This window comes from Salvelinus fontinalis, chromosome 12, assembly GCF_029448725.1.
Source record: "Salvelinus fontinalis isolate EN_2023a chromosome 12, ASM2944872v1, whole genome shotgun sequence".
Lineage (NCBI taxonomy): Eukaryota > Metazoa > Chordata > Actinopteri > Salmoniformes > Salmonidae > Salvelinus > Salvelinus fontinalis.
Genome location: NC_074676.1, coordinates 30,136,131 through 30,208,219, shown reverse-complemented (window position 1 = coordinate 30,208,219; position 72,089 = coordinate 30,136,131). Strand labels below are relative to the sequence as shown.

The 72,089-nt window shown below is 42.5% G+C and overlaps 1 protein-coding gene across 1 annotated transcript; it reads right to left on the bottom strand.

Annotated features, from left to right (window-relative positions):
* Window positions 1–27,868: 27,868 nt before the first annotated feature.
* On the bottom strand, window positions 27,869–62,991 carry LOC129867131 (potassium voltage-gated channel subfamily G member 4-like). The gene is made up of 3 exons (XM_055940327.1): window positions 62,458–62,991; window positions 58,267–59,170; window positions 27,869–29,327 (listed from the first exon to the last, which is right to left on the bottom strand). The coding sequence occupies exons 2-3, from the start codon at window positions 59,014–59,016 to the stop codon at window positions 28,458–28,460; spliced, it is 1,620 nt and encodes a 539-aa protein (XP_055796302.1). The 5' UTR covers window positions 59,017–59,170; window positions 62,458–62,991; the 3' UTR covers window positions 27,869–28,457.
* Window positions 62,992–72,089: the final 9,098 nt, after the last annotated feature.

The following is a 72,089-nucleotide window of genomic DNA, read 5'->3' as shown; positions in this document are numbered from 1 at the left end:
TACAACTCCCAAAAGGGCTCAGGAGAGACGAAGGTCGAAAGCCATGCGTCCTCCAAAACACAACCCAACCAAGCAGCACTGCTTCTTAACACAGCGCGCATCCAACCCGGAAGCCAGCCGCACCAATGTGTCGGAGGAAACACCGTGCACCTGGCGACCTTGGTTAGCGTGCACTGCGCCCGGCCCGCCACAGAAGTCGCTGGTGCGCGATGAGACAAGGATATCCCTACCGGCCAAACCCTCCCTAACCTGGACGACGCTAGGCCAATTGTGCGTCGCCCCACGGACCTCCCGGTCGCGGCCGGCTGCGACAGAGCCTGGGCGCGAACCCAGAGTCTCTGGTGGCACAGAGATTGGAAACAGTGCCCTAGGCCACTGCACCACCCGGGAGGCCCTGGGGGCAGTATTTCGACGTCTGGATGAGAAGCGTGCCCAAAGTAAACTGCCTGTTACTCAGGACCGGAAGCTAGGATATGCATATGCATGGTAGTATTGGATAGAAAACACTCACAAGTTTCTAAAACTGTTAAAATAATGTCTGTGAGTATAACATAACTGATTTGTCAGGTGAAACACCGAGGACAATCCATCCAGGAATTTTGTTTTTAAGTCATTGGATTTTCCAATACATTTCTATGAGGAAGCCGAATTATTAGGACCCAGATTGCAGTTCCTATGGGTTCCACTAGATGTCAACAGTCTTTATAAATTGTTCTATGTTTTTTTTTTAAATGAAGAAGTAGTCGTATTCTTTCTAAGTGTCACTCAAGTGGACTCTTTTGAATGAGGCTTGAATGAGAGCGCGCTCCGTGTTGTTTTTCTCCGGTATTGGAAACAGTTTATTCCATCTTAAATTTGATCGATTATTTACATTTTAGGGTACCTGAGGTTGGATTAGAAACGTTGTTTGAAATCTTTGGACCAAGTTTACAGGTAACTTATTACAGGTAACTCCTTTGTAGGCATGTTGGGCGAGTTGGAACCGGTGTATTTCTGAATCAAATGCACCAAATAAACAAACATTTTGGGGATATAAAGAAGGTCTTTATCGAACAAAACGACCATTCATTGTGTAACTGAGACCTTTGGGATTGCAAAAAGATGAAGATCTTCAAAGGTAAGCAATTTATTTTATCGCTATTTCTGACTTTCGTGATGCATCTGTTTGGTTGGAAAATGTTTTTCATGCTTTTGTATGCGGGGCGCTGTCTCAGATGAAAGCATACCATGCGATTGCCGTAAAGCCTTTTTGAAATCTGACAAAGCGGCTAGATTAAGCCGATGTATAACACTTGTATAACAATTTTTTATGAATGTTTATTATGACTATTTCTGTATTTTGAATTTGGCGCTCTGCAATTTCCACGGAGGTTGTCGAGGTGGGTCGCTAGCGGAATGCCTGCGCCAGAAAGGTTTTAAGACATGAAGGTCAGTCAATACGGAATACTTCAAAAACTTTGCAAGTTTCTTCAAGTGCAGTCGCAAAAAACATCAAGCTCTATGATGAAACTGGCTCTAATGAGGACCACCATAGGAAAGGAAGACCAAGAGTTACCTCTGCTGCAGAGGATAAGTTCATTAGAGTTACCATCCTCAGAAATTGCAGGCCAAATAAATGCTTCACGGAGTTCAAGTAACAGACACATCTCAACATCAACTGTTCAGAGGAGACTGTGTGAATCAGGCCTTCATGGTCGATTTGCTGCAAAGAAACCATTACTAAAGGACACCAATAAGAAGAGTGATTTGCTTTGGCCACGAAACACGAGCAATGGACATTAGACTGGTGGAAATTTGTCCTCTTTTCTGGAGTCCAAATTGGAGATTTTTGGTTCCAACCGCCGTGTCTTTGTGAGATGCGGTGTGGGTGAACAGATGATCTCTGTATGTGTATTTCCCACCGTAAAGCATGGAGGAGGAGGTGTGATGGTGTGGGGGTGCTTTGCTGGTGACACTGTCTGTGATTAATTTAGAATTCAAGGCACACTTAACCAGCATGGCTACCACAGAATTCTGCAGCGATACGCCATCCCATCTGGTTTGGGCTTAGTGGGACTATCATTTGTTTTTCAACAGGACAATGACCCAACACACCTCCAGGCTGTGTAAGGGCTATTTAACAAAGAAGGAGTGATGGAGTGCTGCATCAGATGACCTGGCCTCCACAATCCCCCGACGTCAACCAAATTGAGATGGTTTGGGATGAGTCGGACAGCAGAGTGAAGGATAAGCAGCCAAAAAGTGCTCAGCATATGTGGGAACTCCTTCAAGACTGTTTGAAAAGAATTCCAGGTGAAGCTGGTTGAGTGAAGGGTGTCTACTTTAAAGAATATCAAATATCGAATATCAAATTTTGGTCACTTTTGAATGCTGGCGGTGCTTTCACTCTAGTGGTAGCATGAGACGGAGTCTACAAAACACACAAGTGGCTCAGGTAGTGCAGCTCATCCAGGATGGCACATCAATGCGAGCTGTGGCAAGAAGGTTTGCTGTGTCTGTCAGCGTAGTGTCCAGAGCATGGAGGCGCTACCAGGAGACAGGCCAGTACATCAGGAGATGTGGAGGAGGCCGTAGGAGGGCAACAACCCAGCAGCAGGACCGCTACCTCCGCCTTTGTGCAAGGAGGAGCAGGAGGAGCACTGCCAGAGCCCTGCAAAATGACCTCCAGCAGGCCACAAATGTGCATGTGTCTGCTCAAACGGTCAGAAACAGACTCCATGAGGGTGGTATGAGGGCCCGACGTCCACAGGTAGGGGTTGTGCTTACAGCCCAACACCGTGCAGGACGTTTGGCATTTGCCAGAGAACACCAAGATTGGCAAATTCGCCACTGGCACCCTGTGCTCTTCACAGATAAAAGCAGGTTCACACTGAGCACATGTGACAGACGTGACAGAGTCTGGAGACGCCGTGGAGAACGTTCTGCTGCCAGCAACATCCTCCAGCATGACCGGTTTGGCGGTGGGTCAGTCATGGTGTGGGGTGGCATTTCTTTGGGGGCCGCACAGCCCTCCATGTGCTCGCCAGAGGTAGCCTGACTGCCATTAGGTACCGAGATGAGATCCTCAGACCCCTTGTGAGACCATATGCTGGTGCGGTTGGCCCTGGGTTCCTCCTAATGCAAGACAATGCTAGACCTCATGTGGCTGGAGTGTGTCAGCAGTTCCTGCAAGAGGAAGGCATTGATGCTATGGACTGGCCCGCCCGTTCCCCAGACCTGAATCCAATTGAGCACATCTGGGACATCATGTCTCGCTCCATCCACCAACGCCACGTTGCACCACAGACTGTCCAGGAGTTGGCGGATGCTTTAGTCCAGGTCTGGGAGGAGATCCCTAAGGAGACCATCCGCCACCTCATCAGGAGCATGCCCAGGCATTGTAGGGAGGTCATACAGGCACGTGGAGGCCACACACACACTACTGAGCCTCATTTTGACTTGTTTTAAGGACATTACATCAAAGTTGGATCAGCCTGTAGTGTGGTTTTCCACTTTAATTTTGAGTGTCTCCTTTATTTTGAGTGTCACATTAATTTTGAGTGACTCCAAATCCAGACTTCCATGGGTGGATAAATTTGATTTCCATTGATCATTTTTGTGTGATTTTGTTGTCAGCACATTCAACTATGTGAAGAAAAAAGTATTTAATAAGAATATTTCATTCATTCAGATCTAGGATGTGTTATTTTAGTGTTCCCTTTATTTTTTTGAGCAGTGTATTTTATTTGTTTAATACTTTTTCAGTTACAACATGATTCCATGTATATTATTTCATATTTTTGATGTCTTGACTATTACGACAATGTAGAAAATATAAAAAATAAAGAAAAACCCTGGAATGAGTAGGTGTGTCCAAACTTTTGACTGGTTCTGTATCCTCTGTAGTAATTTTGCTTACACTTTACATTTTCTGTGTATATTACTCTCCCTTCTCCCTTCCTGGGTGGTGCTGTGTTTTCTATTTATTATTAATCTTATAAGTATAGACAGATCTGGATAGAGATACCATTTAAATCAACATTATTCTGCCCTATAAAATCCTTGACAGGTGGCACCATTGACTGATTACATCAATATGTGTTGTATAATAAATAAATATTATTTTGAAAGAATACCTGTGAAATAGTTTGCATTAAAGAAAGGCCCAAGAAATCTGATCACAATGGAGACACAATTTAATACCATGTGCAGACACATTTCTGGAAATGTAGGCACAATCAGAATGTAGACAAGATCAGGACAAAGGACCCATTTTAGCACCAGGTATAAACGGGGCTATAAGGATACATTATAACAAGCTTCTGTCATTATACTGCACACAATTACATCTCAAATCCAATTACATTTCAATTAGATTTAAATTACAGTTTAGGTACAAGTATTGTATTTACTCATTCTTAAAACCTCTACTCTAATGAAAGATAAACATCTTGTGAATCCAGCCATCATTTCCGATTTTTAAAATGTTTTACAGCGAAAACACAATATATATTTATGTGCATATTTATAGGTATAAATCGTAGTTTTACATTGCAGCCACTGTCACAAATAGCACCAAAACAGCCAGAATAATTACAGAGAGCAATGTGAAATATATAAATACTCATCATAAAACATTTATGAAAAATACATGTTGTACAGCAAATGAAAGATAAACATCTTGTGAATCCAGCCAATATTTCCGATTTTTTAAGTGTTTTACAGCGAAAACAGAACATATATTTATGTTAGCTCACCACAATATCCAAAAACACAACGCCCTTTTTTCACCGCAAAGGTAGCTTTCACAAAACCCACAAATAGAGATAAAATTAATCACTAACCTTTGAACAACTTCATCAGATGACAGTCTTATAACATCATGTTATACAATACATTTATGTTTTGTTCGAAAATGTGCATATTTATAGCTACAAATCCTGGTTTTACATTGTGAATATGTCGCCATAATGCACCAAATTGTCCGGAGAAATTTTGGACGGTCACGTAATCTAACCAAAAAACTCATCATAAACTTTACTAAAAAATACATGATGTACAGCAAATGAAAGATACACTGGTTCTTAATGCAACCGCTGTGTTAGATAAAAATATATAACTTTAGTACAAAGTACAGCTTGCAATATTGTGAGACAGCGCCCACCAATTCTGCGCCTTGTTGGAGCCAACATATACCACAAAAATATGAAATAACATCATAAATATTCTCTCACCTTTGATGATCTTCCATCAGAATGTAGTGCAAGGAGTCCTAGTTCCACAATAAATCGTTGTTTTGTTTTAGAATGTCCATTTCTTCTGTCGAATTAGCAACTTTGGCTAGCATAATGGTGCTCACGTGTCCATCATCTCTTGGCGCATGGAACGAAAAATTTCAAAATCACAATAAACGTTGAATAAACTGGTCAAACTCGGTTGAAAATCCAACTTTATGATGTTTTTCTCATATGTATCCAATAAACTCAGAGACGGAGCATTTTGTCGTGTATACCTAACGCATTTCAGAAGACAATGTGGGGTTCCCTGGTGCACAGTTGAATACTTCCAATAGTGCGGACCTGTCACTCCAAAAGCTCTCATTCGGTCTCACATCAAGCTAGACACCCCATTCAACATTCTACTGCCTGTTGACATCTAGTGGAAGGCGTATGAAGTGCATACAGATCCATAAATATAAGGCAATTGAATAGGCAAGCCCTGACACAGAGCCCCACTTTCAGAATTTTCACTTCCTGTTTGGAAGTTTGCTGCCAAATGAGTTCTGTTTTACTCACAGATATAATTCAAACAGTTTTAGAAACTTCAGAGTGTTTTCTATCCAATAGTAATAATAATATGCATATTGTATGATCTAGAACAGAGTACGAGGCCGTTTAATTTGGGCATGATTTTTTTCCCAAGGTGAAAACAGCGCCCCTATTTCCAAGAGGTTTTAAGGGGGGGTTATGGTTAGAGTTAAGGTTATGGTTAGAGTTAAGGTTGAACCAGGATGTGACTATGAAGCTACAGTTAGGGTTAGGTTTAAACCAGGATGTGGATATAAAATTAGGTTTAGGGTAAGGGTTAAAGTTTAATTCCAGGCTACCTTTTAAAATATCCCTGTTGAGTGGAGTTATTGAGTTTACCTAACTCAAAATAACAATTTAATCTAACTCAAATTAATAATTAGATCCAACTCAAAAAAATAAGTTTACCCAACTCACAAATAGTAAAATAAAATAAAATCAACTTTTATTTGTCACATACATATGGTTAGCAGATGTTAATGCGAGTGTAGCGAAATGCTTGTGCTTCTAATTCCGACCCTGCAGTAATATCTAACAAGTAATCTAACCTAACAATTTCACAACAACTACCTTATACACACAAGTGTAAAGGAATGAATACGAATATGTACAAATAATATATGAATGAGCGATGGCCGAACGGCATAGGCAAAATGCAGTAGATGGTAAGAGTACAGTATATACATATGAGATGAGTAATGTAGGGTATGTAAACATTAAATAAAGTGGCATTGTTTAAAGTGGCTAGTGATACATTTATTACGTCAATCTTTCATTATTAAAGTGGCTAGAGATGAGTCAGTATGTTGGCAGCAGCCACTCAATGTTAGTGATGGCTGTTTAACAGTCTGATGGCCTTGAGATAGAAGCTGTTTTTCAGTCTCTCGGTCCCCACTTTGATGCACACAGACCCCACTACCCTCTGGAGAGCCTTATGGTTGTGGGAGAGCAGTTGCTATACCAGGCGGTGATACAGCTCAACAGGATGCTCTCGATTGTGCATCTGTGTTTTTGGTGTTTTTGGTGACAAGCCGAATTTCTTCAGCCTCCTGAGGTTGAAGAGGCGCTGCTGTGCCTTCTTCACCACGCTGTATGTGTGGGTGGACCATTTCAGTTTGTCTGTGATGTGTAGGCCGAGGAACTTAAAACTTTCCACCTCCTCCACTACTGTGGATAGGTGGCTGCTCCCTCTGCTGCTTCCTGAGGTCCACGATCATCTCCTTTGTTTTGTTGACATTGAGTGTGAGGTTATTTTCCTGACACCACACTCTGAGGGCCCTCACCTCCTCCCTGTAGGCCGCCTTGTCGTTGTTGGTAATCAAGCCTACCACTGTAGTGTCGTCTGCAAACTTGCATGGCCACGTAGTCATGGGTGAACAGGGAGTACAGGAGAGGGCTGAGAACGCACCCTTGTGGGGCCCCAGTGGTGAGGATCAGTGAGGTGGAGATGTTGTTACCTACGCTCACCACCTGGGGGCGGCCCGCCAGGAAGTCCAGGACCCAGTTGCACAGGGCGGGGTTGAGACCGAGGGTCTCGAGCTTAATGACGAGGTTGGAGGGTAGTATGGTGTTAAATGCTGAGCTGTAATCGATGAACAGCATTCTTACATAGGTATTCCACTTGTCCAGATAGGTTAGGGCTATGTGCAGTGTGATTGCGATTGCGACGTCTGTGGACCTGTTGGGGCGGTAAGCAAATTGGAGTGGGTCTAGGGTGTCAGGTAGGGTGGAGGTGATATGGTCCTTGACTAGTCTCTCAAAGCACTTCATGATGATGGAAGTGAGTGCTACGGGGCGATAGTCATTTAGCTCAGTTACCTTCGCTTTCTTGGGAACAGGAACAATGGTGGCCCCCTTGAAGCATGTGGGAACAGCAGACTGGGATAAGTATTGATTGAATATGTCCGTAAACACACCAGTGAAAATGAAGTCAAGTCTTGCCTTTGTCTGACCATGGAAGCCTCCTAAACTTACATTACAATGACTTGACACTGGCACTACTCAGTCACTCAATCACAGATATTCTCAAAAGTATTAACACGATCATCTATGTGAGCATTCATGCTTTCAAAATGAGTTCAACTCCAAATAATAATTGTATATAACTCAAAACAATATTAATAATAACAATGTTACCAATAAGCAATACTCAAGATGTCGCCTCATAAAGCCTTTATTTTCTGCACCTCAAGCAGGCATCAGGGGAGAAGCTAAAAGTCAAGTGGATATTTTTAGCTCCATCAGAAAAATTACAGCCATCATCTACCAAACATCTCAGCATGCAAGAGTCAGGAGCAGTATACTATATAGATTACACTGAACACAAATATAAACGCAACATGCCACAATTTCAAAGATTTTACTGAGTTACAGTTCATATATGGAAATCAGTCAATTGAAATAAATTCATGAGGCCCAAATCTATGGATTTCACATGACTGTGAACTGGGAATGTTGGTCACTGATACCAAAAGTATGGGTGTGGATCAGAAAACCAGTCAGTATCTGCTGTGACCACCATTTGCCTCATGCAGCGCGACACATAGAGTTGATCAGGCTGTTGATTGTGGCCTGTGGAATGTTGTATCCTCTTCAATGGCTGTGCGATGTTGCTGGATATTTGCAGGAATTGGAAAACGCTCCAATACACGCCGATCCAGAGCATCCCAACCATGCTCAATGGGTGACATGTCTGGTGAGTATGCAGGCCCTGGAAGAACTGGGACATTTTCAGCTTCCAGAAATTGTGCACAGATCCTTGCAACATGGGGCCATGCTTAATCATGCTGAAAAATGAGGTGATGGCAGATCAATGGCACAAATAACTATAATAGGCCTCAACATCTTGTTACTGTATCTCTGTGAATTCAATTTCAATTTGACATCAATAAAAATTGTGTTTGTTGTCCATAGCTTACAGTATGCCTGCCCATACCATAACCCCACTGCCACCATGGGGCACTCTGTTCACAACGTTGACATCAGCTATCCGCTCGCCCACACGACACAATACACACTTTCTGCCATCTGCCTGGTACAGTTGAAACCAGGATTCATCTATGATGAGCACAGTTCTCCACTGTGCCAGTGGCCATCAAAGGTGAGCATTTGCCAACTGAAGTCGGTTATGATGCCAAACTAAGGTCAGTTCAAGACCTTGGTGAGGATGACGGGCATGCAGATGAGCTTCCCTGAGAAGGTTTCTGACAGTTTGTGGAGAAATTCTTTGTTTGTGCAAACCCCTAGTTTCATCAGTTGTCTGGGTGGATGGTCTCAGACGATCCCGCAGGTGACAAAAACGGATGTGGAGGTCCTAGCCTGGCGTGGTTATATGTGGTCTGCGGTTGTGAGGCCGGTTGGACGGATTGCCAAATTCTCAAAAATTCTCTAATTGTAAAGAAATTATAATTAAATTATCTGGCAACAGCTCTGGTGGACATTCCTGCAGTCAGCATGCCAATTGCACTCTCACTCAAAACTTGAGACATCTGTGGCATTGTGTTGTGTGACAAAACTGCACATTTTAGTAGGGCTGTCCCCGAATAAAAAACATCTTCTTTGTTCTTTCGACCAATTGACTGGTTGAAATGTTAAAATGTGTATTTTCCATATACAGTGCATTCGGAAAGTATTCAGACACCTTTTATTTTTCCACATTTTGTTACATGTCCAGCCTTATTCTAAAATGGATTCTCATTACCCACATATCGCAAAGCGAAAACAGTTTTTTTGTGCAAATTCATATATTTTTTTTATACAGAAATACCTTATTTACATAAGTATTCAGACCCTTGCTATGAGACTCAAAACTGAACTCAGGTGCATCCTGTTTCCATTGATCATCCTTGAGATGTTTCTTCAACTTGATTGGAGTCCACCTGTGGTAAATTCAATTGATTGGACATGGGATGGAAAGGCACACATCTGTTTAGAAAAGATCCCACAGTTGATAGTGCAAGACAGAGAAAAAAACCAAGCTCCAAGATAGGATTGTGTAGAGGCACAGATCTGGGGAAGGGTACCAAAAAATTCTTGCAGCATTGAAGTTCCCCAAGAACACAGTGGCCTCCATCATTCTTAAATGGAAGAAGTTTGCAACCACGAAGACTCCTCCTGTAGCTGGCCGCCCGGCCTTACTGAGCAATCAGGGGAGAAGGACCTGGGTCAGGGAGGTGACCGAGAACCCAATGGTTACTCTGCCAGAGTTCCAGAGTTCCTCTGTGGAGATGGGAGAACCTTCTAGAAGGACAACCATATCTGCAGCACTCCAGCACCCCACCCATCAGGCCTTTATGGTAGAGGGGCGGACAGAAACCACTCCTCAGTAAAAGGCACATGACAGCCTGCTTGGAGTTTGCCAAACGGCACCTAAAGGACTCTCAGACCATGAGAAACAAGATGCTCTGGTCTGATGAAACCAATATTGAACTCTTTAGCCTGAATGCCAAGCATCAAGTCTAGAGGAAATGTTACCATCCCTACGGTGAAGGATGGTGGTGACAGCATCATGCTGTGGGGATGTTTTTCAGTGGCAGAGACTAGTCAGGATTGAGGGCAAGATGAATGGAGCAAAGTACAGAGAGATCCTTGATGAAAATCTGCTCCAGAGCAGGACCTCAGACTGGGGCGAAGGGTCACCTTCCAACAGGACAACAACACTAAGCACACAGCCAAGACAATACATGTCCTTGAGTGGCCCAGCCAGATCCCGGACTTGAACCCTATCGAACATCTCTGGAGAGACCTGAAAATAGCTGTGCAGCGACGCTTCCCATCCAACCTGACAGAGCTTTTTTTATTTTGTTTTTGTTATTTCACCTTTATTTAACCAGGTAGGCCAGTTGAGAACAAGTTCTCATTTACAACAGCTGAGAGGATCAGCAGAGAAGAATGGGAGAAACTCTCAAATAGAGTTGAACCAAGCTTGCAGCATCATACAGTGCCTTGCGTAAGTATTCACCCCCTTGGCGTTTTTCCTATTTTGTTACAACCTGTCATTTCAATGGATTTGTATTTTGATTTCATGTAATGGATATACACAAAATAGTCAAATTCTTGAGGTGAAATGAAAAAAATTAAAAGTATATATTTTTTTTTTATGGAAAAGTGGTGCGTGCATATGTATTCACCCCCTTTGCTATGAAGCCCCTAAATAAGATCTGGTGCAACCAATTGCCTTCAGAAGTAACAGAATTAGTTAACCTCTCTGGGATATGTGGGACGGTAGCGTCCCACCTGGCCAACATCAAACTCAAATAAATTACTATAAAAATTTAACTTTCATGAAATCACAAATTCAATATACCAAATTAAAGGTACACTTGTTGTGAATCCAGCCAACGTCTCAGATTTCAAAAATGCTTTACGGCGAAAGCAAACAATGCTATTATCTGAGGATAGCACCATAGTAAACAAAGAGAGAAAAGCATATTTCAACCCTGCAGGCGCGTCACAAAACGCAGAAATAAAAATATAATTCATGCCTTACCTTTGACGAGCTTCTTCTGTTGGCACTCCAATATGTCCCATAAACATCACAAATGGTCCTTTTGTTCGATTAATTCCGTCGTTATATATCCAAAATGTCACTTTATTTGGCGCGTTTGATCCAGAAAAACACCGGTTCCAACTTGCACAACGTGACTACAAAATATCTCAAAAGTTACCTGTAAGCATTGTCCAAACATTTCAAAATACTTTTGTAATACAACTTTAGGTATTTTTTTTACGTAAATAATCAATAAAATTGAAGACGGGATGATCTGTGTTCAATACTGGAGGAAAACAATGTGTAGCATGCTTTCCGGTCACGCGCCTCTAACAAACAGTACACTTCACTGGAGCCTCATCCTGAACATGGCTACTTCTTCATTTCTCAAAGGAAAAACCTCAACCAATTTTGAAAGACTGTTGACATCCAGTGGAAGCAATAGGAACTGCAGGAAGGTCCCTTAGAAATCTGGATTCCCAATGAAAACCCACCTTAAAAAAAAAACTGAATGGTTTGTCTTCTGGGTTTTGCCTGCCAAATAAGTTCTGTTAAAGTCACAGACATGATTCAAACAGTTTTATAAACTTCAGAGTGTTTTCTATCCAATACCAATAATAATATGCATATATTAGCATCTGGGACTAAGTAGGAGGCAGTTTACTCTGGGCACGCTGCCCCCTATCCTAGAGAAGTTAAATAAAGTCCACCTGTGTGCAATCTAAGTGTCACATGATCTGTCACATGATCTCAGTATATATAAAACTGTTCTGAAAGGCCCCAGAGTCTGACACACAACTAAGCAAGGGGCACCACCAAGCAATCGACACTATGAAGACCAAGGTGCTCTCCATACAGGTCAAGAAAAAGTTGTGGAGAAGTACAGATCAGGGTTGGGTTATAAAAAAATATCTGAAACTTTGAACATCCCACGGAGCACCGTTAAATCCATTATTAAAAAATGGAAAGAATATGGCACCACAACAAACCTGCCAAGATAGGGCCGCCCACCAAAACTCACAGACCAGGCAAGGAGGGTATTAATCAGAGAGGCAACAAAGAGACCAAAGATAACCCTGAAGTAGCTGCAAAGCTCCACAGAGGAGATTGGAGTATCTGTCCATATGACCACTTTAAGCCGTAAACTCCACAGAGCTCCCCAAACATATGGAAGAAGGTACTCTGGTCAGATGAGACTAAAATGGAGCTTTTTGGCCATCATGGAAAATGCTATATCTGGCGCTAACCCAACACATCTCATCACCCCATGAACACCATCCCTACAGTGAAGCATGGTGGTGGCAGCATCATGCTGTGGGGATGTTTTTCATCGGCAGGGACTGGAAAACTGGTCAGAATTGAAGGAATGATGGATGGTGCTAAATACAGGGAAATTCTTGAGGGAAACCTGTTTCAGTCTTCCAGAGATTTGCAACTGGGACATAGGTTCACCTTCCAGCAGGACAATGACCCTAAGCATACTGCGAAGCCACTTGAGTGGTTTAAGGGGAAACATTTAAATGTCTTGGAATAGCTTAGTCAAAGCTCAGACCTCAGTCCAATTGAGAATCTGTGGTATGACTTAAAGATTGCTGTACACCAGCAGAACCCATCCAACTTGAAGTAGCTGGAGCAGTTTAGGCTTGAAGAATGGGCAAAAATCTCAGTGGCTAGATGTGCCAAGCTTATAGAGACATACCCCAAGAGACTTGCAGCTGTAATTGCTGCAAAAGGTGGCTCTGCAAAGTATTGACTTTGAGGGGGTGAATAGTTATCCACACTTAAGTTTTCAGTTTTTTGTCTTATTTCTTGTTTGTTTAAAAATATATATATTTTGCATCTTCAAAGTGGTAGGCATGTTGTGTAAATCAAATGATACAAACCCCCCAAAAATCTATTTTAATTCCAGGTTGTAAGGCAACAAAATAGGAAAAATGCCAAGGGGGTTGAATACTTACACAAGCCACTGTACCCAAGACGACTCGAGGTGGTAATCGCTGGCAAAGGTGCTTCAATAAAGTACAGAGTAAAGAGTCTGAATACTTATGTAAATATTAAAGTTTTTTATTTTGTATACATTTTTAAACATTTACGGTTTGCTTTGTCATTATGGGGTATTGTGTGTGTAGATTGATGAGGGGGGAAAAACGATTTTATCAATTTTAGAATGTTTAAAGTGTATTTTTATTTTTATTTAACCTTTATTTAACTAGGCAAGTCTGTCAAGAACAAATTCTTATTTTACAATGATGGCCTACCCCGGCCAAACCCTCCTCTAACCCGGCCAAACCCTCCCTTAACCGGACGACTCTGCCAATTGTGTGCCGTCCTATGGGAATAAGGCTGTAATGTAACAACATTTGGTAAAAGTCAAGGGCTCTGAATACTTTCCGAATGCACTGTATAGAAAACACTCTAAGTGTTTTAATAAAATCAAATATATGTAGGCTATTGAGTTTGTCTGATGCTTTAAGCACAATGTGATTAAATAATGAAGAAACACAAATTACTTAAGAGGGCGCCAGATATCAAGATAGACTAACCAGAAGAAAAAAACCTGTTCCCGAACCACCTCCTCCTCCTCCTGCTGCTGCTGGCCTTCGCAGATTCTGCCCTTATGCTCCCGAAGTTGCCGGTAATAGGTTACACCAGGGGTCGGCAAGCGTTTCCATTTGGAGTGTCAATTTATCTTACCACTTCCACCGATCTGCGTGCCAGTTATGATTTTCATATGCACATTTTCGTGGAACAGTTTAATTTATTTTATAATAGTCTTCGTATCTGAAAATCATTGTCATGTGATTAATAAAAATTTGATATAAATCTAAATGAAAATTATACAAATCTTTAAGTAACTTATATTATCATTGCCACCTATGTAAAAATAACCTACCTAAAGACAACATATAAAAATATTGCAGCCTTCAAGTGGAAAATGTCCAAATAAAAATAAATCACATTGGCTACGCATGGCCTGTCTAACAAGGAACTTGAAACATTGTATCAACTATCACCTTGGACCAGCCTGAAACTTGCACAAACAAACTTGAAACATTGTATAAAATATTCTGGAACCTTAGAGTTTCCTGTGCTAGTGAGCTCCGGAGAGATACAGCTGTATTTGCGCAAGGGATAAGAAGCAATCAGGTCGGCTTATTTTATGAAGTTTACACTTGATCAGATAATTATTTTAATTTTTTTCAAGGAGAGTGGTTATCGAAAGGGAGCGAGCTGGAAAGATTGTTCAAATAGGCTACAATGAGGAACTATTGTCAATCTCAATGGATGTAAAAACTGAGTTTGTTTACTTGCTGTTTGAGGTGAAGAAAAAATTACCTTGAGAAGCTCCACAGCTCATTATTGTTGGTGAGTTAAGACAATCAGAAACACTATCAGATCCCCAAATGGGCACATTTATAAGCCTACATTTGCAGGCCAGGTGGTCTAGGCCTACTTTTATGCATAATCAGTTGGGTATCCTTACTCAACACGAGCGCTCCAAACAAAACACAATGAATACATTGACAACTCGGAAATGGAATGAAATAAAACAAGTGTAGCCTAGGTTGTGCGGTCTGCAAACATGTCCACTCTGACAATGATAACTGTAAAAGACTGGAATAATAATATTTTGAATGCATTAATTAACAGAAACACGGTAACCAAACAAACATTAGATTAGAAATAATTGGAATTAACGGTAAAGGTACTACTGGTGATACTGGTGTGCCATCCCTGGGGCTTCCGCAATGGATTAGTCCATGAGACAGGCGTCAATCAAGATGTGCCATAAACATTTATTTTTTGTATCTCATTCGACCAGCAGCCTATTGACCAAACAATCGACCGGTCGACTAAATGGGGTCAGCCCTACATTTTAGAGTGCCATTTTATTGTCCCCAGCACAAGGTGCACCTGTGTAATGATGCTGTTTAATGCTGTTTAATCAGCTTCTTGATATGCCACACCTGTCAGTTTGATGGATTATCTTGGAAAAGGAGAAATTCTCATTAACAGTGATGTAAACAAATGTGTGCACTCAGAACATTTCTGTAATCTTTTATTTCAGCTCATGAAACATGGGACCAACACTTTACATGTTACGTTTAAATTTTAGTTCAGTATAGATGCAAAAGCCTTTTCAAATTTCTAACAGCAACCTCTCCTATCACTTCTTCCCTCATTTCATTGGTGTTGTTAAAAGGTAGGCAGGATATGAAAACTAAGACCATTGATTTCACATTGTTTGTACCAAATACTGTAGTTTCTCTCTAATGTGCAATGAAAACATTACAGATCTCCACTCCCTATCCATTCACAGGTTATGGAGCTGTTCTTCCCCCACATGGCCACAGCCATGGTAACAAGTTTAGGCTGCTGTCAATAATTCATAGGTACTCATTGAAAAAGTGAGTCTGCAAAACCATTAAACCTCCACTGCTGTTTGAAAAGTCCCGTTGATTTATTTAAAAAAAACATTGGTCTAAGTTAGAGTGCTGAATCGTAGAGAAAAGGTTTGATCGGAGTCATGATGCTGGTGAAAGCGTTCTTCTTTTAGCTTTCAAGTTTTTTGTCTTCGTCAGAGTTTTTAATGTCACAGTGTTACCAGAGTTGCTCTTGCTGGAGGGCAGAGGACACAGAAAGCAAATACCCACTGGGCACAGACGTCAATTAAATTATGTGGAAACAATGTTGATTCAACCAGTGTGTACCCAGTGGGCAGTTGTCTTGGTTCTGTTTTAAAGTTCAACACCTTGCTCCATCACCACACCACACTATGTTGTTCCTGTCATTGTGATGGATGACAGGCAAACTGCTACACTGACTGTGCTACCACCATGACAGAGCAAGAAGAAACAGGGAAAGATGTTTATCGGCACGTGCCGCAGACGTGTGTGTGTGTTGTTGCTTTTACAACACAGCACTCATTTGATCACAGTCGGAGTTTTCAGATATGAGCTTCCTGTCTGGTGTGTGGATGCTGGAGGTTCTGTCTGCTTTGCCTCCTGCTGAGTCTCCATTCAAAGGCCCGTCTGACTGATATCATACCACACTACATGTTCACTCAACAACCATCTACTACTGTCAATGGACAGGTAGGCTCCTGTAGGAAATAGACAAAGACAGACACACCCACGAACACACACTAGTGGTGGTCGGTGGAGTTTAAGATGAGGGAGGACACTTTTTTTACGAGCATGGCCTTATTTCTATTACAGCATACTGAATGACTGTCATTCATATTCCATTCACCCAGTTCAATGTAACATCGATATGTTTAGGCTACTGCATGATACCCAAATGTTCCCTATACCCATTATGAGGTTGATACAACCTAGCCTACAAATGAAAGTTTGCAACTTAATCAAGGTGACAGAGAGTGACACATTCAATACCGCCTTGCACACTATTGCCTACATCTAACTGATCTAGGGTGTAATCATTAGTCCAACAATTGCAAACAAGAGTTTATTTTGGACAAAATCAGGTATGTTTATCCCCGTTTCGTTCCGTTTGCTTCTGTTTAAGAAACATTTTTCAACAGATTAGGCAGAATGAATACACCCCTGATCACCCACAAACACAGTTCACTTTCATAGCAGCAACATACAAACAGCATGATCACTTTGCTCATTGTATAATTCCTTCTCACATCTACTCATTCTCCTCCTCTCACCTTTTCCATTCACTTGTGGACTTCACTGTGCAACACAACAGCTGTCTGTGACAAGGCAAAAAAAACTTTCCAAGCCAAACCTTCATACCATAAGCGCTAACCGCTACACACAGCCTACATCGTTGTCACCATATTAGCTAACGTCATAGTCAACATAGCTACTAGAACTAACGGGTTAGTAAACCCGCTACAATCATGTAGTACAGTGTACAGCAAGCAGTTTAACAGATATACTCTCTCTCTCCCTCTCTCTTGTTCAAAACTGTTCAACTATTGGCTTTCTCTCTCTTTGAGTCAACTACTTAACACATTTTGTGCACTGCAGTGCTAGCTAGCTGTAGCGTATGCTGTCAGTACTAGATTCATTATCTGATTCTTTGTTTGGGTGGACAACATGTCAGTTCATGCTGCAAGAGCTCTGATAGGTTGGAGGATGTCCTCCGGAAGTTGTCATAATTACTGTGTACGTCTATGGAAGTGGGTGAGAACCATGAGCCTCCTAGGTTTTGTATTGAAGCCATTGTACCCAGAGGAGGATGGAAATTAGCTGTCCGGCTACACCATAGTGCTACCCCAGAGAGTGTTGTTGAGGTTACTGTAGACCTTCATTACAAAAATATGTTTTTTCATTAATTATTTGGTGATGTGAATATGTTTAGTATAGTTTTATCTAAAAAACATACATTTTTAATGTTTAACTATTTTTATTTTTCTGAGATTCACTGAGGAGGATCTTCCTACACTGACACACACACACACACACACACACACACACACACACACACACACACACACACACACACACACACACACACACACACACACACACACACACACACACACACACACACACACACACACACACACACACACACACACACACACACACACACACACAATGAACATGAAGAGTCACGATCTGTTAGGGAAAAAAAAAAAATTGACATAAATTTTTTATGGGCCAGTAGTGCCACTTGGCAGCTGTGACCTGCTCAGACCTCGTCCAAAATCCTAAGTGAGTGCAGAGTGAATGAGAGGGTTGATCAGTATGTGTGTCTTCAACTGTATTTACCTCAAATCTTGACCAAACTTGTCAACCTTTGTTTAACTAAGTATATACTATAGGCTAAGCACAGTTTTTTTGGTAACACTTTACTTGATACCCAGCGTCATAACACGTTATGATACGGTCATAACCATGTCATAATGTGTCATAACAGCTAGCATAACTTGTCATAACCTGCTATAATATGGTCATAACACTGTAATGACACATATACAGTACCAGTCAAAAATTTGGACACAGCTACTCATTCACAGCACAACTGGTTGGCTCAAACGCATTAAGAAGGAAAGAAATTCAACAAATGAACAAGGCACACCTGTTAATTGAAATGCATTCCAGGTGACTACCTCATGAAGCTGGTTGAGAGAATGCCAAGAGAGTGAAAAGCTGTCATCAAGGCAAAGGGTGGCTACTTTAAAGAATGTAAAATATAATTGTATTTGTTTAACACTTTTTTGGTTACTACATGATTCCATATGTGTTATTTCATAGTTTTGATGTCTTCACTATTATTCTACAATGTAGAAAATAGTACAAATAAACAAAAACCCTTGAATGAGTAGGTGTGTCCAAACTTTTGACTGGTACTGTATTTAGACCTGTTGTGACATATAATGCGTTATTTTATGGCTGGTTATGACACCTACATAAGAGTGCTAAAATGCCTACATAAGAAGCCATTTTGCCACAACTTTGGAAGTATGCTTCGGGTCATTGTCCATTTGGAAGACCCATTTGTGACCAAGCTTTAACTTCCTGACTGATGTCTTGAGATGTTGCTTCAATATATCACCATAATTTCCCCTCCTCATGATGCCATATATTTTGTGAAGTGCACCAGTCCCTCCTGCAGCAAAGCACCCCCACAACATGATGCTGCCACCCCCGTGCTTCACGATTAGGAGGGTGTTCTTCGGCTTGCAAGCCTACCTCATGGTGATTACGGACAAACAGTTATATTTTTTTTTACATCAGACCAGAGGACATTTCTCCAAAAAGTATGGTCTTTGTCCCCATGTGCAGTTGCAAACCGTAGTCTGGCTTTTTGACACCTACATAAGAGTGCTAAAATACCTACACAAGAAGCCATTTTGCCACAACTTTGGAAGTATGCTTCGGGTCATTGTCCATTTGGAAGACCCATTTGTGACCAAGCTTTAACTTCCTGACTGATGTCTTGAGATGTTGCTTCAATATATCACCATAATTTCCCCTCCTCATGATGCCATATATTTTGTGAAGTGCACCAGTCCCTCCTGCAGCAAAGCACCCCCACAACATGATGCTGCCACCCCCGTGCTTCACGATTAGGAGGGTGTTCTTCGGCTTGCAAGCCTCCTTCATGGTGATTACGGACAAACAGTTATATTTTTTTTTACATCAGACCAGAGGACATTTCTCCAAAAAGTATGGTCTTTGTCCCCATGTGCAGTTGCAAACCGTAGTCTGGCTTTTTTATGACGGTTTTGGAGCAGTGGCTTCTTCCTTGCTGAGCAGACTTTCAGGTTATGTCGATATAGGACTCGTTTTACTGTGGATATGGATAATTTTGTACTTTTGTCCAGCATCTTCACAAGGTCCTTTGCTGTTCCTCTGTGATTGATTTGCACTTTTCACACCAAAGTACGTTCATCTCTAGGAGACAGAATTCGTCTCCTTCATGAGCGGTATGATGGCTGTGTGGTCCCATGGTGTTTATACTTGCGTACTATTGTTTGTACAGATGAACGTGGTACCTTCAGGCGTTTGGAAATTGCTCCCAAGGATGAACCAGACTTGTGGAGGTCTACAATTTTTCTTCTGAGGTCTTGGCTGATTCTTTTGATTTTCCCATGATGTCAAGCAAAGAGGCACTGGATTTGAAGGTAGGCCATGAAATACATCCACAGGTACACCTCCAATTGACTGAAATTATGTCAATTAGCCGATCTGAAGCTTCCAAAGCCATGACATCATTTTCTTGAATTTTCCTAGCTGTTTAAAGGCACAGTCAACTTAGTGTATGTAAACTTCTGATCCACTGGAATTGTGATACTGTGAATTATAAGTGAAATAATCTGTCTGTAAACAATTGTTGGAAAAATTACTTGTGTCATGCACAAAGTAGATGTCCTAACCGACTTGCCAAAACTATAGTTTGTTAACAAGATATTCGTGGATTGGTGAAAAAACAAGTTTTAATTACTTCAACCTAAGTGTATGTAAACATCCGACTTCAACTGTATGTGCATGTACGTGATAGGCATATCTGGCTAAAATGATTATGATGGTCATAATTCTTCTTGACAGTCATAAAGTGTATTTTCTAAAAGAGATTTAAAATATGATGAAAAAAACATGACTGTAAAGAATTAATAAAAAAAAAACTAAGGATTTAAGAGACAAACTTTCAATTGAAAAGGAAACTTCTTGGCAGAGGTAAAAACAAATTTAAATAAATGTGGGTTTTGACCTACTCTTATGTAGGTGTCATTACCAGCCAGAAAATAACTAAATACTGTATGTAACAACAGGTGTACATATATGACAGTGTTATGAAAATATTATGACATTTTATGACAAGTTGTGTCGGCTGTTATGACATATTATGACATGGTTATGACCGTTCTTTTTAATTGCAATCTCAAATAGGTTTTTAATGGTTGATTTGGATGCATTTGATGCATTTCCCCAAGAAGATCAGGCAAACCTTTTAACTTACTTACTTTGTCAGATGTCAGGAGTCTATTGTCAACTTCTCCTCATAATAACAACCCAAGCTGGTCTAAACGTGATATGGCATGTGGACAAGTCACTTGGCCTTTATATAGCACTCAGTCTAGCCTTCTCTACAGTAACATTATTTCTGTTCGGTATAAAACATACACATTGATCTGTCACTTAACCATGCACACAAGGCTTTTTGGTCAGATGACGCAGATGCTACGCTACAGGACTGTTTTACTAGCACAGACTGGAATATTTTCCCGGGATTCATCCAATGTCATTGAGGAGTATATCACCTCAGTCATTGGCTTCATCAATATGTGCATCGACGACGTCATTCCCTCAGTGACCGTACGTACATATCCGAACCAGAAGCCATGGATTACATGGAACATCTGCATCAAGCTAAAGGCTAGAGCTGCCGCTTCCAAGGAGTGGGACACTATTCAGGATGCTTATAAGATATCCTTCTACGCCCTCAGATGAACCATCAAACAGACAATACAGGATTTAGATTGAATCTTACTACACCAGCTCTGACGCTCGTCAGATGTGGCAGGGCTTTAAAACTATTAGGGACTACAAAGAGAAACCCAGCCGTGAGCTACCGAGTGACGCGAGCCTACCAGACAAGCTAAATGCCTTTTATGCTTGCTAACGAGGCAAGCAACACTGAAGCATGCATGAGAGCACCAGCTGTTCCAGGCGACTGTGTGATAACGCTCTCGGTAATTGATGTGAGCAAGACCTTTAAACAGGTCAACATTCACAAAGCCACTGGGCCAGATGGGTTACAAGGACGTGTACTCAAAGCATGCGCTTACCAACTGGCAAGTGTCCTCATTGACTTTTTCAACCTCTCCTTGACCAAGTCTGTAATACCTACATGTTTCAATTAGAGTACCATAGTCCCTGTGCCCAAACCTGCCTAAATTATTTCCACCTCATAGCACTCACGTTAGTAGCCATGAAGTGCTTTGAAAGCCTGATAACGGCTCACATCAACAGTATCATCCCAGATACCCTCGACCCACTCCAATTCACATACCGCCTCAAAAGATCCACAGATGACGCAATCTCAATTGCACTCCACACTGCCCTTTCCCACCTGGACAAAAGGAACAGCTATGTGAGAATGCTGTTCATTGACTACAGCTCAGTGTTTAACACCATAGTGCTCACAAAGCTCATCACCAAGCGAAGGACCCTGGGACTAAACACCTCCCTCTGCAACTGGATCCTGACTTCCGTCCCCAGGTGGTAAGGGTAGACAACAACACGTCTGCCACGCTGATCCTCAACACTGGGGCCTCTCAGGGGTGCATGCTTAGTCCCCTCCTGTACTCTCTGTTCACCCACAACTCCATGGCCAAACACGACTCCAACACCATCATTAAGTTTGGTTGATGACTTAACAGTGGTAGGCCTGATCATCGACATTTATGAAACAGCATTTAAGGAATAGGTCAGAGACTTGGCAGTGTGGTGCCAGAACAATAACCTCTCCCTCAACGTGAGCAAGACAAAGGAGATGATCGTAGACTACAGGAAAAGGAGGGCCAAACAAGCCCCCATTAACATTGACGGGGCTGTAGTGGAGCGGGTTGAGAGTTTCAAGTTCTTTGGTGTACACATCCCCAACGAACTGTCGAGGGCATGACAACACCTTTTCCCCCTCAGGAGACTGAAAACGTTTGGCATGGGTCCCTAGATCCTCAAAACGTTCTACAGCTGCACCATCGAGAGCATCCTGACCGGTTGCATCACCGTCTGGTACGGCAACTGCTTGTCACTACGGAGGGTATTGTGTATGGCCCAGTACATCACTGGGGCCAAGCTTCCTGCCATCCAGGACCTATATACTAGGTGTCAGAGGAAAGCCCCAAAAAACGTCAAAGACTCTAGTCACCCAAGTCATAGACTGTTCTCTCTGCTACCGCACGGCAAGCGGTACCGGAGGGCCAAGTCTAGAATCAAAAGGCTCCTTAACAGATTCTACCCCAAACCTTACGACTGGTGAACAATTAATCAAATGGCCACCAGGACTATTTACATTTACACTGCTGCTACTCACTGTTAATTATTTATTCATAGTCACTTTACCCCTACCTTCATGTACAAATTACCTCAAATAACCTGTACCCCCTGCACATTGACTTGGTACCGGTACCCCTTGTATACAGCCTCGTTATTGTTATTTTATTGTGTTACTTTTTATTATTTTTGACTTCCGTTTATTTGGTAAATATTTTATTAACTCTTTTTTGAACTACATTGTTGGTTAAGTTAGCATAAGTAAGCATTTCATGGTAAGGTCTACTACATTGTTGTATTCGGCTTATGTGGCAACAAAGTTTTATTTGATTCGATCCTATTGCGTCGTCAGACTGTAGAGTGCCTTCAGAAAGTATTCACACTCCTTGACCTTTTCCAATTTTTTTTTGTGTTACAGCCTGAATTTAAAATTGGTTAAATTTAGATTTTGTCTCACTGGCTTACATACAATACCCCATTATGTCAAAGTGGAATAATGTTTCTAGATTTCTTTTACAAATTAATAAAAAATGAAAAGCTGAAATGCCTTGAGTCAAGGCAAGCCTAAATAAGTTCAAGAAGAAACATGTGCTTAACATGTCACAAAATAAGTTGCGTGCAATAATAGTGTTTATCATGGTCTTTGAATTACTACCTCATCTCTGTACCCTACACATACAAATGTCTGTAAGATCCCCCAGTCGAGCAGTGAATTTCAAAGACAGATTTAACTAATGCCTCGCAACGAAGGGTATCTATTGATAGATGGATAAAAAAAAAAGCAGACATTGAATTTTCCTTTGAGCATGGTGAAGTTATTAATTACACTTTGGATGGTTAATCAAAACACCCAGGCACTGCAAAGATACAGGTGTCCTTCCTAACTCATTTGCCAGAGAGGAATTGGCCTCTCATGGATTTCACCATGATGCCAATGGTGACTTTAAAACAATTACAGTTTAATTGCTGTGATTAGAGAAAAGTGAAGATGGATCAACAATATTGTAGTTATTTCACAATACTAACCTAAATGCCAGAGTGGAAAGAAGGACACCTGTACATAATACAAATATTCGAAGACATGCATCCTGTTTTCAAAAAGGCACTAAAGTAAAACAGCAAATAATGTGTCAAATACATTTATTTTATGTCCTGAATACAAAGCCTTATGTTTTCATCAAATCCAGCACAACACATCACTGAGTACCACTCTCCATATTTTGAAGCATGGTGGTGGCTGCATCATGTTATGGGTATGCTTTTCATTGGCAAGGAGGACTAGGGAGTTTTTTGGGATTCTAACATGTATTGACTCAGGGGTGTGAATACTTACGTAGATTCGATATTTCTGTATTTCATTTTAAATAAATGTGCAAAAATGCTTAAAAACATGATTTCACTTTGTCATTATGGGGTATTGTGTGCACATGGTGATACAATTCCTATGATTTTTTCATATACATCTGGTGTTATATACCTTATGGTTTGGATCAATGCCAGCCACCAAATGAGACGGCACAACTGGACAGTTAATGCAGTCATTAAAAGAAGCAGAACTCCCATCGATTAATACCCAAGTAGCTTGACTTTTCACTTAAGATCCACGTTGAAATTGGACGTCTATCCAGGTACCCAGGACGTCGGGAGATGATTTCCAAACCTGCCACTAGGGACAACAGTGAGCGCTATTACCATTAAGTAGGCTTGGGTTTTGCTAGAGCATTGTGGACAGGGATCGCGATGGCTGTAAGCCCGAACTCCGGTTTCCTTGGTCGTGTGATAGGCACTCATTAAATATTTTCCCATATTCCAAACCTTAACCCTTAACTTGGACAAACATCAGAATCTGAAGTCAAATTGGTCATGAGATTTTGTTGCATTTACAATTCAACATCATATTTATTTTAGTGGGTTCTCCCACCACAAAACTTTAAGTTGCTATAGAAGTACTTTCCAGCTTTTCAATCGGTCTTTATACATCGAGTCCAATTAAAGATTGTTCACTGACATGCACCAACCTGACTACCCTCTACACGATCCTACCACAGAGAAGGGGATACAGCACTGGCAGAGTTCTCCGCAACCAGAATCAACTGTCCAGCATCAATGCAAGAACTTAATAGACTTAAAAATTTGACCATAGCCACTGCCATCAGACTTTTTAATAACCAAATAGACTTTTAAACTGTAATTGGTTAGGACCTTTTTAATTGAACGTAGTATCCTGTGTTTTTTAAGCATTTATCTAAATGTAACTGCATTCTGCATAATTCCGTTTCGTCGATTGCGAGCATGAATGAAATAAATCAAAATAAAATGGTTAGAAGTGATAAATTAAAATAACCTTCCAAGAGATCTGGTTGAGTGGCTGCTGGCTGACATACCCAAATTGTTCCAAGAGTCCAGAGAGTGAGGAACAATAGTATCAATGACTGGGGCTTTAGACATGAATGATGACTTTTGATAGACAAATTCATCTGAAGAAATGATATGTCAATATCCTTATAGAGCAATACTTAATGAGCTGTATTGCTAAAAGCATCTTTATAGCTAGGTTTTGTGCATGCTAAGAGGCATCCATCCACCAGTGCAGTTAAAAGACACAGCTAGTGCCTCCTGAGTGGCGCAGCGTTCTAAGGCACTGCATTGCAGTGTTGCGGTGTCACTATAGCCTGGGATTGAACCCATGCTGTGTCACAACCGGCCGTGACCGGGAGTCCCATAGGGTGCAATTGGCCCAGCATCGTCTGAGTTAGGGGAGGGTTTGGCCGGGGGGGCTTTACTTGGCTCATCGCACTCTAGCGACTCCTTGTGGCGGGCCGGGCGCCCGCAGGCTGACCCTCGCTCGTCAGTTGAACGGTGTTGCCTCTGGCACATTGGTTCAGCTGGCTTCCGGGTTAAGCGGGCAGGTGATAAGAAGCACGGCATGGCGGGTCATGTTTCGGAGGACGCATGACTCGACCTTCACCTCTCCCGAGCCCGTTGTGGAGTTGCAACGATGAGACAAGATTGTAATCAAGAAATTGGAGAGAAAAAGGGGGCACATCTTTTTTTTACACAGCTAATATGTCCAAATGAACCATTATGATTACAATGACTCACTACTCAAATTACAATCTCAATGCCCAGCTATACAGATGGATTTACAGTGTAAGGGTAATATGCCAACTGTGCAAGTATGTTACATTCTATAACGTCTTACATATTTGTAAATAATAGGCTGGCCATATTCAAATAATTATAAGTTTACAAGAGCCTTGTGTGATTGGAGAGGATTGGATCATAAAGCAATTTCAAAACAATATTAGAGGGTTTTCAAGCTTCTGATTCTGGCAGGTCACATTGAGATTGACTTTAATTTAAAGGTAGACTCAGAGAGATGACGTTGCCATGAGAAGCACAACAGATATTGTTTGTGTTCCACTTCTTAGACGTTGACAGATTTTCAACGCCTGGATAGGTATTTTACCTATCAGCTAACCACATCATATGTTGTAGCAATTTGTCAGTCGATGACACAATCGATGACGTGGCACACAACCATTGGTTGATGCATGCAACTTCTAAGCAGTGGAAAGCGCCCACGTTCCCCTGCTCAGACGTTGCATGCTTTAACAAATGGTTGTATACCACGTCATCAACTGTGCTGTCGGGTACCAGACTGCTATAACATGTAGGTCGTGTTACTCTGCTCAGACGTTGCTGATACATGACAGATCTTACAACGCCTAGAAAATGATTATTTGTATCAGCTACCACATCATTTGGCATAGCAGTCTGGTGCCCGACTGCACAGTCAATGACCGGGCATGCAACCATTGGTTGATGCATATAAAGTCTGAGTAGGGGAACATGACCATGATGGGGTTAGCTGTTACGTAAAATACCTATCAAGGTGTTGTAAGAACTGGCAGGTGTCAGCAATGTCTGAGCAGAGAAACACCCCCATTGAGATGAGCGTGATGTAAGACTTTGCTCTCACACAGAGTACTCTGCTACAATGTGGTAGCTACGGGACCAAAACAGCGGAGAGGTTTAGCCTTGCGCTTCAACACTCCTGGTTGTTGAGGAAATTGACCCACTACTACTGTTTACTTGGTGCGTCTACGTCATCTCAATGAGTCTACATTTAAACATAACGGAACCTACAACCTGACCCATCACCTTAAGCATTACTGCCCCACAGTGGCAAGAAGTGACATCACCAAAACTATACAACACATATGGCTTCTAGCCTCCCACACATACACTAAAACTTAAATTAAATAATATAAAAATGAAATATAAATGTTTTTATAAAACAAATTAAATACAAATGAGTAAATCAGATCTGAAAACTGATTACTAAACTGAACTTCAAATAAAAATCTTAAAATGAGTAGAAATAAAATGTCAAATATAAAAACACAACCACAATAACCTTGGCAGTGACACTTCTTAAAAATACATGAAGATTTACCAACTTGATCAATCATTTTCTCCAAAATGTTTGCAGACAAACATGTTGTAGAGGGGTGCAATCCCATCACCTGGTGATATTTGTAGGGGTGTGGCTTAAGACACATTCATTCTTTTAATGTGTGTCTTTCGGTAGTGACATCAAAAGGTGGGACAGCCTTTTTTGGAGATAGATGTTTAAAAATAAACAAGATGACTAGTTAGATAACTATGTTTCAGCGTAATAATAACAACTGAAGATGTTCTAATGAAATAATATTGTTAAAACAATCACAAAATCATTAATTGCTTTATATTCAAACATGAAGTATATGAGTTAGGGTTTGGGAGGGCCACAACTCAATAGAAAATGGTGTATAAATTAACAATATGTTTCTTATTGCCTTGGATTTAAATAGAACATTTCTAATATAAGTAAATGGCCTATGTTAGAATACTTAATTATTATGTTTAATAGTTTTTTTGGGGGTGGAACTGCAATTTGTACCACTTCTGTAGAATCACCCATATATCTTCCCAGAAAGACAAAAAACATATATCTTCCCAGAAAGACAAAAAACATATATCTTCCCAGAAAGACAAAAAACATATATCTTCCCAGAAAGACAAAAAACATATATCTTCCCAGAAAGACAAAAACAACGACAACTGCGTAGTTGAGATCACTTGTGTTTTTATTTAGAGCCTTACAAAGTTAATTCTCCACACATGGCTCTCTTTCTCAAGCAGATTATAAAAGCTCTATGATCACTGCTTGTCGAAGCGTGTGGTGGCAAATAACTCCATCTCCGTGACTCCAAACACTCAAGCAGCCAAATCCAGGGTAGTCTGTGTGTATCTTTGCATTTGTTGCAGCTAAAGAGAGAGGATTTATCCAGCACGGGAGAGTCTGAACCATCCAGTATGATATCTGAGGTCTTTTAAGTACAGCTTTTAAAGCCTCTCAAAAATAAAATCACTTGAGCTCAGTACAGATTTCTAGGGTAGACAGGTGGCCACGACTTCCATTTGTCCTTCTGGACCTTCTGATCTCAGACAGAGATTGAAACTAAAATGAAAACAAGTATGTGGTGAGTGAACTACGCAATATTTTCGGAGAGAGAAAGACAGCAATGGAGAGAAAAAAATGACTTTGGATTTGATATTTTACTGCATCATCTATTAAGTCTATGATGAGTGAGCCTGCTGAGGCCTCCCTGTCCCCAGTGTGTGGGCCGGGACAGGTGAGGCCTGTTTGACTGTCTAAAAGGCTCCTGCTGGCAACCTGGGGCTGTGGCTACGCTGGTTAGCCTCAGCACCATTCTCCAGCAAAGACAGGGACTCCAGAGAGCAAGTGCTCTCCGTGTCTGGACACATGTGGCGCAGCCCTGGGGGCGGGAAGTCCTCGCTCCCCTCCTGGCCCTCCCCGCTGGCTGCCGCTAAAGCCGCTGCCGCCGCACACTCCTCCTTAAACAGGCGGTCATGCTCCCGCTTGAGATCCTGGTAGCTCTTAGAGAACATGTGGAAGATGGAGGTGGCAGGGAAGGCCATGATGAGGATGCCACTCAGAATGCTGCTCAGCGCCACCACCTGGCCCGGGATGCTACGTGGCACCATGTCTCCGTAGCCCACCGTCGTCATGGAGATGATGGCCCACCAATAGGAGGCAGGGATACTGCTGAAGTCCTCGACTCCGGTCAGCTCACTCTCAGCCAGGTGGACCAGCGGGGAGAAGAGGGTGACGGCCACACACAGGAAGAGCAGCAGCAGGCCAAACTCTCTGGTGCTCCTCCTCACCGTTAGGCCCAGGGTCTGCAGGCCCAGAGAGTGACGGGCCAGCCTCATCACATACAGGATCCTTAGAGCCCTAAGGATCCGCAGCACCAGGCCTAGCTTGTCCAGGTAGCTGGTCCCTCCAGCCTTCTCATGGTCCATGGCCGGGTCATCCTCATCCACCACCAGGGACACGTAGTAGGGCAAGATGGCCATGGCGTCAATGACGTTGAGGGGCCCACGGATGAATTCCAGCTTGCTGCGAGCCTGGATGAAGCGCAGGATCCACTCCAGGGAGAACCAGGCCACACACACTGTCTCCACAATAAACATATTGCGACACTTCTGAGAACACTCACCCTGTGACACAGAGAGAGAGAGAGAAAGAGAGAATTTGGGGGGGGGGGGGGGGGGGGGGGGGGGGTGAGAGAGAGGAAAGGGGGGGGAGGGGATCGGAAAAATAGAGAGAGGAGTAGGTAGACAGCGGTCAAGTGGAAGAAAGAGAGAAGGACACACAAGGGAAGGGACAGATATCAGTGGGTTAGATAACCATCTAGTAATTAATATATCAGCTTACACCTACTCTACATGCTACACTGATAGATAAGTGGGAAGCAATCAATTCATTAGGCAGGATCAAAGATTAATTCGACACACTCTGAACACGAACACAAAAGACAAACAGGCCAGAATTCCCTTTAACTGCCTTGAGAGGGGCAGGTAATTAAACACTCATAGGCCAGTAAAAATACTATCCCCAGCCAGCCACGCAGATCACAGACGCAGGCGCACACACACACACACACACACACACACACACACACACACACACACACACACACACACACACACACACACACACACACACACACACACACACACACACACACACACACACACACACACACACACACACACTTTCCCTATCTCATCCCACACACAAACACCCTCTCATTTATCACCTCCCTCCCCCACTTTCTCTCCTTCTCACACATCTCTCGCCCTAATTTCTCTCTCTCTCTTTTAAATCAATTTCAATTTAAGGGGGTTTTGTTGGAGTGGGAAACATATGTTTACAATGCCAAAGCAAGTTTAATAGATAATAAACAAAAGTGAAATAAACAAAAACAATTACAGTAAACATTACACTCACAAAAGTTCCAAAAGAATAAAGAAATTTCAAATGTCATATTATGTGCAAATAGTTAAAGTACATTAGGGAAAATAAATAAACATAAATATGGGTTGTATGTACAATGGTGTTTGTTCTTCACTGGTTGCGATTTTCTTGTGGCAACAGGTCACAAATCTTGCTGCTGCGATGGCACACTTTGGTATTTCACCCAATAGATATGGGAGTTTATCAAAATTGGGTTTGTTTTCGAATTCTTTGTGGGTCTGTGTAATCTGAGGGAAATATGTGTATCTAATCAAGTATTCTGCCCCTGTGTACTCTCTGTTTAGGTCCAAATAGTATTCAAGTTTGCTCTGTTTTTTTGTAAATGTTTTACAATGTGTGAAGTAATTATCCTTTTGTTTTCTCATAAATTGGTTGTGTCTAATTGTGTTGCTGTCCTGGGGCTCTGTGGGGTCTGTTTGTGTTTGTGAACAGAGCCCCAGGATCAGCTTGCTTAGGGGACTCTTCTACAGGTTCATCTCTCTCTAGGTAATGGCTTTGTTATGGAAGGTTTGGGAATCACTTCCTTTTAGGTGGTTGTAGAATTTAACGGCTCTGGATTTGATCATTAGCGGGTATCGGCCTAATTCTGCTCTGCATGCATTATTTGGTGTTTTACATTGTACACGAATTTTGATGAATTCTTCCTGCAGAGTCTCAATTTGGTGTTTGTCCAATTTAGTAAATTCTTGGTAGGTCAGCGGACCCCAGACCTCACAATCATTAAGGGAAATGGGTTCTATAACTGATTCAAGTATTCTTTGCCAGATCCTAATTGGTATGTTGAATTTTATGTTCCTTTTGATGGCATAGGCCTTTCTTGCCTTGTCTCTCAGATTGTTCACAGCTTTGTGGAAGTTACCTGTGGCGCTGATGTTTAGGGCGAGGTATGTATAGTTTCTCTCTCTCTGTCTCAGAGCGGGGGTCTAGGGGCTCTATTCAATGTTTTTATTTATTTATTTTTCATTTAACCTTTATTTAACTAGGCAAGTCAGTTAAGAAAAAATTCTTATTTACAATGACGGCCTAGGAACAGTGGGTTAACTGCCTTGTTCAGGGGCAGAATGACAGATTTTTACCTTGTCAGCTCGGGGATTCAATCTAGCAACCTTTCGGTTACTGGCCCAACTCTCTAACCACTAGGCTACCTGCCGCCCACGCTGAAGCGTTACAGATTGTGCAATATAAATTTAAAGGTCATTTCCGATTGAGCTGACATATGCAGCGTTTGCAGTAAATGCAGTCTCCGCTAACACGGGAACGTTGCCTTTAAATTTCAATCACGTTGTGATACGGAGCTAAATAGGTCATATTGTATATTTGCATGTTTCCAATTCATGATGCGTTTCTGTTGTATGTGTGTTTGCCATTAATCCCCTGTCAAGTGTGTGTACCCCCTCTACGGGCCAATGGAGAATACAATTAAAAGGTATGCATGCTCCAAGGCCTACTGGGAGTGACTGGAATGGTGTAAAGTCAAGTGTAAAGTCAGTGTTATCTTCCTCTGTGTGTCTCCTGCCTTCCTTTTCAGGGCAGTGGTGGTAGAGACAGGGCTGCTCTAACCCATGGCCTGCTGTAGGGTTATTGGCCTCTGTGTAGAGAGGTTAGTCACTGTCCCTCCAGCTCTCACAGGCTATCATGCATCTGGCCACTGGAGGGGAGATTTGTCCTTCTCTCTGTAGGACTTTACCTTTCCTCCACTACAGAGATATAGAAATATTTCATACACTACAGGGACCTAGGAATCTTTCCTCCACTACAGGGACCTGGGAATCTTTCCTCCACTACAGGGACCTGGGAATCTTTCCTCCACTACAGGGATCTGGGAATATTTCCTCCACTACAGGGACCTGGGAATCTTTCCTCCACTACAGCGATCTGGGAATCTTTCCTCCACTACAGGGATCTGGGAATATTTCCTACACTACAGGGATCTGGGAATATTTCCTACACTACAGCGATCTGGGAATCTTTCCTCCACTACAGGGATCTGGGAATATTTCCTACACTACAGGGATCTGGGAATTTTTCCTATACTACATGGATCTGGGGAATCTTTCCTCCAGTACAGGGATCTGGGGAATCTTTCCTCCAGTACAGGGATCTGGGAATATTTCCAACACTACAGGGATCTGGGAATATTTTCTACACTACAGAGATCTGGGAATATTTCCTACACTACAGGGATATGGGAATATTTCCTCTAGTACAGGGATCTGGGAATATTTCCTCTAGTACAGGGATCTGGTAATATTTCCTCCAGTACAGGGATCTGAGAATATTTCCTACACTACAGGGATCTGGGAATATTTTCTACACTACAGAGATCTGGGAATATTTCCTCTAGTACAGGGATCTGGGAATATTTCCTACACTACAGGGATCTGGGAATGTTTTCTACACTACAGAGATCTGGGAATATTTCCTCCAGTACAGGGATCTGGGAATATTTCCTACACTACAGGGATCTGGGAATATTTTCTACACTACAGAGATCTGGGAATATTTCCTCTAGTACAGGGATCTGGGAATATTTCCTCTAGTACAGAGATCTGGGAATATTTCCTCTAGTACAGGGATCTGGGAATATTTCCTCCAGTACAGGGATCTGGGAATATTTCCTCTAGTACAGGGATCTGGGAATATTTCCTCCAGTACAGGGAACCTCGGAATATTTCCTCTAGTACAGGGATCTGGGAATATTTCCTCCAGTACAGGGATCTGGGAATATTTCCTACACTACAGGGATCTGGGAATAATTTCTACACTACAGAGATCTGGGAATATTTCCTCTAGTACAGGAATCTGGGAATATTTCCTCTAGTACAGGGATCTGGGAATATTTCCTCTAGTACAGGGATCTGGGAATATTTCCTCCAGTACAGGGATCTGTGAATATTTCCTCTAGTACAGGGATCTGTGAATATTTCCTCTAGTACAGGGATCTGGGAATATTTCCTCTAGTACAGGGATCTGGGAATATTTCCTCCAGTACAGGGATCTGGGAATATTTCCTCCAGTACAGGGATCTTGTTATGCTGATGAAGGAGGACCCAAAAGCGACGTAATAGAAACAGAGTCTTTATTCCATTCTTAAACAAACAATGATTCTCCTGGATCTTCTCAAAGGTAATTCCAACACAGGAAACTGAAAACCTCTTGTCAGTAGAGAGGAACGACTGGAGACGCGACCACAGACTGCAGGTCGCTTCAGGAGGACACAGACCGTAGCTGACATAGACACCTGCTCACACGCAGCATCTGACAAAGGCAAAAAACACGACAGGGCGCAACAAGGACACAGAACAGCAAACCTCAAACAAGAATCCGACAAAGACAGAAGCGGAAAACAGAGGGAGAAATAGGGACTCTAATCAGAGGGCAAAATAGGGGACAGGTGTGAAAGACTAAATGAGGTCGTTAGGAGAATGAGAAACAGCTGGGAGCAAGAACGGAACGATAGAGAGAGAGAGCGGGAGAGGGAAAGAGGGAGGAGGAGAGAGAGGAATAGAAAGAGGGAAAGAACCTAATAAGACCAGCAGAGGGAAGCCCAGGGACAAGACAAGATGATCAAAGACAAAACATGACAGTACCCCCCCACTCACCAAGCGCCTCCTGGCGCACTCGAGGAGGAACCCTGGCGGCAACGAAGGAAATCATCAATCAACGAACGGTCCAGCACATCCCGAGATGGAACCCAACTCCTCTCCTCAGGACCGTAACCCCCCCAATCCACTAAGTACTGGTGACCACGTCCCCGAGAACGCATGTCCATGATCCTCCGTTCCTTGTAAATAGGTGCGCCCTCGACAAGGACGGGAGGGGGGGAGGGAAGACGAACGGGGGCGCGAAGAAAAGGCTTGACACAAGAGACATGGAAGACAGGGTGGACGCGACGAAGATGTCGCGGAAGAAGCAGTCGCACAGCGACAGGATTAACGACCTGAGAGACACGGAACGGACCAATGAACCGCGGCGTCAACTTGCGAGAAGCTGTCGTAAGGGAAAGGTTACGAGTGGAAAGCCACACTCTCTGACCGCGACAATACCTAGGACTCTTAATCCTACGTTTATTGGCGGATCTCACAGTCCTCCCCGCAGACGAAGGCAGACCGGTAATAAAGTCTAAGGCGATGTGAGACCATGAACGAGAAGGAATGGGAAGCGGTCTGAGACGACCGGCAGGAGGAGAGTTACCTGACTTAGTCTGCGCGCAGTCCGAACAAGCAGCCACGAAACGGCGCGTGTCCCGCTCCTGAGTAGGCCACCAAAACCGCTGGCGAATAGAAGCAAGCGTACCCCGAACGCCGGGGTGGCCAGCTAACTTGGCAGAATGAGCCCACTGAAGAACAGCCAGACGAGTAGAGACAGGAACGAACAGAAGGTTACTAGGACAAGCGCGCGGCGACGCAGTGTGAGTGAGTGCTTGCTTTACCTGTCTCTCAATTCCCCAGACAGTCAACCCGACAACACGCCCTTCAGGGAGAATCCCCTCGGGTTCGGTAGAAACCACAGGAGAACTAAAGAGACGGGATAAAGCATCAGGCTTGGTGTTCTTATTTCCCGGACGATAGGAAATCTCGAACTCGAAACGAGCGAAAAACAATGCCCAACGAGCTTGACGTGCATTAAGTCTTTCGGCAGAACGGATGTACTCAAGGTTCTTATGGTCAGTCCAAACGACAAAAGGAACGGTCGCCCCCTCCAACCACTGTCGCCATTCGCCTAAGGCTAAGCGGATGGCGAGCAGTTCGCGGTTACCCACATCATAGTTGCGTTCCGATGGCGACAAGCGATGAGAAAAGTAAGCGCAAGGATGGACCTTATCGTCAGACTGAAAGCGCTGGGACAGAATGGCTCCCACGCCCACCTCTGAAGCGTCAACCTCGACAATGAATTGTTTAGTGACGTCAGGAGTAACAAGGATTGGGGCGGATGTAAAACGCTTCTTGAGGAGATCAAAAGCTCCCTGGGCGGAACCGGACCACTTAAAGCAAGACTTGACAGAAGTCAGAGCTGTGAGAGGGGCAGCCACTTGACCGAAATTACGAATGAAACGCCGATAGAAATTAGCGAAACCGAGAAAGCGCTGTAACTCGACACGTGACTTAGGAACGGGCCAATCGCTGACAGCCTGGACCTTAGCGGGATCCATCTGAATGCCTTCAGCAGACAGATAATCCTCGAGAGCCTTACGTTCGGGAGCCGACAGAGAGAATAGTCTACCCCGAGGGGGAGTGGTCCCCGGAAGGAGATCAATACAACAATCATACGACCGGTGAGGAGGAAGAGAGTTGGCTCTGGACCGACTGAAGACCGTGCGTAGATCATGATATTCCTCCGGTACTCCTGTCACATCACCAGGTTCCTCCTGAGTAGAGGGGACAGAAGAAACAGGAGGGATAGCAGACATTAAACACTTCACATGACAAGAAACGTTCCAGGGTAGGATAGAATTACTAGACCAATTAATAGAAGGATTATGACATACTAACCAGGGATGACCCAAAACAACAGGTGTAACAGGTGAACGAAAAATCAAAAAAGAAATGGTCTCACTGTGGTTACCAGATACTGTGAGGGTTAAAGGTAGTGTCTCACATCTGATACTGGGGAGAGGACTACCATCTAAGGCGAACATGGGTGTGAGCCTCCCTAACTCTCTGAGAGGAATGTCATGTTTCCGAGCCCATGCTTCGTCCATAAAACAACCCTCAGCCCCAGAGTCTATCAAGGCACTGCAGGAAGCAGCCGACCCGGTCCAGCGTAGATGGACCGACAAGGTAGTACAGGATCTTGATGGAGAGACTTGAGTAGTAGCGCTCACCAGTAGCCCTCCGCTTACTGATGAGCTCTGGCCTTTAACTGGACATGACATGACAAAATGTCCAGCAGCACCGCAATAGAAGCAAAGGCGGTTGGTGATTCTCCGTTCCCTCTCCTTAGTCGAGATGTGAATACCTCCCAGCTGCATGGGTTCAGTCTCTGAGCCGATGAGAGAAGATGGTTGAGATGCGGAGAAGGGAAACCCCGTTAACGCGAGCTCTCTTCCACGAGCTCGGTGACGAAGATCTACCCGTCGTTCTATGCGGATGGCGAGTGCAATCAAAGAGTCCACGCTGGAAGGAACCTCCCGGGAGAGAATCTCATCCTTAACCTCAGCGTGGAGTCCCTCCAGAAAACGAGCGAGCAACGCCGGCTCGTTCCATTCACTGGATGCAGCGAGAGTACGAAACTCTATAGAGTAATCCGTTATGGATCGATCACCTTGACATAGGGAAGCCAGACCCCTGGAAGCCTCCTTCCCAAAAACTGAACGATCAAAGACCCGTATCATCTCCTCCTTAAAGTTCTGATAAACGTTAGAACACTCAGCCCTTGCCTCCCAGATAGCTGTGCCCCACTCCCGAGCCCGACCAGTAAGGAGTGATATGACGTAAGCGATCCGAGCTCTCTCTCCAGAGTATGTGTTGGGCTGGAGAGAGAACACAATATCACACTGGGTGAGAAAGGAGCGACACTCAGTGGGCTGCCCAGAGTAACATGGTGGATTATTAACCCTAGGTTCCGGAGACTCGGAAGACCAGGAAGTAGCTGGTGTTACGAGACGAAGACTCTGAAACTGTCCTGAGAGATCGGAGACCTGAGCGGCCAGGGTCTCAACGGCATGACGAGCAGCAGACAATTCCTGCTCATGTCTGCCGAGCATTGCCCCCTGGATCTTGACGGCAGTGTTGAGAGAATCCGTAGTCGCTGGGTCCATTCTTGGTCGGATTCTTCTGTTATGCTGATGAAGGAGGACCCAAAAGCGACGTAATAGAAACAGAGTCTTTATTCCATTCTTAAACAAACAATGATTCTCCTGGATCTTCTCAAAGGTAATTCCAACACAGGAAACTGAAAACCTCTTGTCAGTAGAGAGGAACGACTGGAGACGCGACCACAGACTGCAGGTCGCTTCAGGAGGACACAGACCGTAGCTGACATAGACACCTGCTCACACGCAGCATCTGACAAAGGCAAAAAACACGACAGGGCGCAACAAGGACACAGAACAGCAAACCTCAAACAAGAATCCGACAAAGACAGAAGCGGAAAACAGAGGGAGAAATAGGGACTCTAATCAGAGGGCAAAATAGGGGACAGGTGTGAAAGACTAAATGAGGTCGTTAGGAGAATGAGAAACAGCTGGGAGCAAGAACGGAACGATAGAGAGAGAGAGCGGGAGAGGGAAAGAGGGAGGAGGAGAGAGAGGAATAGAAAGAGGGAAAGAACCTAATAAGACCAGCAGAGGGAAGCCCAGGGACAAGACAAGATGATCAAAGACAAAACATGACAGATCTGGGAATATTTCCTCCAGTACAGGGATCTGGGAATATTTCCTCTAGTACAGGGATCTGGGAATATTTCCTCTAGTACAGGGATCTGGGAATATTTCTTCACTAATGGAACTTTAACCTTTACTCTTCCTTTCCCTTATTCAGTCCATCTCTTGCCCATTTCTTAACCCTCTGGAACTTGTCTACCTTATAATGTCAAATCAAATCACATTTTATTTGTCACGTTTTGCTAACAACAGGAGAAGACTAACAGTGAAATGCTTACTTATGGTCTCTTCCATAAGTAAGAATAAATACACAATGAGTAACGATAACTTGGCTATATACGGTACACAGGGTACCAGTAGCATGTCGATTTGCAGGGGTATGAGGTAATTGAGGTAGATATGTACATATAGGTAGGGGTAAAGTGATAAGGTATAGGTAGGGGTAAAGTGATAAGGTATAGGTAGGGGTAAAGTGATAAGGTATAGGTAGGGGTAAAGTGATAAGGTATAGGTAGGGGTAAAGTGAGGCAACAGCGTTTGTGATGAGTCAAAAGAGTTAGTGCAACGGGGGGGGGTCAATGCAGATAGTCTCTGTAGCAATTTGGTGAACTATTTAGCAGTCTTATGGCTTGGGGGGTACTTTTGGTACCAGACATGGTGCATCGGTACCACTTGCCATGCGGTAGAAAAGAGAACAGTCCATGACCTGGGTGGCTGGAGTCTTTGACAATTTCTAGGGCCTTCCTCTGACCCACTGGTATAGAAGTCCTGGGTGGCAGGTACAGTAGCTCGGCCCCAGTGATGTACCGGGCCGTATACATTACCCTCTGTAGCAGTTGCCATACCAAGCAGTGATGCAGCCAGTCAAGATGCTCTCAATGGTGCAGCTGTAGAACTTTTTGAGGATCTGATGACCTCTACTTCTATCCATTTAGAGAGCTGACCTGAGCTGAGAGGTAAATCTGCCTTGCACTCTGGGACATTGAGCACATTAAGGCAGAGTGCCACTCTCCCACTCATCTGCATAATGGTTCATTTTTCACAGCTAATGCACTCCCTCTGACCTTATCTTACTGACTTGTTCTGTACCAAATGTCAATGACATTTCATTTCAACAGCATCAGTCAATTCAACCCGGCTGCTGCCAAAGTCTGACTGGAAAACACATCATCATGATCAATAATGAAAAATTCCAAAGTCAGAATGTGACAAGTAGAGTGACGGAATAGAATAATTGAAAATAGTAAATGAGAGTAACATACTGTACAACCAACAGCTGCAACTGAATAATATGCCTGCCATGTACAACAGCTTACTTACCCACCCTCAGAAAGGGTTAGCAACATTCTCAGAGATGCTTCTAACAGAATAGCAGAATATCACTCAATTGAACCCCATTTACTAGAGTGAAATTTGTCTACTCATTTGCAAGGCTTTGGTTCAAAAGCTAAACAATTATTAAGCTGAATAATTCCAATCAGCTGCCATTCAGGAAAACCACTTTTGAAACATCTGACGGTAAGAGAGAGGGAGAGAATTCTGACCATGTACAATGCATGTTTTTAAGCCATTAATGAAGGGATACTTCGGGATATTGGTAATGACGTCCTTTATCTACTTCCCCGAAGTCAGATGAACTCATGGATACAATTTGATACAAGTATGAAGGAAGTTAGAGGTCATTTTGAGTGCCAATGATACATTGCGTTAGCGCAATGACTGGAAGTCTATGGAATCAACTAGCATGCTAGCAGTTACCATAGACATCCAGTCATTGCGCTAAAGCTAACTAGCAATTGCGCTAAAGCTAGTTAGCAACTTCCTTCAAACTGCACGCAGTGACATTAAAATGGTATCCACGAGTTAACTCTGAGGAAGTGGATACAGGTCTTCATTGCCAAAATCCTGAGGTATCCCATTAAGCAAAAGAAAGATGATGATTTAAATCCTTTGTTTACATGGCTATATAGTCTACGGTATAGAGTGAGGAGAATAAAATAGGATAATCAACTGAGATGTTCTCTCCTCTGCTTGGTGGACTCTTCCTTAAACATAGCATGTAGCCCAAGCAAATACAGACACGGTTCTGCTCAGACACCACCTCTCCTATCATGCCTTCACAGCTTATATCTACAGTGCCTTCAGAAAGTATTCACACGCCTTGACCTTTTCCAAAATGTTGTTGTATTACAGAATTTATTTTAAATGGATTAAATTGAGATTGTATCACTGATCTACACACAATACCCAATAATGTCAAAGTGCAATTATATTTTTTAGAAATGTTTACCAATTAATAAAAAATACAAGTTGAAATGTCATGCACCCTTTCTATCTCAGTTGCCGGAGAGAAAGGAAACCGCTCAGGGATTTCACCATGAACCCAATGGTGATTTTAAAACAGTTACAGAGTTTCATGTCTGTGATAGGAGATAACTGACGATGCATCAACAACATTATAGTTACTCCACAATACTAATAAAATATTCCAAAATATGCATCCTGCTTGCAATAAGGCACTAAAGTAATACTGCAAAAAATGTGGCAAAAACTTTTTGTCCTGAATACAAAGCGTTATGTTTGGGGCATCACTGAGTACACATCACTGAGTACCACATATTTTCAAGCATGGTCCTTGCCCTAGTCAGAATAAAAAGAAACGGAATAGCCAAGCATAGGCAAAATCCTAGAGGAAAACTTCCAACAGACACTGGGAGACAAATTCACCTTTCAGCAGGAAAATAACCCAAAACACAAGGACAAATATACACTGGAGTTGCTTACTAAGATGACATTGATTGTTCCTGGGTGGTCTAGTTACAGCTTGAAAATCTACTGCAAGACTTGAAAATGGCTGTCTAGCAATGATCAATCAACTAACTTGACAGAGATGGAATAATGTTTTAAAGAATAATGTGCAAATATTGTTCAATCCAGGTGTGCACAGCTTTTAGAGACTTACTCAGAAAGACTCACAGCTGTAATCACTGCCAAAGGTGATTCTAAAATGTACAGTATTGACTCAGGCGGTTCAATACTTATCTTATTAAGATATATTAGTGTTTTATTTTTCATTCGTTTTTTATTTATTTGTAGAATTGATCTTCCACTTAGATCGTTGACAATTTTTTAAAATTTAAATCAATTTTAATTGACTTGGTAACACAACAATGTGGAAAATGGTGAATGCACCAATTTGTAAGTCGCTCTGGATAAGAGCGTCTGCTAAATGACTTAAATGTAATGTAAATGTAATGGAAAAAGTCAAGGGGTGAGAATACTTTCTGACGGCACTGCTTTAGGGCTCTATTCAATCTGTATCGCTGAAGTTCAGATTGAATAAAGCCCCTAGTGTTTATAGTCTCTTGTACGTGCCTTAGCTGATTCAGTTCTAGGTGCTGAGATTAGTGTGTATAGCATTGTGTGAAACTATGCACATTTCTCTGTGAAGGACCAACTCTTCACACAAGAGGCAATAACAATAGAGCTCTAAAAACAGTCAAGTGTCCATTTCACAGTTAAGACTCCCACAGACTCATTACCCTGGGAAAGAGAAGCTTAAGTACTGTAAGAGTAAAAACTCCTTTTGTGGTATTGATCTTGTGATTGCCCATGTAGCAGATTTACTGTATGATTTTGTGCTTCTCTCTCGCTATGTCACTTGTCTTCAGGTACTTCAGACGTGCTGCAGCTCTAACAAGGATATGGATCCGGATGAACTCCATTACCATCAAATCAAATTGAATTGGTCACACATATTTAGCAGATGTTATTCCAGTTGTAGCGAAATGCTTGTCTTCCTAGCTCCAACAGTGCAGTAGTATCTAGCATTTCACAACAATTAACACTAATCTAAAAGTAAAATATTAGAATTAAGAAATATATAAATATTAGATTGAGCCATGTCGGAGTGGCATTGACTAAAATACAGTAGAATAGAATACAGTATATACATATTAGATGAGTAAACCAGTATGTACACATTATATGAACATTATTAAAGTGGCTATTGGTCCATTATTAAAGTGGCCAGTGATTCCAAGTCTATGTACAGTATATAGGGCAGGAGCAAAATGTTGTTTTGTCTGCTATTATAACTGTATGTGTCTATGGCTGCGTACATATGTAACCGATGTGAAATGGCTAGCTAGTTTACGGGGTGTGCGCTAATAGCGTTTCAATCGGTGACGTCACACGCTCTGAGACCTTGAAGTAGTTGTGTTCCCCTTGCTTTGCAAGGGCCGTGGCTTTTGTGGCGCGATGGGTAACGATGCTTCGTGGGTATCAGTTCTTGACGTGTGCAGAGGGTCCCTGGTTTGAGCCCAGGTAGGGGCGAGGAGAGGGACGGAAGCTGTACTGTTAGATTGATGCTGTTGACCCGGATCACTGGTTGCTGCGGAAAAGGAGGAGGTCAAAAGGGGGGTGAGTGTAACCGATGTGAAATGGCTAGCTAGTTTGCGGGGTGCGCGCTGTGTGCAGAGGGTCCCTGGTTCGAGCACAGGTAGGGGCGAGGAGAGGGACGGAAGCAATACTGTTACACATACAGTATGTGATTGTGAGTTCATTATGTGGATAGATTGTCAAAGAGCTGTGTGTGTGCGGGTGCGTTCGTGCATATATTTCTGTGTGCGTTTCTATGCAGAGAGACACTGAGGAACAAGAGGAAGCTCCTCTTATTGAAGTTAGACTGCAATATAAATAAGTGAAGCCAGTAAAAAGAGCCGGCAGCACAGAGGATAGATCACAAACCAGGGGCTGCTGATCCGTCTTAGAAGAAGGTCTATAACTTGGCTTTTGCCTCTACTGTCTTTCACTAGCCTCCATCTTCCTGCCTCTGTGCCTTTATCCCTTCCTTTCCTGCCTAACTATATCTCTCTCTCATTCTTTCCCCCTGTCTCGCTTTACATTCCTTCTCATATCAGCAGTGAGCTGCCAGGCTGCCAGGCTCATCATCATGCTGGATCATCCCTATAACTACCCCACTCTCCAGCTGCCTCTGGGGCTCCGGCACAGCAAAGGACACATTTTTGAGAGGAGCTGGAAAAAACAGAAATATTCAGTTCAAAACTATATTCAGTTCATCCATCATGTTTACCTTCAACAGGACCTTCATCATACTGTGCACCAATGGACACATATTTCACTGTGACCTTGTGCTCACTTTTCAAGCTCTGAAGCACAAAGGGGAGCGGAGGTTTGGATGCCCTAATGTCTCATCATGTCCCCACTCGTCTGTTCACTTCCTGGGGTAGCATAACACACAGAGAAAACTACAGCCAGATGCCAAACTGTTACATGACCACTAACTCACTTGTGCTTAGACTCAGATTCAAACATAACTCACACACACACACACACACACACACACACACACACACACACACACACACACACACACACACACACACACACACACACACACACACACACACACACACACACACACACACACACACACACACACACACACACACACACACACATGCAGATACACAAACAGTCCCAAATCTTTAATCTTTATAATCCAGACTTGACGCAGGGTACACTAGATGAGGCAGACAAACACACTATGCCTCTACTTTCCTGACAGTGTAGTGTAGACTTTGAGGTGCCAGCTACATATGGGTGGTGTTAACCTGGAGCGGAGCTTATAGTAACCCAGCCTAACAGGCATTTATCTCAATATCTCTAGTTCGGCAGGCTGGGTCCCACAGGAGAGAACAGCTTTCCCACTAACAGCCCTTTGTGTCTTAATGGAGGAGAAAAATGGTGCGCTCAGGGTGAGAAGTGGGATGAGTGGATGGATAAAGATGAGGTGACATGGAAAGCATGTGGTCCCGTCACACATCATAACTCTCTATTTCTGCCATGGCATGCAGCAGTAGCAACAGCAGTAGCAACAGCAGGATCAGGCGCCTTATCTGACTGAACCATCTGTTCTCTTTTTTATGTACCTTAAATAGAAACACACTTCTAGAAGAGAGTTATGTCTTTTAACACAAAAAACAAACACTCAGGCTCAACAAGCACATAGATTTTATTCTTCAACACACACACACAGACACACACTTACACATACTCGCGCATACTCTCTGTCCCCACCGGGGCATTTGGGCGCCCTGCTCACAGAGAGATGAGGCACTTGGTTGCGGTCTAGCTCCTGGCAGAATGGGATTCTGATGTGCTGCTTAGCTGGGGACAGCAGCACTGCAGGGGGCTACCTGGAGGCTGTTGACTATGGTCCGGGGGAGAGATGGAGACACATGGGGAACAACTCTCTCACACTCCCCTACAGGTCTCACTGAACACAGAGGAACAACAACTGGCTGGGCCGGTCTTGGGCGTCCACATGACCAGAGAAGCCTTCAAACCACAGTACATCCACTATTAATTCTACTGTAGTATCCATCTGTGTATGACAGCTTGTCTGCAGAAATATGTTATGTGCTGTATATTAACAGATTAAAGTAAACTCATACTGCTTTTATGCTTTATCTAAACGCAACTTGACAACCATACAGCACATTAACACACTGAGTGTATGACCAGATAGGCAGTAATATCCATAATAGTCCTTCCTTATAGAAATAAGTCATCCCACAATTTCAGCTCTGTCTCTCTCCACGGTACCTCATTCCTCCACGCCTCTATGACACTTCACAGCTCTATAGAAAGCTAAATCCCCTGTTCCATCTTAAGCCCAGACATGCAGACACTGAGCAGGCCTGAGTGCCTCAGTGTGTGTGTGTGTGTGTGTGTGTGTGTGTGTGTGTGTGTGTGTGTGTGTGTGTGTGTGCGTGCGTGCGTGCGTGCGTGCGTGTGACTCATAAGAGAGACTCATAAACACCTCCTGTAGAAGCGAGGTATATTGGGTCAGCCACAGATATGTTTACTTATCCTGTCTCAGCAGCCCCATCCACCAGTCTAGTCTGCTTGACTTCCACATCCCAGCCCGGCACAGAAAGTTAAGATGGAGACTTGTTTATACACCATTTGATATAGAGGAAAGTACAAAGAGCGATACAAATTTAGAAAACATAACAAATCTTTAATTCACTGATGTTGTTACATGTGAAATGAGGCTGTTGATTAATGATACTGTTTGTTTCAGTGAGTATCTCTACGTTCAGAGAATGAAAAATGAGAGCATGGGATGTGGACAAAGAAACGAGCATAAGCGCTTCAAAAACACAGGTCGAAACCGGACAGAAATAATGCATAGGGACTGGCGTTCAAAGTTTGCTGACTATCCTGAAAAACCACAGCAAACTCAAGTAAATATGTAGGATACACACATGCACACACACACACACACACTCACAAAAGTAATATATGGGCTTGTTATCACCTGTCCATCACCCGCCATGTGTATGGGATCCCTACGTTTAGATGAATCACCAGAAAGGCATGGGGCTGAAGAGTTTTATATGTAGAAATCAAATGACTGAAGCAAAACAGAAACAGAGCTCAGTTTAGGAAAGTTAAGATAAGGGCTACAACATGTAGTCCTAAACCAAAGTCCTACAGTCTCCAACTCTAAAAAATAACCTGACCCTTCTGGTTTCTCTCAATGAGTCTTCTTCACTGGTCAAGTGTGAGTGGCTGCCAGCCAACTGGTATTGGCTAGCTCCATCACTGAGACAGAGCAAAGATGGTGAGGAGGAGGATGGAAAAAACATTTCTATAATTTTCACCACCCCGTCTGATCATGTAAAAAGCCCTAACGCTTAATAAATGGGTTATAACACCACCCCGTCTGATCATGTAAAAAGCTCCTAACACTTAATAAATGGGTTATAACACCACCCTGTCTGATCATGAAAATAGCTCCTAACACTTAATAAATGGGTTATAACACCACCCTGTCTGATCATGTAAAAAGCTGCTAACGCTTAATAAATGGGTTATAACACCACCCCGTCTGATCATGTAAAAAGCCCTAACGCTTAATAAATGGGTTATAACACCACCCTGTCTGATCATGTAAAAAGCTCCTAACGCTTAATAAATGGGTTATAACACCACCCTGTCTGATCATGAAAATAGCTCCAAACGCTTAATAAATGGGTAATAACACCACCCCGTCTGATCATGTAAAAAGCTCCTAACACTTAATAAATGGGTTATAACACCACCCTGTCTGATCATGAAAATAGCTCCTAACACTTAATAAATGGGTTATAACACCACCTCGTCTGATCATGTAAAAAGCTCCTAACACTTAATAAATGGGTTGTTACCCCACCCTGTCTGATCATGAAAATAGCTCCTAACACTTAATAAATGGGTTATAACACCATCCCTGTCTCTCACACTCAAGTCTATAACTTAATCAGATGGTGACTGTGAGAGTGCTCTAATGCAGGTGATAGTAGGCTGTTTCTGAGTAGAGACAGTCTTTAACATCAGCTCTGCAGGAAGGGAGAGATGCAGGGCTGGTTTACACTGGCCTCCTGATTAATGCCCTGGGAGCGATGCTTCCCTGAGAGGGAGGCTATTAAACAGCAAATAGAATCCACTCAAATATACTGCAAAAAAATCTAATAAGAACATAAAACCACCATTCAATTACTCCCCCAGTCTGAGTCTCTGAATTAAACGAGGAGCATATTTGAAAAACTTTTCTTGGCGCCACAAGGCAGCACAGTTAGAAGACATGAATCAGAGAGAAATATTGTAGTGTACACACGCTGTGTTGCAAAAATAAATGTTTTCCTCTGCAATGTCTGTAAACCCCATATTCTGACAGAATAAACAACATGGTTGAGAAAAGGCCAAAAGCTGTCTGACATAGGAAAGAAGATGTAAATAGCTTGTTATGATAATTCAAAACATTCCAACATAATCTGACAGTGTGGGAGTGAATCAACATTTATGTTGTGGAGGTCAGAGTATGGTAAAGCATTCTTGCCCTGTGGGTGTTGTTGGGGTTTAGCTTTTTTATTTATCTGCTGTGGCCTCGCTCAGGGTTTACACAGCCATACTCTTACTCTCTTTACTCTCGCTAACTTTATACACTACGCATTTGTATTTCATAACTACATCAGGGATTGCTCGCCTTTTCCTTAGTCTTACTATATTGCCTGAGGTGCCAACAGAGCAAAATGAAATGATATGTTGGAACATACTCTCTAAGAGAAACTGTAAGGATTTACTAACAGCAAAAAGCTATTCTGAATTGTATGCCTCCCAACCATTTACTGTACATGTAGTTACTGTATATATAGTTACTGCACATATAGTTACTGTACATATAGTTACTGTACATGTAGTTACTGTATTTATAGTTACTGCACATATAGTTACTGTATAAATAGTTACTGCACATATAGTTAATGTACATATAGAACCTGTACATGTAGTTACTGTGCATATAGTTAATGTACATATAGTTACTGTACATGTAGTTACTGTACATATAGTTACTGTACATGTAGTTACTGTACATATAGTTAATGTACATATAGAACCTGTACATGTAGTTACTGTGCATATAGTTAATGTACATATAGTTACTGCACATGTAGTTACTGTACATATAGTTACTGTACATGCAGTTACTGTATATATAGTTGCGGCACATATAGTTAATGTACATATAGTTACTGTACATATAGTTCCTGCGCATATAGTTACTGCACATATAGTTACTGTACATATAGTTACTGTACATGTAGTTACTGTATTTATAGTTACTGCACATATAGTTACTGTATAAATAGTTACTGCACATATAGTTAATGTACATATAGAACCTGTACATGTAGTTACTGTGCATATAGTTAATGTACATATAGTTACTGTACATGTAGTTACTGTACATATAGTTACTGTACATGCAGTTACTGTATATATAGTTACGGCACATATAGTTAATGTACATATAGTTACTGTACATATAGTTCCTGCACATATAGTTAATGTACATATAGTTACTGCACATGTAGTTACTGCGCATAAAGTTCCTGTACATATACAGTGCCTTCAGAAAGTATTCACACGCCTTTACTTTTTTCACATTTTGTTGTGTTACAGCCTGAATTAAACATTAATTAAATTGAGATTGTGTGTCACTGATCTACACACAATACCCCATAATGTCAAAGTGGAATTTTGTTTTTAGAATTGTAAAAGCTGAAATGTCTTGAGTGAATAAGTATTCAACCCCTTAGACATGGCAAGCCTAAACAAGTTCAGGAGTAAAAATGTGCAGTTAGAGGTCGTTTTGAGCGGCAATGATAAATTGCGTTAGCGCAATGAGTTATTAGCTAACACAACGTGCCATTGGAACACAGGAGTGATGGTTGCTGATAATGGGCCTCTGTACGCCTATGTAGATATTCCATAAAAAATCTTCCATTTACAGCTACAATAGTAATTTGCAACATTAACAATGTCTACACGGTATTTCTGATCAATTTGATGTTATTTTAACTGACAAAAAATGTGCTTTTCTTTAAAAAACAAGGAGTTATTTAGTGTGACCCCAAACTTTTGAACGGTGGTGTATATAAAATTACAGTGGTTTTTGATTCATCCTGAAAGTTGTCATCTTCAAGTTTGATTAATTAAATATTGGAAGGTGGAAAAAAGTGTACAATATTCCTGTAAATCTACCCTAATTCTCACTAACCCTTGAACTGTATGACAACAACAGTCCAGTTGTCATGAACCACACGCCAGGCTCCAGGTTTAACCTGCTAAGTGTGGTCTGAGTTCCATAACGATTCAAATAGGCTACGTGTCCTTAATTATTGCACAATGTTAGCCTAATAAGATCCACTAATGCTAACGACCCTCAGGAACAACTTACATGGCGTGACAGAGGAAAGAAAGGTAAACGGAATGGAATGGAATGATGCAAAATGTAAGCTACAAATTTAAGAACACTAACACTAAAGTGACAGTTATAAATGTATGTGGGTATTACTCACGAAGGCTCCCGATAGAGGATAATATTTAACATGACACAAATTGTAAAACAAAACAGAGAAAAGCTCGGGCATTGGCTATAATTAAAACATTCTAAAGCGCATACATCAACTCGGCAGGTTCAGTCCTCGGCAGGTTCAGTCCTATAGCTACGGTGTCCAAATTTCATCCACGCAAAAGATGACGGCACACAATTAAAATCTGGAATAATGGCACAGCTATATGTATCCTATTTCCCAATGGAAAAGTGCCGCAATACATGTCATGTTGATATGATATTTTCAGTTTGCTTCCATATGGCTCGTTTCACATTCTTCTCCAGGGATCATAAGGAAAAAATGATCTAAAACAATTGCTATGTGTATTTACAATCCCAATCTCCAAAAGGATTACTAATATACCTAGCTCTTATCAATAGCTCTCATCCATGTATTAATTACACTGCGTGGAGAATGCTGTTATTTCTATCGGGAAAAAGAAAAATGCTTTTTCCACTTGGAACCGGCAGACTTGCTTAATCTTGTCAATAGGGGGATGCTGTTTTCACTTTGGAAAAAATCGTGCCCAAATGAAACGGCCTCGTACTCTTTTCTAGATCATACAATATGCATATTATTATTACCATTGGATAGATTCAGAAGTTTCTAAAACTGTTTGAATTATGTCTGTGAGTAAAACAGAACTCATTTTGCAGCAAACTTCCATGCAGGAAGTGAAAAATCTGAAAATGAGGCTCTGTTTCAGGGCCTGCCTATTCAACTGGCTTTTATTTATCGATATGCATGCACTTCATACGCCTTCCACTAGATGTCAACAGGCAGTGGAAGGTGGAATGGGGTGTCTAGCTTGATCTGAGGTCGAACAAGAGCTTTTGGAGTGGCTGGTCAGGAATATCCTTTGTCTACCAAGGTGCGCGAAGCACCTCGATATTGTCTTCTGATGAGTTCGGTTTACACGGCGAATATCTCCGGCTCTGATTTTATTTGATACATGTGATAATAACATCGTAGAGTAGGTTTTTTCAACCGAGTTTTATCAGATTATTCAACGTTTATTGGGACTTTTGGAGTTTTCCGTTCTTTGCGTCGAGAGAAAATGGGAACGTTATCAACATTGGCTAGCATTGTGGCGCGAATTCGACAGAAGAAAAGGACATTCTAAAACCAAACAACGATTTATTCTGGACCAAGGACTCCTTGTACAAGATTCTGATGGAAGCTCAGCAAAAGTAAGAACAATTTATGATGTTATTTCGTATTTCTGTGGAAAATGTTGATTCCTATTCTCTGCCGTTTTGGCGAGCGCTGTCTCGCAATAACGCAAGCTGTTTGTTATGGTAAAGTTATTTTTAAAATCTAACACGGCGGTTGCATTAAGAACCAGTGTATCTTTCATTTGCCATACAACAAGTATTTTTATGTAAAGTTTATGATGAGTTCTTTGGTCAGATTAGGTGAGTGTCCAAAATATCTGTCACGCCCTGGCCTTAGTATTCTTTGTTTTTCTTAATTATTTTAGTTAGGTCAGGGTGTGACATGGGGAATGTATGTGTTTTTTGTAGTGTCTAGGGTGGTTGTAAGGTTTAGGGGGTTTATTAGAGTAGTTGGGTTTATGATTAGTATAGAAGTCTAGCTGTGTCTATGGTTGAGTGTAGGTATCTAGGAAAGTCTATGGTTGCCTGAATTGGGTCTCAATTAGAGACAGCTGGTTATTGTTGTCTCTGATTGGGAGCCATATTTAAGGCAACCATAGGCTTTAGCTGTTTGTGGGGAATTGTCAATGTCGAAGTGTTTAGTGGCTGCACTTCTGTTTGTATAGCTTCACGGTCGTCTGTTTTGTTGTTTTGTTTAGTTGTATAGTGTTGTTATCGTCTTCTTTCTGAAATAAAGAAGATGTATTTTCCACGCGCTGCACCTTGGTCCTCTCTCAGTCCCTTTGATGATCGTGACAATATCTCTGGAGATTCTGGTGAATCGATGCTACGTATTCACAATGTATAATCAGGATTTGTAGCTCTAAATCTGCACATTTTCCAACAAAACATAAGTGTATTTTATAACCTGATGTTATAAGACTGTCATCTGATGAAGTTGTTCAAGGTTAGTGATTCATTTTATATATTTTGCTGGTTTTTGCGATAGCTACCTTTTGCGGTGAATAAATGCATTTGTGTGTTTGGCTATTGTGGTAAGCTAATATAATTCTATATTGTGTTTTCGCTGTAAAACACTTAAAAAATCGGAAATTTTGGCTGGATTCACAAGATGTTTATCTTTCATTTGCTGTACACCATGTATTTTTCATGAATGTTTTATGATGAGTATTTATGTATTTCACGTTGCTCTCTGTAATTATTCTGGCTGCTTTGGTGCTATTTGTGATGGTAGCTGCAATGTAAAACTATGATTTATATCTCAAATATGCACATTTTTCGAACAAAACATACATCTATTGTATAACATGTTATAAGACTGTCATCTGATGAAATTCTTTCTTGGTTAGTGACTAATTATATCTCTATTTGGTCAGTTTTGTGATGACCATTGTGTGACCATGTTTCTACCTATGCGGTAGAAACATGGTGAAAATATGCGGTTGAGTCTTTGGCTATTGTGGTTAGCTAATAGAAATACATATTGTGTTTTCGCTGTAAATCATTTAAAAAATCGGAAATGATGGCTGGATTCACAAGATGTTAATCTTTCATTTGCTGTATTGGACTTGTGATTTCATAAATTATATTATATGATATCCCTGTCCCGTTAGGCTAGGCTATGCTAGTCAGCTTTTTTGATGAGGAGGATCCTGGATCCGGGAGAGAGAAGTGGTAGAGGTTTTTAACCTTATTCATGGTTTCCTTGAATTTCCTTCATGGTTTCCACGTAAAGGTGGGGGAATTATGAGGGAATTAACTCGTTAAAACTTCACTAGGGTAGGGGGCACTATTTTCACTTCCGAATGAAAAGCGTGCACAAAGTAAACTGCCTGCTACTCAGGCCCAGAAGCTAGGATATGCATATAATTTGTAGATTTGGATAGAAAACACTCAAAAGTTTTCAAAATTGTTAAGATAATGTCTGTGAGTATAACAGAACTGATTTGGCAGGTGAAAACCTGAGAAAAATCCATCCAGGAAGTGGGATTTTGTTATGTTTGTAGTTTTTTATGGAATGCCATTACAGTATCCATTGACTTAGGACTCAAATTGCACTTCCTATGGCTTCCACTAGATGTCAACAGTCTTTAGAAATTGTTTCAGGTTAGTATTCTGAAAAATGAGGGAGTAAGACCTCTCTGAATGAGTGGACACTACAGTGTCCCAGAGCTTTTTTATGCGCTCGACCGAGAGCGCGCCTTTCTTGTTTACCTTTTATATTGACAATGTTATTGTTCGGTTGAAATATTATTGATTATTATGACTAAAAACAACCTTAGGATTGATTATAAACATCATTTGACATGTTTCCACAAACTTTACGGATACTATTTGGATTTTTCGTCTGCCTGTTGTGACTGCGTTTGAGCCTGTGGATTACTGAACAAAACGCGCAAACAAAACGGTTTTTGGATATAAACATGGACTTTATCGAACAAAACATACATTTATTGAGTAAATGGGAATCTTGTGAGTGCAACCATATGAAGATCATCAAAGGTAAGTGATTAATTTTATCCCTCTTTCTGACTGTGTAACTCCTCTACTTGGCTGGTTACTGTTAGTAATGATTTGTCTGCTGGGCGCTGCTCTCAGATAATCGCATGGTATGCTTTCGCCGTAAAGCCTTTTTGAAATCTGACCGATGTATAAACCGATGTATAACACTTGTATGTTTTATGAATTTTTATAATGAGTATTTCTGTTATTTCATTTGGCGCTCTGCAATTTCACTGGATGTTGGCCAGGTGGGACGCTAGCGTACCCTAGTGAGGTTTTAAGTCAAGGTCAGAATACAGCTTATCTGTAGACACACCTCCGCCACACCTTCAACTCTTAGATCTCCACCTCGAACGAATAGCGGGTGAATAGCATGCTATTCTCAAGCTTAAAAGTTCAAGGTCAGAACACGCATAGAGAGAAAAGAGAAAGGTGTATAAAAATGGAATTACGTTCCTTTTACGCTCGATTAACTCGGGTCGGAATCAGTGCCTTAAGCAATACTGCAAATGGTGACTTTAAAACAGTTACAGAGAATAATGGCTGTGATAAGAGAAAACTGAGGATGGATCAACAACATTGTAGTTACTCCACAATACTAACCTAAATGACAGAGTGAAAAGAAGGAAGCCTGTACAGAATAACGGTTGACAACTCCATTGTGTCCTCCTCCCAGAGCGCTAAGAACCTTGGCGTGATCCTGGACAACACCCTGTCATTCTCAACTAACATCAAGGCGGTGACCCGTTCCTGTAGGTTCATGCTCTACAACATTCGCAGAGTACGACCCTGCCTCACACAGGAAGCGGCGCAGGTCCTAATCCAGGCACTTGTCATCTCCCGTCTGGATTACTGCAACTCGCTGTTGGCTGGGCTCCCTGCCTGTGCCATTAAACCCCTACAACTCATCCAGAACGCCGCAGCCCATCTGGTGTTCAACCTTCCCAAGTTCTCTCACGTCACCCCGCTCCTCCGCTCTCTCCACTGGCTTCCAGTTGAAGCTCGCATCCGCTACAAGACCATGGTGCTTGCCTACGGAGCTGCGAGGGGAACGGCACCTCCGTACCTTCAGGCTCTGATCAGGCCCTACACCCAAACAAGGGCACTGCGTTCATCCACCTCTGGCCTGCTCGCCTCCCTACCTCTGAGGAAGTACAGTTCCCGCTCTGCCCAGTCAAAACTGTTCGCTGCTCTGGCACCCCAATGGTGGAACAAACTCCCTCACGACGCCAGGTCAGCGGAGTCAATCACCACCTTCCGGAGACACCTGAAACCCCACCTCTTTAAGGAATACCTAGGATAGGATAAAGTAACCCTTCTAACCCCCCCCCCCCCCTTAAAAGAGTTAGATGCACTATTGTAAAGTGGTTGTTCCACTGGATATCATAAGGTGAATGCACAAATTTGTAAGTCGCTCTGGATAAGACCGTCTGCTAAATTACTTAAATGTAATGTAAATGTAATAAAAATGTGTATTTACACATATCCTGTTTGCAATAAGTCAGTAAAGAAAAACTGTAAAAATGTGGCAAAGAAATTAACTTTATGTCCTGAATAGAAAGCTTTATGTTTGGGGCAAACACAACACATCACTTAGTACCAGTCTTCATATTTTCAAGCATGGTGGTGGCTGCATCATGTTATGGGTATGCTTGCCATCGGCAGGGACTAGGGAGTGTTTTAGGATAAAAAGAAATGGAATACAGCTATAAGCACAGGTAAAAACCTAGAGGAAAACCTGGTTCAGTCTGCTTTCCAACAGACAATAACCTAAAACATAAGGCCAAATATACACTGGAGTTGCTTACCAAGGTGACATTGAATGCTCTTGAGTGGCTTAGTTACATTTTTGACCTAAATCTGCTTGAAAATCTATGGCGAGTCTTGAAAATAGCTGTTTAGCAATGATCAAAAATCATCTTGACAGAGCTTAAAGGGATTTTTTTTTAAGAATAAGGGTTAACTACTATACTGAAAAAATCCAAGATGGCGTAGCAGTAGGATGTCTGTTTTGATTGTCTTGTCCCGTCCCGTGAAAATAAATCACTTTTTCTTCGTATATATTTCGTATATATTTTTTATCTCAATTTCCATCTACGGACTGAACATACCCGCCCCACCCAATGTGGTACGGATCTGCAAGTTTTTATACGTTAGAACCGGAACCCCCTTCAGAAGCTAGCCAGCTAACTAGCTACTAGCTAGTAGTCAGTTAGCCACTGCTAGCGGTCATCATCGTTAACTCGGACATCTGACAGGCTCAGCCCGGTCAATTCCTGCCAGTCTGCACAGCGCGATATCAACTCAGAGCATATCGGACTGCTTTTCTCTACCACATCTCAGGATTCCTACCGCAAGCTCTGAACCTTTACTCCGGATCATCGCAGCTAGCTAGCTGCTATCCGAGTGGCTACTTCTGGCTAACGTCCCTGTCCCGAAGCAAGAACCAGTTAGCCTGGAGCTAGCCTCGAGCTAGGCCCATCTCCCGGCTAGCTGAAGAGATCCATCAGACAACGCCTGGGCTTCAAGGACCTCTTTTGCCAATTGGCCTGGACCCTTTGCTGCCGACACGGAGCCCCGCTGATCCAGCCCGACTGGTCTGGCGAAGTAACCGTACGAGGGGGTTTCTGTCCCGAAGCCAGCACCAGTTAGCCATGAGCTAGCCTCGAGCTAGGCCCATCTGCCGGCTAGCCGAAGAGATCCATCAGACAATTCCTGGGCTTCAAAACCTATTTTGCCAATTGGCCTGGACCCTTTGCTGCTGACACGGAGCCCCGCCGATCCATCACGACTGGTCTGCCGACATAACCGTCCGAGGGAGTTTCAACAGGCTCTCCCGTTGCGACATCCCCCTGAGACCCATCTGCTAGCCTGCTAGCCCCGGCCTGCTAGCCGTCTGAATCGGCGTGCCTCCAGCTCGCCTAGCTATGCACTGGACCCTATGATCACATGGCTACACACGCCTCTCCAAAATGTACATTTGCCTTGTCTATTGTTGTTTGGTTAGTAATTTTTGTCTTATTTCACTGTAGAGCCTCTAGCCCTGCTCAATATGCCTTAACCCAGAAATCTGCTCCGTTTACTCTCTGTTTCCGAACGCAATAGACAACCAGATCTTTTAGCCTTTAGCTGTACTCTTATCCTAGTCCTCCTCTGTTCCTCTGGTGATATAGAGGTTTACCCCTGCAGACCCCAGCATCACTCCCAATCCCCAGGCGGTCTCATTTGTTGACTTCTGTAACCGTAAAAGCACTGGTTTCATGCATGTTAACATTAGAAGCCTCCTCCCTAAGTCTGTTTTATTCACTGCTTTAGCACACGCTGCCAACCCGGATGTCCTAGACGTTTCTGAATCCTGGCTTAGGAAGGCCACCAAAAATCCTGAAATTTCCATCCCTAACTATAACATTTTCCAGCAAGATAGAACTGCCAAAGGAGGCGGAGTTGCAATCTACTATGGCCTGCAGAGTTCTGTCATACTATCCAGGTCTGAGCCCAAACAATTCGAGCTTCTACTTTTAAAATCCACTTTTCCAGAAACAAGTCTCTCACCGTTGCCACTTGTTATAGACCCCCTTCAGCCCCCAGCTGTGCCCTGGACACCATATGTGAATTGATCGCCCCCCATCTATCTTCAGAGTTCGTACTGTTAGGTGACCTAAACTGGGACATGCTTAACACCCCAGCCATCCTACAATCTAAGATAGATGCGCTCAATCTCACACAAATTATCAAGGAACCTACCAGGTACAACCCTAAATCCGTAACCATGGGCACACTCTTAGAAATCATCCTGACCAACTTGCCCTCTAAATACACCTATGCTGTCTTCAACCAGGATCTTATTTGAAATATAACTGAGACTGTGGATCTTTTACCAGATAGACAAACAAACAAAACACCACACTCACACATAAGGTACGTCAGGCATGAACGGACACACACCACACACGCACGCACACAAGTTAGCACACACACACAAAAAATAAAACCACACACAAAGTTGACACACTCTCCCTCTCTCTTTCCAATACTGGGGCCCCTGCCAGAAAATACTATGATATGAATGTGAGCGTGATTCCTGCCATGAGAATGTGATTGTTTTTCCCATAGAGCTCCAGTGTCTATGGAAATGGGCCCCTGTGCACCCACTGCAACGCTGTGGTTGCGGTGCTGTTAGCTGTGTGTGTTTTCTGACATTGTGGATGTCTGGCTGGGCTCTGTTAATTATCTCCCAGTGTTTACTGACATTGGAGAAGTCTGGCTGGGCCCAGTTCATTATCTCCCAGTGGTTACTGACATTGGAGAGGTCTGTTTGGGCCCAGTTCATTATCTCCCAGTGTTTACTGACATTGGAGAAGTCTGGCTGGGCCCAGTTCATTAACCCTCAATGTGTACTGACATTAGGGAGGTCTGGCTGGGATCTGTTCATTATCCCCTAGTGTTTGCTGATATTGGAGAGGTCTGGCTGGGCCCAGTTCATTATCCCCTAGTGTTTACTGACATTGGAATTGTAAGTCGCTCTGGATAAGAGCGTCTGCTAAATGACTTAAATGTAATGTAAATGTAAATTGGAAAGGTCTGGTTGGGCCCTGTTCATTATCCCCTAGTGTTTACTGACATTGGAAAGGTCTGGTTGGGCCCTGTTCATTATCCCCTATTGTTTACTGACATTGGAAAGGTCTGGTTGGGCCCTGTTCATTATCCCCTAGTGTTTACTGACATTGGAAAGGTCTGGTGGGGCCCTGTTCATTATCCCCTAGTGTTTACTGACATTGGGGAGGTCTGGTTGGGCCCTGTACATTATCCCCTAGTGTTTACTGACATTGGAAAGGTCTGGTGGGGCCCTGTTCATTATCCCCTAGTGTTTACTGACATTGGAAAGGTCTGGTTGGGCCCTGTTCATTATCCCCTAGTGTTTACTGACATTGGAAAGGTCTGGTGGGGCCCTGTTCATTATCCCCTAGTGTTTACTGACATTGGAAAGGTCTGGTTGGGCCCTGTACATTATCCCCTAGTGTTTACTGACATTGGGGAGGTCTGGCTGGGCTGCCTTCAATATTCCCTGCTGCTATGAGCAGACACAGATGGGAGAGCACACTAAGTTAGGGAACACCTCCACAAGCACAGACAATATACCTGAGGCAACAGAGCGTATGTTAATGTATGTGTGTGAAAGAGAGCGTGTCATGCATTCAACTTTTGGTGGTCAGTGTCTGAAAGACCAATTTAGCTGTATTATACTGTATGCACCCAACTGAGAAGTGCAGAAAGTTAATCAGTTAGAACACACACAAACACAACAAAAAGTATACAATACTGCACACACGCTTGCACACAAGTACACCTACACATACACACACACACACACGTGTGCATGCACGCTGACATTGGGTGCAGGATAATAAAGTGAGAAGTAATTTCTGAGCTTGTTTATGCCCTGTTTGTGCTGTGGCCAGCATATTGATCATCGTGGTTCATGATCACTCACTCAGTCGCTAAGAATATATCTGCTGTGAGGATAAATCACTGTGGCTTTAAGCATCCTTAATCACTAAACATTAGGAAAATGACACACACATGCAGGCATACACACACACACACACACACACACACACACACACACACACACACACACACACACACACACACACACACACACACACACACACACACACACACACACACACACACACACACACACACACACACACACACACACTCCAGGAAGGGTGACAAATGTGAGTTATCTTGGTGGATATTTATAAAGCTACAGCCTTGATGGCACTGCAGTGGTCATTGTTTATGTGTTGGGGGAAATTATGTATATAAACCCTAATGCTATGTACCCATTGCTGATGCTATGTATTGGCCAATGAGAGGCTTTGAAGCCACCGGTTGGCCATATTGGCACTCCCCAGGAAAAGCAGTCCTCCACAGGAATTCATGTAGTTCTACAGTATTTCAATTAAATGTATATAAGTATTTTTGTTGTTGTAGTGGGGACAGTAACATTATAACTTTTTTTTTTTATTACCTGAGGGGAATTTATATTTTTTCATAATATATATTTTTTTATAATATAATGTTTTACAATGGTGGGGGACTGCCAAGATGGAGGTGCGGTGGCTTCAAATCAGTGCTTCCTGTCAGAAATCTAGTGTATATATATCATTGCCTGGGGGTAGCAGGGGTTGGCCTCACTCACCCTGTCTTCCTCCTCCCTGAGGTCCGGCATGGTGCTGATGCACAGGCTTATTACGGTCACAGCCACCATCACCACCGACAGGCAGGCAAAGATCTTCCCTGGCAATCCTGACTGGGGGTTCTCCACCATATCCCTCAGCTGGTTCATGAACTTGCGGTAGCGTGTCTCCTCAACTGGTGGGCGCAGCAGGGCGTGCCTCTGCCTCTGCTCCTCCTCCTGCCTCTCGTGCTCATTCATTTCCTCGATGCGCGTGTACATCTTCCTCTTACAGCAACGCTCCATGTAGGTCATCTCCACGCCCCAGTAGAGCAGCTCGTCGTGGAGCGACAGCACGCACATCTCCCTCAGCATGCGCAGTTTCCCTGCCGCCAGGAAGTTGAGGATGACGCGGAAGGCCGAGGGGCTGCGGTCAAAGAAGAACTCCCGCCGCGTCTCATCATAGTCATCACACACGCCGGCAATCTCCTCTGGGCTGCTGAGACCACAGAGCCGTCCCAGACGGGTAAGGGGGAACTGCTCCAGCGTGCTCCAGGGGAAGGTGTATCGGTTGCCCCCCACGTTGATGACTGCTAGCAGGCCGTGGTCAACTGACAGCAGGTCCTCTGGTCGTCGAATGAACTGGGCCCTCTGATAGTAGACCCCCTTGACCGACTCCGTCTCTGGGATCTGGGTGAAGATGGCGTCGAGGCTGCTGTCATCGCTGGCCGAGAGGTTGCTGAAGTCGTGGTTTGCGTTGCTGATGATGGGCATGGCGGCACCGGGTGGGTGGCCGGCTGGGCTGGTCACATTGGGAGCTCAGTGGCTAGTCTGGGAGTTGGGCATCGGGGGGCTGGGGGACAGGTGTGTCCCTTCAGGCTCTGCAGCAGGATCAAGGGGGTCCCAGGCTGGTGTCGTCATGCAGACACTGATAGGAGAGGGGAAGAAGAACATCAAACCTCAGTTAGACTGCAGTGGTATAGGCTTCTCCTTCTCTGCTGTACATTTCTAGTCCAGAGACTGACAGACACATCAGACAACAGACTGCAAGGCAGATGTGAGGATCAGTGAAGCTGAGGATTAAGCTTGAGATATTTGTGGCGCTCTCTAGTCATGTCTGTTTCAACTAGGGGCTGGAACAAAAATTATTTTCCAATTGTTTTTCGTTCTGAACAGAACCATTCTTTTTTTCGTTCCATTCCACTGTTCCAACCAGCAAAATAAAGTTCTGAACCGGTTCGAACCCAAAAAAAGTACTGGTTTGTATTGTTCCTTTCTGTTCCTTTCTAAACCTCTGAAATATATATGTATACATTTTACATTTAGCTCAACATTAAATTACTTCACCAGTTAGCTAGCTAACAAGCTTGTACAGCAGCACTAGAATTAAAAACATGTCTTACCATTTTGTAGTTAATAAATCCAATGTGAAACGTGATAACCATAGTATCCTTATTTAGCATTGAAAAAGACAATCCGTTCTTCTCTAATTAAACATAATTTCTGAATTACCCTTGTAACGTTGTCAGTAGGCTACAGTAAACTATGCTTCGGAGGGGAGGGGCAAGTATCCTACACACACACACGCACACCCACTGGCAACATTTCCAGCTGACAGGCAGATGCTGGAATAAGTTTATTAGTGACAGAGTGAGGGCTTTGCATAGGCGCTTTGTTGAGATTTTTTGAGGACTGGAAAAAAATGCCTGGAATGTAAAATAGCGTTATTAACAGGTTCTCATGCTTTAAAATAACGGTTCTGTCACGGATCCCTCCGGAACTGTCATTACGCACACCTGGTCCCTATTCCCATTTGATTAGTAATTGTATGAGCGTGTCCTTTGTTACCATTGTCCTGTCGATTATTGTTCCAATGTCCGTTGGTCGTGCGAGTACCTGTCCAGTGTTGTTTTGGCTTTTGTGCCACGTGTATTGTGCAGATGATTACGGGTCTCGTCCTGTGTGATAATCATTGTGCGATTGTGTATTTATTCGAGGTACTCCTCGCTTTTTTGTTTGCGTCTCAACTCTGTGTTTGGTGTACGTATTTGTACGTATTTGGTCTTCGTCCCCGTGCCTATACACGGCACGCTGTAATTTGGGAAATAAAAACCCCTATTACGCATTCCTGTGCCTGTCTCCCGATTCCTTTATACCAACGTGACAGGAACAGTATAGATCACTTTAACTTCCAGTTTTTGTTCTGTTCTTCAAATCATTTCTTTACTTTCTGGTTTTAGGTTCTTATCTCTGAACCAGTTCCAACCCTGGACAGGGATTCTCTTTTCTCAAGATATTTATGACACTGATCTGACTACTTTTTATATTTTCTGCACAGTGGGGTGCTTTTCACGCCGCAACCACTGCAAATATTAATTGGGGTATAAAATTACACAATCAATTTAACAACAGGATCAGTGGGCCCCCCATGGAACAGTTTAGCTTACTTAGGCTAATGTGATTAGCATGAGGTTGTAAGTAACAAGAACATTTCTCAGGACATAGGCATATCTGATATTGGCAGAAAGCTTAAATTCTTGTTACTCTAACTGTACTGTCCAATTTACAGTAGCTATTACAGTGAAATAATATCATGCTATTGCTTGAGGAGAGTGCACAGTTATGAACCTGAAAATGTAGTAATAAACCAAGTAGGCACATTTGGGCAGTCTTGATACAACATTTTGAACAGAAAAATGATGGTTCATTGGATCAGTCTAAAACTTTGCACATACACTGCTGCCATCTCGTGGCCAAAATATAAAATGTGCCTGTGCTGGAATAATACATTATGGCCTTTCTCTTGCATTTCAAATATATTTTTTTCCCTTTGTATTTTCTTTTACCAGATCTAATGTGTTATATTTTCCTACATTAATAACACATTTCCACAAACTTCAAAGTGTTTCCATTCAAATGGAATCAAGAATCTGAATTTTCTTGCTTCAGGTCCTGAGCTACAGGAAATTAGATATGGGTTTGTCATTTTAGGCAAAAATTGAAAGAAAATGGGCCGAATCATGTGGGGTAAGGCTATTAGCCAATTCCTTAGAGAACGCTAGGAACGTGAATAATAGCCTGTGGATAATAGTCCAAATCAGGGGTGGGCTACTTAATGTACATCCTCTAGCTTTACATAAGGGATTCAGTGCTCGATTCAATGCACATCGCAAAAAGGTATGTTCCGATTGAGCTGATATATGCAGCGTTTACCATGAATGCAGTCTCCACTAATGCAAGAACAAATATGAATCGTGCTATAGCGCTGAACGTTACGTTATTGAATTGAGCCCGTTACGGATTGAATTGAGCCCTTAATAAATCACTGCTGTCAATGTGTTTCATTTAGATTGTGGTGGGGGAAGAGAGAATTATAAACTGTTTATTAATAGAATCACTGGTAATAGAGTATTCCTGTCGGAGTGTTGGTTGCTTTGCCTAGTGGAAAGTTAATTGAAGGAAGTGTTTTAGCGGCGCAGTGACATCAGCAGGAACATTCCCTCCACTGCTCTCACTAGTGACAGACAGGAGGTACAGATATAGGATCTTAATTTGAGTTTGTTTGCTACAGCATGAAAATAATCCTGCAGCAGGGTGACCAAATTAGGATCCTACATCTGTAAACGCAATGAAGTTGCCATCCGCTGTTGGTCCACTACAAACCCTTTGCCTGGCATTTAATGAAACAGCTTCATGTAGAAGAATCATGTAGTCTTCGTGACAGTTTATGTCAAAACTAATCACAGGAAGGCAATACTAGGCTAATATAGACTACAGTTAAGAGTATTTTATGGAACACATAATAACCTTTCATGTTTTATTATAAAGCATACCGGTAGGCTATGTGCTTAATCATTCCTTGTCTTGTTGTCTTCAACGTCCCACTAAAGCGTTGGCCATCACTGTACAATATGGTACACAATTTTAAACAGTGGAGGCTGCTCTAACTACTCATTCAGATATATGGTTGCTGCTAGGAACAGCTCTAATAGCTGTTTTGGTTATTCCAATTGATCAAATCTAGGCTTTATATCAAATCTAGGCTACTTGCTATTCTATCACAATAATATCAATATTTTCTAAATATTATGATCAGATTAGTAGTTGACATTAAACTTCAATAGAAGCGCAATGATCATGACGAATATAGGCCTACATTATTCGATAGTGAACGTTGAATAATAAGAATGAAGACTACAGAAACTTGTCACGTACCATATTAGTGAAGAGAGCAGCTGATCACCTCTCTAGTTGTCAGTCCGTCTGATCATTCAATATCAGTCACACAAGTCTCACCGAAATATGTCAGCTGCCACATGTTGTACAGTGTCCCAACCTGTAAACTCGATTAAAAACTCTTCAAAATACGAAGAGAGAAAATGATTCGAGCTGAGTGTCCCGTTACAGATCCGTACTGCAGAGGCTGTGCGATGCGCGCGCACTGCACAGATGTGTTACGTTACGGGTAGGGTACCTCAAGTTTGCGAAGAGTAGGCTAGGTGAGCATCGTGAGTAACGTAAGTGACTTTCCCTTACCAAGTCACCTAACAAAGCCTAACTTTGAGTAATAAATATTGCCTTTCCCTTTACTGCGAATTGCTACGGTAATACCACGGGAAAGATTCGATGCCCTCTTGTGCCACACAGCCTCAGCAAAAAATAAAGTATGTAAGTTATCCCAACGTATTGTTGCGTTATCAGATACAGTAGTTTTGTTCGACTGACAAACTATGGAGCCGAGTTAACCTTTAACATCCCGTAACCAGCAAGCTGCTCTGCTGCTTTTACACTCTTCAAACCTCCCAGCTGCGAGCGCGGATCATTTCGATCCCAATTATGTTTTTATGCAGCGGTGGATTACGGTCGCAGTGGGGAATCAGCTACACAGTCTGATACTACTAGGCATGAGTTTAATATACACCTATAGGTATGCTCTTGTAAAATATAAGATAAGTGTTATTATGATATTTTTAAACCATTCTAAAGGCTAAGGTCAATGTGACGAATTCTGCTAAAGGGTTTCATCATGTCTTACCGCAACATTGGTGGTACTGAACATGGTCAATGTTGTGAATTTGGTAAAGGATTTGATCATGTCTGACCACTGAAGTTTTAAGACATGTCTTTATTACAAACATCATGACTAGTACAGTTGGTGTAGTCATTAGTCAGTGTATCGGCACTGCTCCCTTACAGGGCCAACCTGAAAACTATTACCTATTGTACAGGAAACACTGCATGATCATCACAAAACAGCAAGAAGTCAAAAGTCTACCAAAGATTTATTCTCAGAAACATACACTGAGTGTACAAAACATTAGGAACACCTGCTCTTTCATGATATAGACTGACCAGATGAATCCAGGTGAAAGCTATAATCCCTTATTAATAGGGTAGGGGGCAGCATTCGGAATTTTGGATGAAATGCATGCCCAAATTAAACTGCCTGCTTCTCGGGCCCAGAAGATATGATATGCATATATATACTGGTAGATGTGGATAGAAAACACTCTAAAGTTTCCAAAACTGTTAAAATAGTGTCTGTGAGTATAACAGAACTGATTTGGCAAGCGAAAACCTGAGAAATATCCATTCAGGAAGTTTGTTTTGTTTTTGTAGTTTTCTATTCAATGCCATTACAGTATCCATTGACTTAGGACTCAAATTGCAGTTTCTATGCCTTCCACTAGATATCAACAGTCTTTAGAAATTGTTTCAGGATTGTATTCTGAAAAATTAAGAAGTAATAGCAGTCTGAATGAGTTGACCCTAAAGTGTCACAGAGCTTTTTCATGCGCGAGACCGAGAGAGTGCGTTTCTTGTTTACCTTTTAAATTGACGACTTTATTGTCCGGTTTAAATATTATCGATTATTTAGGCTAAAAACAACATGAGGATTGAATATAAACATCGTTTGACATGTTTCTATGAACTTTACGGATACAATTTTCTTCCTGTTTTGACTGCGTTTGAGCCTGTAGATTACTGAAGAAAACGCGCAAATAAAACTGAGGTTTTTGGATATAAAGAGACTTTATCTAACAAAAGACACATTTATTGAGTAAATGAATGTCTGCTGAGTTCAACCATATGAAGATCATCAAAGGTAAGGGATTAATTTTATCTCTATTTCTGACTTGTGGAGCTGTTCTACTTGGATGGTAACTGTTTGTAATGATTTGTCTAGTGGGCTATGTTCTCAAATAATCGTAAGGTATGCTTTCTCCGTTAAGCATTTTTTAAATCTGACACCGTGGTTGGATTCACAAGAAGTTAATCTTTAAACTTATGTAAAATATGTTTTGTTTTCTGAATTTTTATAATGAGTATTTCTGTATTTGAATTTGGCGCCCAGCAGTTTCACTGGCTGTTGAAGAGGTGGGACGCTAACGTCTCACGTACCCAAGAGAGGTTAATGTCACCTGTTAAATCCACTTCAATCAGTGTAGATGAAGGGTAGGTATTTGTATTGTTGTATTTGTATTTATTATGGATCCCCATTAGCTGCTGCCATGGCAGCTGCTGTGTCACGCCCTGACCTTAGAGATCCTTATTATTCTCTATGTTTGGTTAGGTCAGGGTGTGACTCGGTGGGAAAGTTCTCTGTTTTCTATTTCTTTGTTTTTGGCCGTGTGTCTTTTCCCAATCAGAGGCAGCTCTCTATTGTTGTCTCTGATTGGGGATCATATATGAGTTGTCATTTTCCTTTTGGGTTTTGTGGGATCTTGTTTTCTGTTTAGTATCTGAGCCTGACAGAACTGTGCGCTTTCGTTTTTTTGTCTTTGTTATTTTGTTTGGTGTCGTCAATAAAAATACGATATACGCCTACCACGCTGCGCTTTGGTCAGCTTCTACAAACGAGAGCCGTTACATGCTGCCTGTGTAGCGTGGTTCGTTCTGCGTTGTGTACTTCTAATTAGGACACTGCCACAACTGGAGGTCTGCTGGTTGAATTCTTTTTATTTGCCCTGCACACGAAGAGACAACACACAATATTTTAGCCCTTGGCGCAGTCATAGCTCTCAGGCACCTTGCTAGCCGAATGTCAGGCAAAAGAGAGAGCTAAAAAGAAATAACAGGTGCTACGTGGACACATTCAGTGCACAACAGCACACCATACAATACAAGTAAAATGATATAGAACATAATTCGGACAAAATATAAGAGATACCTGCACACGAAGAGACAAAACACAATATTTTAGCCCTTGGCGCAGTCATAGCTCTCAGGCACCTGCGCAAGCACATGGACACTCACTCAAACACTGTCCCAAGTACTCATTGTCCACATTGTAACAAACTTATGGTTGCATAACAAACAGCACATTGTGTAACATTACCACGGTTTTATATTGAACAATTTCGGAGCCAAGAACAACATACCTTGCTATGCCGAACGTCAGGCAAAAGAGAACAATAAGGGGGTACGGAAATACAGATAACCCGCGATGGGCCAAACCAAAATATACAAAACTTTTACAATCTTTTACAAACTTTTGTATGTACAATATTGATATGAAAAAGTGTTTGTACACCAAACAATAACATTAGCTATGCAGCTGTAATTACATTTTAAAAATACACTGAATTATTATTATTATTATCAAATTATTAACATCCCCTCTTGACCTGGCCTATTTGAATTGGTCCTTGTGTGCAACTTGGTGCATAATCTAGGGGAACAACATCACACTGCTACACCTGCTCTTCCTGGGGTCCGGCAAAATTAAGGCAGCTATACAATTTTAAAACGTTACAATACATTAATTAAAGAATTCACAACACACTAAGTGCCTCCGGACCCTACTCCACTACCACATATCTACAACACGAAATCCATGTGTACATGTGTGTATAGTGCATATGTGTGCATGTGTCTGTGCCTATGTTTGTGTTGCTTCGCAGTACCTGCTGTTTAATAAGGTGTATTTTGATCTGTTTTTTAAAATCTGATTCTACTGCTTGAATCAGTTACCTGATGTGGAATAGAGTTCTATGTAGTCATGGCTCTATGTAGTACTGTTCGCCTCCCATAGTCTGTTCTGAACTTGGGGACTGTAAAGAGACTTCTGGTGGCATGTCTTGTGAGGTATGCATGAATGTCTGAGCTGTATGCTAGTCATTTAAACAGATAGCTTGGTGCTTTCAACATGTCAATAGCTCTCACAAATACAAGTAGAGAAAGGGGGATACCTAGTCAGTTGTACAACTGGATGCATTCAACTGAAATATGTCTTCTGCATTTAACCCAACCCTTCCTAATCAGAGAGGTGCGGGGGGCTGCCATAATCAACATCCACACCTTCGTCACCTGGGGAAGGGTGGGTTAACTGCCATGCTCGGGGGCAGAGCAACAGATTTTTACCTTGTCAGCTGTGGGATTTGTTCCAGCAACCTTTCGGTTACTGGCCCAATGCTCTAACCACTAGGCTACCTAGTGATGAAGTCAATCTATCCTCTACTTTGAGCCAGGAGAGATTGACATGCATACAGTATTATTAATGTTTGCTCTTTGTGTACATCCAAGGGCCAGCCGTGCTGCCCTGTTCTGAGCAAATTGGAATTTTCCTCTTTGTGGCACCTGACCACACGACTGAACAGTAGTCCAGGTGCGACAAAACTAGAGCCTGTAGGACCTGCTTTGTTGATAGTGGGGTCTCCCGGGTGGAGCAGTGGTCTAGGGCACTGCATCGCAGTGCTAGCTGCGCCACCAGAGTCTCTGGGTTCGCGCCCAGGCTCTGTCGCAGCCGGCCGCAACCGGGAGGTCCGTGGGGCGACGCACAATTGGCATAGCGTCGTCCGGGTTAGGGAGGGTTTGGCCGGTAGGGATATCCTTGTCTCAGTATGTAAAAATGTAATAAAATGTATGCACTCTACTGTAAGTCGCTCTGGATAAGAGCGTCTGCTAAATGACTTAAATGTAAATGTAAAATAGTGTTGCTAAGAAGGTAGAGCAATGCTTTATTATGCACAGATTTCTTCCCATCTTAGCTACTGTTGTATCAATATGTTTGACCATGACAGGTTACAATCCAGGGTTACTCCAAGCTGGTCTGACCAATCGGGAAACCGCCGTTCAAGATTGTTTTGATCACGCGGCCTAGGACATGTTCCGGGTAGCCTCCGAGAATAATATCGATTTATACGCTTATTCGGTGAGTGAGTTTATAAGGAAGAGCATAGGAGATGTTGTACCCACTGTGACTATTAAAACCTACCCGAACCAGAAACCGTTGATAGATGGCGGCATTCGCGCACAACTGAAAGCGCGAACCACCGTATTTGACTGGGAATATGGCCGAATACAAACAGTGTGGTTTTTCCCTCCGCAAGGCAATCAAACATGCAAAATGTCAGTATAGAGACAAAGTAGAGTCGTAATTCAGCGGCTCAGACACGAGACGTATATGGCAGGGTCTACAGACAATCACGGACTACAAAAAGAAAACCAGCCATGTCACGGACACCGACGTCTTGCTTCCAGACAAACTAAACACCTTCTTTGCCCGCTTTGAGAATAATGCATTGCCATTGACGCGGCCCACTAGCAAGGATATTGGGCTCTCCTGCTCCGCGGCCGACGTAAGTAAGACAAAAAAACGTGTTAACCCAGCAAGGCTGCCGGCCCAGTCGGCATTCCTAGCCGCGTCCTCAGAGCATGCACAGACCAGCTGGCTGGTGTGTGTACGGACATATTCAATCTTCCCTATCCCAGTCTGCTGTCCCCACATGCTTCAAGATGGCCACCATTGTTCCTGTTTCCAAGAAGGCAAAGGTAACTGAACTAAATGACTATTGCCCCATAGTACTCACTTCTGTCATCATGAAGTGCTTTGAGAGCCTAGTCAAGGATCATTTTACCTCCACTCTAGACCCACTTCAATTTGCGTACCGCCCCAATAGGTCCACAGACGACGCAATTGCCATCACACTGCACACTGCCCTATCCCACCTGGACAAGAGGAATACCTATGTAAGAATGTTGTTCATTGATTACAGCTCAGCATTCAACACCATAGTATATTCCAAGTTCCTCATTAAGCTTGAGACCCTGGGTCTCAACCCCGCCCTGTGCAATTGGGTCCTGGACTTCCTGATGGGCCGCCCCCAGGTGGTGAAGGTAGGGAACAACATCTCCACTTCGCTGATCCTCGACACTGGAGCCCCACAAGGGTGTATGCTCAGCCCCTTTCTGTACTCCCTGTTCACCCATGACTGCGTGGCCATGCACAGCTCCAACTCAATCATGAAGTTTGCAGACGACATAACAGTAGCAGGCTTGATTACCAACAACGATGAGACAGCCTACAGGGAGGAGATGTGGGCACTCGGTGTGTGGTGTCAGGAAAATAACCTCTCACTCAACGTCAACAAAACAAAGGAGATGATCGTGGACTTCAGGAAACAGCAGAGGGAGCACCCCCCTATCCACATCGATGGAACAGCAGTGGAGAAGGTGGAAAGTCTTAAGTTCCTCGGCGTACACATCATGCACAAACTGAAAGGGTCCACCCACACAGACAGTGTGGTGAAGAAGGCACAACAGCGCCTCTTTAACCTCAGGAGGCTGAAGAAATTTGTCTTGTCACCTAAAACCCTCACAGATGCACAATTGAGAGCACCCTGTCTAGCTGACACACCGCCATGGAATGGAAACTGCCCATTGCCCATAACCGCAGGGCTTTCTAGAGGGTGGTGCGGTCTGCACAACGCATCACCCGTGGCAAACTACCTGCCCTCCAGGACACCTACAGCACCCAATGTCACAGGAAGACCAAAAAAGATAATCAAGGACAACAACCACCCGAGCCACTGCATGTTCACCCCGCTACCATCCAGGAGGCGAGGTCAGTACAGGTGTATCAAAGCTGGGACCGAGAGACTGAAAAATAGCATCTCTATGCCATCAGACTGTTAAACAGCCATCACTAAAACAGTGAGGATGCTGCCTATATACAGACTTGAACTCATTGGCCACTTTAATAAATGGATCACTAGTCACTTTAATAATGACACTTTAATCATGTTTACATGTACATGTCCATTCCATTACTCATCTCATATGTATATACTGCATTTTATACCATCTATTGCAACTTGCTATGCTGCTCGGTCATTGCTCATCTATATACTTATGTGAATATATTCCATTCCATTCCACTTATTCCATTCCTTTACTTAGATTTGTTTGTATTAGGTAGTTGTTGTGGAATTGCTAGATTACTTGTTAGATATTGCTGCACTGTCAGAACTAGAAGCACAAGCGTTTTGCTACACTTGCAATAATATCTGCTAACCATGTGTATGTGACTAACAAAATTTGATTCGATTTGAAAGTCTGTTGTCAATTTGTTTACAGTAAAATAGCATTGTATCTGGTCAAACACATTCTTTTCCAAAACTTTACTAAGGGTTGATAACAGGCTGCTTTGTCGGCTATTTGAGCCAGTAAAGAGGGCTTTACTATTTTTAGGTACCGTAATATCTATTGCTTCCCTCCAGGCCTGAGGGCACACACTTTCTAGTAGGCTTAAATTGAAGATATGGCAAATAGGAGTGGCAATATCGCCAGCTATTATTCCCAGTAATTTTCCATCCAAGTTTTCAGACCCCGGTGGCTTGTCATTGTTTATTTACGGAATTCAAAATTACATTTCTTGTCTTTCAAAATTTGGTCACATATACTTGGATGTGTAGTGTCAGCATTTGTTGCTGACATGTCATGCCTAAGTTTGCTAATCTTGCCAATAAAAAAAATCATTAAAGTAGTTGGCAATATCAGTCGGTTTTGTAATGAATGAGCCATCTGATTCAATGAATGATGGAGCTGAGTATGCCTTTTTTCCCAAAATTTAATTTGTGTTCCAAAGGTTTTACTATCATTATTTATGTCATTTATCTTTGTTTCATAGTGTAGTTTCTTCTTCTTTTTATTCACTTTAGTCACATGATTTCTCAATTTGCAGTAGCTACACTTATTTGCCATTCCTTTTGCCTCATTCTTCTCAACCATACAGTTTTTAAATTTCACATCAATCCATGAGTTTTGAATTTTTTTTACAGTCATTTTCTTAGTGGGTGCATGCTTATTAGTAACTAGGATAAGCAATTTCATAAATGTGTCAAGTGCAACGCCTGTTTACTCCTTATTACACACCATGGACCAACAAATATTCTTTACATCAACAACATAGGAATCACTATGAAACTTATTGTATGACCTCTTATACACTATATTAGGCCCAGACTTTGGAACTTGTGTTTTCCTAGATATGGCTACTATATTGTGATCACTACATCCGATGGATCTGGATACTGCTTTCAAGCAACTTTCTGCAGCATTAGTAAAGATGTGATTAATAGATGTGGATTTCATTCCTGTGCTGTTTGTAACTGCCCTGGTAGGTTGACTGATAACCAGGTTGCAGGCACTGGTTACAGTTTGATGATTTTTCTTGAGTGGGCAGCTTGATGAAAGCCAGTCAATATTTAAATCACCCAGAAAATATACCTCTCTGTTCATATCACATACATTATCAAGCATTTAACACATTATCCTGATACTGACTTTTAGCACTTGGTGGTCTATAGCAGCTTCCCACACGATTGGGCTTTAGGGGAAGCAGATGAACCTGTAGCCATATTACTTCAACACTATTTAATATGAGATCCTCTCTAATCTTTACAGGAATGTGGTTCTGAATCTAAACAGCAACACCTCCACCACTGGCATTTCTGTCGTTTCTGTTACAACCTTGTATTGGTACCATCGTATCATCAAAGGTATTGTCTTAATTAGTTTCAGAGTCAGAATATGAATGTCATCTGTTATTAGCAGTTTATTAATATGTATGAACCTTAAACTACACATGTTAACATGAGCTATTTTGAGCACTTTTCTGGGATGCTTTCTTGTTTTCATTGCTTTACTGGGAAGGTTAGCAGAAGTAGATATTCTCATGTTATTTATGTTAGTGCAGAGTGAGCTGCACACAGTGGACTTCCTACTAGGGCACACCGCCTCAGTGCTAACAGCATACATTTGGTTCATAGACACATGATTGCTGCATACAATAGCTGTAGGATCAGCAGAGGCATTCAGGGCAGTTTGAGGGACATACATTAGGTTACATACATTGTGTCTACCAATGCCCCTGGTACAATGTACATTTGCTAAAGCATTATGATGACTCAGCAACACAATGGTAGAGATTAACTGAGCAGGGTTTGGGTCATTGATAAGTCATTGTTTCAACAGAACTTTATAATGATGCGAAAGGATCCAGGAACCCAAATTATTTGGTTGGACCCCATCCTCCTTATAAAAAGTGTTTTGTTTCCAAAAGGTATTGAAATTGTCAACAAAAGTTATACCCATTGAGCTGCAAGAATCACATAGCCAGTTGTGAAGAGAATGAATCGTGGCATTAAACGCTTTAGCAGGATTCTGAGAGGACCCAGGGCCAGATATGATGGGTCTTTTATTAGTGTCTAGCAGAGAGGCAATCAGCTCTTTGAAATCCAGTTTCAACTGATTAAAGCTGCCCTTCATAATGTCATTAAAACCCACGTGGACTACGATATAATCGATGTCCATGTCCTGGCGTAGTACATTCGGCAGCAGCTTAGTAATGTAATTTACTCAAGCTCCGGGATAGGACATTGTTTTTGCACCAGGAACAGTCACATTTCTTACCATGGAGTCACATTTCTTCCCCCCCAAAAAAGGACGAGGAAATCTGCCCACTCCCATGCTTCCCAGGATGGTGCAGGCCTCCGACTGATGAAGAAGCCCCCCTCGATCCAGAGCAGGGACGGATGGTTGCCGATTTCGACTTCGAAATCGTA

Excerpts from the sequence above, each read along its gene's own strand:
- LOC129867131 (XM_055940327.1), bottom strand. The coding sequence starts at position 59,016 with ATGCCCATCATCAGCAACGCAAACCACGACTTCAGCAACCTCTCGGCC. Across the intron at positions 29,328-58,266 it reads TCAGGGAGGAGGAAGACAGG|GGTGAGTGTTCTCAGAAGTG; the intron begins GTGAGTGAGGCC and ends TCTGTGTCACAG.